The sequence below is a fragment of the Lathyrus oleraceus genome, chromosome 4, assembly GCF_024323335.1.
Source record: "Lathyrus oleraceus cultivar Zhongwan6 chromosome 4, CAAS_Psat_ZW6_1.0, whole genome shotgun sequence".
Taxonomy (NCBI): Eukaryota; Viridiplantae; Streptophyta; class Magnoliopsida; order Fabales; family Fabaceae; genus Lathyrus; species Lathyrus oleraceus.
In genome coordinates, this window is record NC_066582.1 from 101,124,442 (window position 1) to 101,196,530 (window position 72,089).

Consider the following 72,089-nt stretch of genomic DNA (forward strand, 5'->3'; position numbering starts at 1 on the left):
GAACATTAATGGCAAGTTTAAGAAGTTAAGGCGAAATTGTCTTAGCAACTGCATCATCTGGTATAGCTGCAACATTGTTATCCGGTGGTAGGACTGCACACTCTCGATTTAAGATGCCTATTGATATACAACCGAGTTCCATTTGTGGTATTCAAAAGCAAAAAGATCTTTCAAATCTCGTTAGAGTTGTTGCCGCAATAATTTGGGACAAAGAACCAATGACAAACAAAAATTGTTTGGAAGCTTTAGATCGATCATTGCAAGACATTTGTAGCAACAATGCTTCATTTGGTGGAAAAGTTCTGATCATGGGGGAAGATTTTTGTCAAGTTCTTCTTGTTGTAAGAAAAGGTACTAAGACACAAATGATTTCAGCGTGTATTCTTCGGTCTCATTTATGGAATCATACCAAGATTCTGCGTTTGCGTCAAAATATGTGATCATTGCGTGATCAAGAGTTTGCATAATTTCTTATTCATAATGGTGATGTTGTTAAACCTACCAAACCAGATGACATGGTGATGTTACCTTCACATATTGCAATCCCATGGGAAGGTGAACATTCCATACAAGTGTTTATCCAACATATTTTTCCTAATTTAGAATTTCATGGTTGGGATGCCCCATATATGGTACAAAGAGCTATTTTGACACCAACAAATGATGATGTCCAGAAATTGAATGATATGATTATCGACCAGTTTCCAGGAGAAGAACATAGTTTGTTGTCGTTTGACGAGGTTGAATGAGATAATCATAATTTATACCAGCAAGAATTCTTAAACTCAATTGCACAAGATAGTTTGCCATCACATATTCTAAAGATAAAAAATGGTGCACCATTCATGTTGTTACGAAATCTAGATCCTAGATATGGATTGTGTAATGGGACGCAGTTATTATGTCGCGGTTTATTTATGAATATGTTAGATGTGGAAATCTTGATAGGAAACAACGTAGGAAAACGTGTTTTTTTGCCTAGAATTAAAATAAAAACATCTGCAAGTGATGGGTTGCCTTTTGTCCTTAGTAGAAGGCAGTTTCCTGTGCAACTAAGTTTTGCAATTACAATAAATATCTCACAAGGACAAACCATTCTAAATGTTGGAATATATCTTCTCCGACATGTTTTTAGTCATGGACAGTTATATGTGGCTTTATCCAGGGGTGTTTCACAGACTACGACAAGAGTTTTAACTAGGGAAGGAAAATTGAAAGGAGAAGATGGTGACTACACAAAAAATGTAGTCTTAAAACAAATTCTTTTATCGCACCCGCAGATATTTATTAAGTACATTAAAAAAATTGCTCACAGATTGATTCGCATTTTGGTTACACGACATACCAAACTTATATTGTATTCTTTATATCATAACTAAATATAATTTTCTTTTGCTTTAATATACAACCAAACTAGAACACGGTGAAATCTTTCAATTATGTATAAAGTTGAGACGAAAGAATGGTGAAACTTGCTTCGACATAAAAGTAAGTTATGCTTAATCATTTATTTTATGCTTTTATGTTAGATATCAATTAAGTCATACTTATTATCACTATTCTTATGCAATAAATTTTAGATAACAAACTTTGACGATAAGTGAAACACATGGAAGGATGAACAAAGTATTTCATCCATCGGCAAACTCGACAATAAGGTGTATTTACTTTTTCCGCAATACGTATAAAAAATCATCTCTTGCATTTTCATCACTCTTTCACTAACATTTTTATCATCCTTATTGAAACAGGTCAAACGTCTAAAAATTTACTCTGTCAGTTGGAGCTCCATAATGATAACAGATAAAACACAACTTTGAAAAATGGTGAAAAGAGAAATAATATCTCAAAGGATGGAGATGTTTTTATTTAATTCATTTAAGAATATTTTTACTCTAGACTATTTTTGAATGCATGAATTTAAATGCTATTTGTGGTTTATGTAAATAAAATCATATATATTTACTAAGTCCATTGTTTTTCTTATTTACCAGAAATTCAGGTAATTCAGAAATAAGTCATAGTTGTTGTTCTACCAAATTTAGACTAAAAACAAAGTATTTCCATTCTCCAGATATTATTTGTGTCACAATAAACCATATTATATTCAAACGAGTCAAATGTTCTGAATGTATTTCTTTGATGATATGACATTTCGTCATGTATTTATAGTTTTTTAAATCTCAAGAGCGTATTGATAAATGGATGTACGAAGAATTGATTCAAATCTTTATAAGGTAAAAAAAAACTTTGATTACACTACTTATTATTAATTTTACTATCTTTTTCTCTATTTTTTTTTAATTTAAGAGTCTTACATTTTTTCTTTATTATGAAAAACAATTGCAAGGAAAAAGAAAATATTTCGAATAAAAATTTCATGTTCGACATTCCTCTTAGAAAACGTCATTGATTACACAATATCAATATTATTTTGCATACTTCAATATAATTTTGAATATCTTTGTTTATTATTTTTAAAGTGTAATAATATTATTTTTAATACAATCTATAATAGAAATCACATAAAAGAAAAAATAAATATTTATTTTTCTTATGCATTAAAAAAACGGAGAGACGAATACGGCTGAAAGATGGAAAATGAAAATGGAGGGAGTCCTCATTAAGATCTATATATAACTGAATTATTATTCAATTAATTTAAGGAAAAAAATTATTACAAGGACGGGAAGAATTACCTTCTAATATAGACAATCGACAACATTGAGATACTCTCACATACTAGTACTACTACTATTGGATAAGAGAGGAAGAGATAGTATTGGGATAGAGTAGGTACAGAGTACAGTCATACACACTGTGCGGGTGCAGACTGCGTGCTGATTACGGTACGAAGACTAAGCAAAGCAGCAAAGAATTTGAGATAGAAAAAAAGTAGCGTCAATCCAAAACACTGTGGGTCCAATATGCCTCCATTCCAACCGACTGGGCCTCAGCCTATAGTTGGTGCCTCGTGATAGTGACACCCATTAAAACGGTGGAGAAGAGGTGCTACCAAAGAGAACCATCAAAAACCATATCTTTTCCAATCTCAAAGATTGTGAAAGCATTGCAAATTTGAAAATAAAACCATTTGTACGAGGACCCCTCTCAACATAACCTAATTCACTTGCAAACAAACAGTTTTGTGTTACTGTTTTGCATTATGGATTGGTTGTAAACAAACACAAGGTACCTAGAAATTTTCGTAGGTGGTGTAGACAAGGACAAGTACCGGTAGATCTAAATGTGTGACCCTCACACTAACCGTCCCATGTGCATGTGAATATGTTGTTCCCATCATTTACCTGTTCACTCAACCAATCACCGTCACTTCCCTATGTTTTCGCTTGATTTTCTTGGGGTCTACCATGTCTCACACTCCTCGCTTGATTATTAGTACTATTCATATAGGATTGGATTCAATTTATCAATTATTTCACCACACACCTATATAAATTATGATGTTACCGTTTATTTTCTAATTAATTTTTTTAATGAAATAGTCGCTCAAATAAATAAAGTATTTGTTGATGAGATATGTTATTTATGTTAACAATAGAGATAATAAAGTAATTAAAGAGTCTTTGATTGTGAAGGATTAGTAGTTGAATTGAGCTTATAATGCGGATGATAGACTGATTTGTAAGGTTAATATTTCAATGTTCAAGTTAATATGTGAATGAGAATATTGAATAAAATTTAAATTTGAAATTGTGAACTTGAATTCTTCGTGCGAATCTTTGATATAATGAAGTGGTTATAATAACCCGCTATTTATTAGGCATGTGATTTGGATCGCATGTACTTTTTCTTACGGTAGTTGATAACCCATATTTTATGAGTTATTACAAATCCTAATTCTTAGTTATGGCTTTTTATTTTATCATTTAAGTAGTTAAATTTATTGCATTTTGCTGTTTTAGAGTAGTTTGTAAATAACACATTAGTTACTCTCTTTTATAGTTTTTATGTGTTTGTTGATTTTTGCAATGTCAGTTCTTATGAGCTTAGGAATGACAATCAGGGATAATAATTGAGAGTCAAAGAGAAAAAAAATAAGGTTGGAATCAAGAGAGAAACCATAATTGCATCCCTAGGGCAACGTTGAAGAGATCAACATTGGAAGGAGAATTAATTTGAATGGATAAGAGCAAAGGCACTAAAAGACAAAAGGTAGTATGTAATACACCCACTACGTACGACATGCAGCAAAAAGGACAAGCGTCGCTTACACCTTTGTATCTGCAGTCTGTCATGCTACACCTTGTTCTCCACCAATCCTTGTACCTGATTCCCATGTTGTACGATTGAGAAGGGAAATGAGAGAACTTTGTTGATTTTATCTTGGGCTTGATTTGATTTATTCTCAAGCCCGTGATCCAAGACAAATGCCAAAAATCTAGCTCAAACACCTATAAAAGCAACTTTTGAAGACTGAAAACAAGTCAAGTCTCTGTTAGAAGCATTCACATAAAAGAACCCAGTGAAGTAATGAGTTGAGTAAAAATAGATTTCCTTCTTCTCACCATCTATAGCGTTGATTGTTGAATCATGGCGTGATAAAAAATGTCTCTTGTTGATTAACCATTGTAAGTAGACACTAACATTGCTCTTATGTTGTTATTCCCTTTTCACTTTGTGTTTAAAAATGAGTAGCTTAAGGACCAACATTGTAGTTTGTACTCAACTCATTATGAGTTAAACCTTTGTTTGTTAAGCAATGAGAAGTTGATGTAATGTAGTTTTTATGTTAAGTGATGTGTAGTTCCTATGCAATTGGTCGCATTTAGCAAACCAACAACATGGAGAAATATCCAAGTGTTCAAGATTGATCTAGCTTGCTTAAGCTGTATAATGGACACATGTTGGGCGCAATGCTCTAACATTCTGGTACGATATTTAGGTCTTGCTCAACAGGCGCTTGACGACTACGTTTTGAATGGATCTTTAAAAAATATTCAATTCTATTTTATTGATTTCATTTAACAATATGTTTAAGTGATTTGTTTGACAGCGAGATGAAGATTAATTCGGATTTAAATGAAGATTTAAATTTAAATTTAAATTGAAACAAAACCTATCTTGTTGGAGATATTCAAGGAACAAATCAAATGATCAACAAATTCTGCATTAATTTTGGACGAAATTAAATCTCAAATCCATAAAGAAAATCCTAGAATTATTATGTTATAAAAGAAGCTCAAAACCTATATTGGAAACCAAGCAATACATTGAAGATTTAGAGTGTTAGGGTTTATTTTTGAGTCCTTGTTATTGCTGTATGTACATCTTTATGTTTCAGTAACTTGGCATAAAAGGCTTGTCTACAATTGAATAGTAGTATTCAACAATGATTATTGAGTTGTAATCTCCAATTACGGGTTGTGTGATTGAGAAGAAAGTGAGTAGATTCTCATGTTTAGGGGGAGGCCTATGTACAAAATTATTGGATAGTGTTAGGAAGATGCATTGAACAACAAAGGATTTGTTGTTTCTTGTAAGACTAATTGTACTAAGTTAATAGTAGTGAATTTCCTTTCTTGGGCTGCGGACTCAGCCCCCCAAATGTAGGTGTAGTTTCACCTAACTAGATAAATAACTATGATGTTATTTACTACTTTTTTGCTCCATCATCTAGTTCTTGCTATTGTAATATTTATGGTTTAACTTGTCGAACCAGTTGTATATGACATCGTGCTCGACATGTGTCCCCTAAGGAACATTATTTTATGATATGTTCTTAATGTTTTGTTTTATCATGTGTTAATATGCTATAAATATGTTTCTTTGATTGATCAATTTGGAAAAAGATAAAAGCTTGTTGTTGTGAGAGATCCAACATCAAAAAAAATTCACGGTAGAAGTAGCTATAACCATAAAGGATTTTCATAGTAACAATAAACGTGTTTTAGGGTTGCAAGTGAGGCTTAGAGATTTGTCCCCTTTCCCTAAAACATATATTTTTGATCTTGTAGAAATACACTTTTAGATCACTCTCTGACCTTTCTAGGAACGATGCAACATATTCTATACACATAAATAACTATGTTATATTAATGGATCATTGCCCAACATACTCTTTGTTATTCAATTCAACCCACCTTTTTAACATAATTTTTTATCTGTTTACTAGTCAACTGAACCTGTTACAATCAGGCTCACCTCAACGCCTCTCCTGAGGGACTTAAAGTATCACCAGACAAGCTCAAACACATAAACTCGCATGAAGGACAAATAGTCATATCAAACAGGCTCACCTCAATGCCTCGCTTAGGGGACTTGAACTCTCCTCAAATAGGATCCAATATAAGGTCTCGTTTGATGGACTCGGTCGAATTCTGGTTTGAGAGACTTAACTTAAAAGTCTTTCCTGAGGGTTTGGACCAAAGTCTTTTCTGAGAGACTCACGCCTTGCCTAAGGGAGTTAGAGTCTCATCAGAAAGACTCAATTTATAGGGTGATAGGAGTCACTGGTACAACATGTTGTTGGTGTAAGCCCTAGAGGCCAATACTTTTGGTACTTGTATCGAATTATTTATTAATAATAAAAGGCATTTTCTTTATTATGGTTGATTAATAAAGTCCCTAGAATAGATAGTCCGTTTAATGTATTAAGTGTGACTTAATCATGAGAACACATTAAACATAAGGACACTATTCTTAAAGTATCCGTAGTCGAGCTTTAATGTGAAGTGGGATAACATTAAAGCATTAAGACTATTATGTTTGTAGACTGATGATCACATCTCATGGATCATGGATAAAGAGTTATCAAGTCTTAAACATAGGTATGAATATTAGGAGTAATATTTATATCGGATTGACCCGCTATGAGAATACTATATAGAAAGTTATGCAAAGTGTCATAAGTTATTCTCATGGTGATAATAGTGTATACCACTCTTCGACCTGAAACCACTATGGATCCTAGATGTAGAGTTGAGTGCTTTATTACTGATCCAACGTTATCCGTAACTGGATGACCATAAAGACAGTTGATGGGTACTCCACGAAGCATGCTGAGGGACATGAGTGTCCTAGATGGAATTTGCCAATCCTGCGTAACAGGATAAATGTCTATGGGCCCAATATTGAACTGGACAAGGGTGACACGGTCTATACCTTGTGTTCAATATAGACATAAGGGCAAAGGGGTAATTATGCACATAATTATTATCACAGGAGGTTTTGTCAGATCACATGACATTTTCGTGACTTGGGTAGCAGTGATGTGTTGCTAGATACCGCTCACTGTTTATTATGTTAAATGCATGATTTAATATAATTGCCAACGCCGCGAAAACCTATAGGGTCACACACAAAGGACGGATTGATGAGAGATAGAATAATTGAGGAACATCGTAAGGTACGGTGTACTTAAGCAGAATACGAAATATGGTAAGGTACCAAATACTTAAGTGATTTTGGCATATTATGAGATATAGGCCAAAATGCACTTAAGTGGGCTTTTTGGCTTGAAGCCCACACAAGTGGTTCTATAAATAGAGCTCTTGTGCAGAAGCTTTGTAAGGAAATTCATACTCCAGACAACACAACTGAAGAGTTGGAATTTCGTATCTCTCTCTCTCACTCAAAGCCTTCACTCACAAACAGCTAGCACTGCGATTGAAGGAATCCGTTCGTGTGGACTGAGTAGAGACGTTGTCATCGTTCAACGTTCGTGATCGCCCCGTGGATCTGTATCAAAGGTTTTGATCATTATCAGAGATCTGCACCAAAGGTTTGAATCGCCACAAGAGGTAACGATTCTATCACTGATCATGCTCATTCGTAAGGATCACTAATGGAGAAAATTTTTATATTCCGCTGCGCCTTGGATGGCAAATCTCCTTCAGTGGTATCAGAGCCACTTACGAAACCATGAATCTGATAACTGTTTTTGTTCTGTAATAATATGATTAAAACAGAATGAATCAAAGGTTAAATTGAGATCGATCAAGTTACATATATGTGATATATGTAACCCTGATGCAAAATACATTATATATGATATAGTGTTCTTGTTTCATTCATTCAAAAACCTCGATGATTGTTTTCCTTTGAGCGATCAATGGTCGTTTGCTTCTTGATCCGACATTTGTATGGTGAAGCAATGACGTGTTGATCAATCATACTGAATTAACAATCGAGACGTGTTTGACGGTCTGAAATTGGTGCATCAGGGTTAGTGACGACACAAGGGTTGTGTTGTTAGAGAGTTATGCGATTGGGGTTTGATTGCACAAGAGTTGTGCGTCCTAAACACTTTTCCGAACAGTGTTAACCGGTTAACGCGTAAGGTTAACCGGTTAACGTAATACGAAATAAATTTTTTTTTTTTTTAATTTTGGAACAGTGTTAACCGGTTAACGCATATGGTTAACCGGTTAACGGAATGCGAAAATAAAATTTTTGAGATTTCCAAACAGTGTTAACCGGTTAACGCATTTGGTTAACCGGTTAACGCAAGGCAGAAAAGAGTTTTCTAAATATTTTCAAACAGTGTTAACCGGTTAACGCATATGGTTAACCGGTTAACGCAAGGAAAAATTCACCGGTTCGGCTAGAAAAAGTGCTTTGAAGTATCAAGTGTTGATACGAAAAACGACGTCAAACTCTGCGTAGTGTGATCGGTCGTCGAAATTTAATTTGATTTTAATTAATTAAAGGAATTAATTATAATAATAATAAAGTGTTTATTATTGTCTTGTGGTGATCGGTTATGGCCTTAGTTTTCCTTTATTCTGCTTTGGGTTTTTAAAATACGACCTGCGTGTCGTGCCTCTCTCTTAATCTCTCAAATATAACTTCTTTTCTCATCTCACTCCCTCGTATGTAAAACGAGTTTCTTTTTGTAATGTAATGATATGAAGAAAGCAAAGAAGTCAGTGCCAAAGGAAGACAACCTTGAAGATCTTGCTTGGAGAAGCTTAGATCGTTATAGGTTAGCTTAGGTTCTCTCATTGGCTTGGGAGAACAATTGCGCTAGGGGCCATAACTGTTTCATTTTGTTTATATGTATGTTGATGCATGTGTATGTATGTTGATGCATGTGAGAGACGGTTTATATGATAAATAAGCCGGGTGAGATCAGTAAAATTGCAATTCCCTCAAAACTAAATATTAAGTTTTAAGCTTTCCAAGTTTTAACACTCATCAAGACTAGTAATGGATAATGTAGGTTTCGCCTACGCGAGGTGCATGATCTATATATTGGTAAGGTGCGATGGGATAATTGTAATATCCAACTGTTAAAACAATGAGTCAAACTTAACTAAACAAATTATGAGAATATTATATATGTTGGCTTTCCAAGTTTTAGCACTCATCAAGATTGGTATAGGATATGTAGGTTTCGCCTACGCGAGGTGCATGTTTTGTATTAGTTAAGGTGCGATGGGATAATTGTAATATCCAACTGCTAAAACGATGAGTCAAACTTGATTATAATTTTCTTATATATGTTTAGAAGCAAGAGTTGGGAATAATCCATATGATGGATTGGAATAAGGAGTTATTCACCCAACTGAAATTTTCGAGAGTTGTATAAGATACAATTGGAAGGAGTTCCTACCTAAATAACCTAGTTTTGTGTAATCCGCCTACGCGGACTTAGAACGAAGTGAAATATGGATCTCGACCCACTAGAAAATCTTCCAACGGGATTTTCCGAATCAGATGATGAGGGTCATTTGTTTTGAGTAAAATAGTGGGAGCATGTTTAATTAAAGGCCTGATTAAATATGTCAATGATACTTATATTTTCTTTAATCCTTATGTAGATTACCATGACAGCAAACACCTCTAACAACATCCTGCGATCAATCCTTGATAAGGAAAAATTGTCTGGGACAAATTTTCTGGATTGGCACCGAAACCTGAGGATTGTCCTCAAACATGATAAAAAGCTGTATGTCTTGGAGACACCTGTTCCTGAAGAGGAACCTCCTAGTTCTGCACCTAAGGCAGAAAGAGATGCTTATAAGAAGCATGTCGATGATGCCAATGAAACTGCTTGTCTCATGCTGGCTACCATGAACTCAGAATTGCAAAAGCAACATGAGAACATGTCAGCGTTCGATATGATCGAACACCTGAAGTTGCTCTATCAAGAGCAAGCAAGGCATGAGAGGTTTGAAGTTTCAAAAGCCCTTTTTCAAAGCAAGTTAGCTGAAGGAGCCCCTGTAGGTCCCCATGTACTCAAGATGATTGGGTATGTGGAAAACCTTGAGAGATTGGGTTTTCCCCTCGAAAAGGAACTTGCGACTGATTTGATCTTGCAATCGTTGCCAGATAGTTTCAGTCAATTTGTCCTGAATTTCAACATGAATAATATGGACAAATCTCTTCCTGAACTGCTAGCCATGTTAAGAACTGCTGAGCAGAATCTGAAGACAAAAGGGAAGTCCATTCTGATGATCGGAAATGGAAAGAGACAGAACAAAAGGCCCACTAAGCATAGTGATAAGGGGAAGGGCAAGGAAGTTGCCAATCCCAGACCCACTGCTGCTTTGAAGCCTAGTGGAGGCATAGCAAAAGAAGGCACCTGCTTCCATTGCGGTAAGACCGGACACTGGAAAAGGAACTGCCCAAAGTACCTGGAAGATAAGAAGAATGGAGTAGAGACTTCAACTTCAGGTATTTTTGTTATTAATTTATCTACTTCTACATCATGAGTATTAGATACTGGATGCGGTTCTTACATTTGTACAAATGTGCAGGAACTAAAAAGGAGTAGAGATTTGGCAAAAGGTGAAGTCGACCTACGAGTTGGCTATGGAGCAAAGGTTGCTGCTTTAGCCGTAGGAACTTATGTATTGACTTTACCTAGTGATTTAATAATTCAGTTAGAGAACTATTATTATGTACCTGCAATTAGCAGGAATATTAATTCCATTGCTTGTTTGGACAAGTTTGGTTTTTCATTTATAATAAAGAACAATTGTTGCTCAATTTATTTGAATGATATATTCTATGCTACTGCACAAATGAACAATGGACTGTATGTCCTTGATCTTGAAATGCCTATTAATAACATTAATACAAAAGGGTGAAACCTAACGAGTTAAAACCAACTAGGTAAGAATATTAAAACTCTTCGATCAGATCGAAGTGATGAGTATTTAAATCCTAGAGTTTGATGACCATCTGAAAGAGTGTGGGATCCTATCCCAACTTAATCCTCCAGGAACATCCCAATGGAAGGGAGTATCTGAGAGAAGAAATCGAACCCTGTTGGACATGGTCCGATCCATGATGAGTCACACCAATCTTCCAAACTCCTTTTGAGGACATACACCATTAACATCAGCTTACACACTTAACCGTGTTCCATCCAAAAGGTTGAAAAGACATCATATGAGATATGGAGTGGTAAGAGACCACATATGTCTTACATGAAGATTTGGGGTTGCGAAGTTTATGTGAAATGACAAATTTCAACTAAGCTTGAGCCCAAATCTGACCAATGCTTATTTGTGGGGTATCCTAAAGAAACAAGAGGATATTACTTCTACAATCCTTCTGAGGGCAAAGTGTTTGTCGCTCGAACTGGAGTTTTCCTAGAAAAGGATTTTATTTCCAAAGGAACCAGTGGGAGGAGAGTAGAGCTTGAAGAAATTCAAGAATCGCAAAGCATTGATACACCTATGGAGGAATTAGAACAGGAAACACAAGTAGTTGTGTAAGAGCAACCTGCTCAAATAGAACAAGACCAGCGTAGGTCAGGCAGGATACGTCACCTACTTGAGATATATGGATATCTGATCAAGGTGATGTATTACTCATGGATCAAGATGAGCCTGTGACCTACTCATGGAATCTTCGCCTTGATGAAAAGACTGTATGGATTCATCAAGAACAAAGATGAGCCTTGTGTCTACAAGAAGGTTAGTGGGAGCATGATCGTATTCCTGGTATTATATGTAGATGACATATTACTCATTGGAATCGATATCCCTACCCTGCAACAAGTAAAGTCTTGGTTGGGGAAATGCTTTTCTATGAAGGACCTAGGTGAAGCAACCTATCAGAATCTATAGAGATAGATCATGAAATGCTTGGCCTAAGTCAGAGCACATAGACAAAGTGCTGAGACGCTTTAATATGAATGATTCCAATCTGGTTATGTGTTTTGCTTAAATGGTGGCACTGTGAGCTTGAAAAGTTCAACGCAAGATGCAGTTGCTGATTCTACATCTGAGGATGAGTATATTGCTGCCTTAAGTGCAGCAAAGGAAGCTGTTTAGATCAATAAACTTGGCATAGTCCCTAGCATTGTGGATCCCATTGGTCTCTATTATGATAACAATGGTGTTATCGCACAAGCTAAGGAGCCTAGATCTCACCAACGATCCAAACACATACTTAGGCGTTGTGTGAAAATATGTAAAGTACCTACACTTGACAATGTTGTTAACCCACTGAAAAAGCCTCTTGCGCAGCAGAAGCATGATGGCCATACTAGATCAATGGGCATACGGGGTATGTCTGATTGGCTCTAGTGCTAGTGGGAGATTGTTGGTGTAAGCCCTAGAGGCCAATACTTTTGGTACTTGTATCGAATTATTTATTAATAATAAAAGGCATTTTCTTTATTATGGTTGATTAATAAAGTCCCTAGAATAGATAGTCCGTTTAATGTATTAAGTGTGACTTAATCATGAGAACACATTAAACATAAGGACACTATTCTTAAAGTATCCGTAGTCGAGCTTTAATGTGAAGTGGGATAACATTAAAGCATTAAGACTATTATGTTTGTAGACTGATGATCACATCTCATGGATCATGGATAAAGAGTTATCAAGTCTTAAACATAGGTATGAATATTAGGAGTAATATTTATATCGGATTGACCCGCTATGAGAATACTATATAGAAAGTTATGCAAAGTGTCATAAGTTATTCTCATGGTGATAATAGTGTATACCACTCTTCGACCTGAAACCACTATGGATCCTAGATGTAGAGTTGAGTGCTTTATTACTGATCCAACGTTATCCGTAACTGGATGACCATAAAGACAGTTGATGGGTACTCCACGAAGCATGCTGAGGGACATGAGTGTCCTAGATGGAATTTGCCAATCCTGCGTAACAGGATAAATGTCTATGGGCCCAATATTGAACTGGACAAGGGTGACACGGTCTATACCTTGTGTTCAATATAGACATAAGGGCAAAGGGGTAATTATGCACATAATTATTATCACAGGAGGTTTTGTCAGATCACATGACATTTTCGTGACTTGGGTAGCAGTGATGTGTTGCTAGATACCGCTCACTGTTTATTATGTTAAATGCATGATTTAATATAATTGCCAACGCCGCGAAAACCTATAGGGTCACACACAAAGGACGGATTGATGAGAGATAGAATAATTGAGGAACATCGTAAGGTACGGTGTACTTAAGCAGAATACGAAATATGGTAAGGTACCAAATACTTAAGTGATTTTGGCATATTATGAGATATAGGCCAAAATGCACTTAAGTGGGCTTTTTGGCTTGAAGCCCACACAAGTGGTTCTATAAATAGAGCTCTTGTGCAGAAGCTTTGTAAGGAAATTCATACTCCAGACAACACAACTGAAGAGTTGGAATTTCGTATCTCTCTCTCTCACTCAAAGCCTTCACTCACAAACAGCTAGCACTGCGATTGAAGGAATCCGTTCGTGTGGACTGAGTAGAGACGTTGTCATCGTTCAACGTTCGTGATCGCCCCGTGGATCTGTATCAAAGGTTTTGATCATTATCAGAGATCTGCACCAAAGGTTTGAATCGCCACAAGAGGTAACGATTCTATCACTGATCATGCTCATTCGTAAGGATCACTAATGGAGAAAATTTTTATATTCCGCTGCGCCTTGGATGGCTATTCTCCTTCACATGTAGGGTGATGGGAGTCACCTTGGTGACGGGTAACCGGTCACGCTTCGAGAACGAGCGCCATTCCCTCAGTTTCATGGAATTGCTTTGTCGTTCCGATTTTCGGTGTTATGATGTGTTTATGCTATTGTTTGGAAGAATGTGATGTTGTTTATGATGTTATTGTTTAATTAATACATTTGTGTTGTATGGAGAATGTTGTTTTGCATATTGGTGAATAATTGCATGGTGATTATTTTTGGAGGTTACATGTTATGGTGAATCATGCATCATGGTGTACAGACTTAGGTCCAGTTTTGGTGTACTATAGTTCGGTGGTATGGATTTAGGATTTAGTATCTAACTTTATAGCGGGAAATTCATGATCATAAAGCTATTGACAAGCTAGAGATCAATTAACAAGAGTCACCACCGCGCTTTTATTGTTTCCAAGGGAAAAAGAGAAAAAGTACGAACAAAACCCAAAAAGTAAGAAGTTTTCAAATAAAAACTAATAAAAGTCAGAGATCACAGGTAAGGGGGTTGGTTACACAGAGGGAAGGTGTTAGCACCCAAAGTGTCCTAGGTACTCCTAGGGAGCCCTTTTTGTGTGCATATGTATTTTGTATAAAGTGATGTTTACAAACAAATAGAATGAGGGGATGAGAAAAGAATAGATTAATTATATTTTTGTGTTTGACAAGACCTTCGGACTTGTGCCTACGTACCAACATAAAAATGAGGGATCAAAACCTCGTAGTTCGTGATGCAAATTTCAAAGTGAGTGTGTTGGTTTTAATAAAATTTAAGTTTGAAAGGCACAAAGGCCTAAAAATGGTTTGAATGAGTTAGTTCTTTTTGTCTTTTCGAAAGTTTAAGTCAAGTATAGTTAAGTTTATTTACATGTTTGATTTAAGAAAATAAGTTTGAAAATGCAATGGCATAAGGCCAAGGTTTCTATCTCTTTTGAAAGTGGTCAAAGTTTAGAACAAAAGTAGTTCACACAAAAAAGGTTTTTAAAATGGAGGGAGAGATTTTGAAATTAAAGAAATGGGGAGAAGATGAAGAGACTATCCTATGCACAAAATTTAAAAGTTTAAAGTTGAAAAGATTTGACCAAATGGGAGCAATCCAATAGACAAGTATGTAAATAGAAACCCAGAATTCCCTTGGACCTTTTAGAGTCAAGCAACACACAAAAAGCACAAGTATATCAATCTTGAAGAGAAAAGGCATCAAATAAAGATGGCCTCATCCAAGCTTATCCACTTCATGATCTTCTTCAGAATAGTCTATGTAGCAGATAAATTCCACAAGCCACAGGTTCAACATAACAACTTAATAATGATCAATGTTGCAGATGAACTGGAGAGATCTTGAATGATGTATCATATGAGTTCAACTTGCAAGTTCCTGGTTCTTCAACAAATTGGCATTGGCCAAGTCCATTAGCAAAGGAATGTTGCCTAAATTCTAAGTCCAATTGGGCAAGATCAAACCAACAATCCACTCAAAAGTCTTTTAGGGTTTTTGTTATTATTAAGTGCATTAATGGCCAAAGACCACACAAACAAGCAAGGCAACAAAGTACATCACACAATATGGTCCAAGTGGACAAAGTGAAAATTACATTAACATAAACAATTATAATGATATGTATAATGGCAAATGATAATAAAGTGCTAAAAGTAAATTGCATAAAAGTAAAGACTTGAAATTAAAAGTTAATGGTTAGTAAGTTAGTAGTTAGTAGTTAGTTTTGTTTTACTTTTGATTTCAAGACATTCTTTAGAGAACACTCAACCCACTTGCCACAAGCATAGATCCTTGAACCAAAACATCTTCCAAAGAAAGGAAAGAAGGCAAAGTTTCCACACAATACCATGGAAGAGGGGAGACTTACAATCTCACTAACTAGAATGCTTATGCCTTTTATGTCACAAATTTAGAGCTATGTTAAGCAATCGTAATTGGACTTATATAGAAGTCACAACTATTTGAGGTAGGGCAATAGAGTTTTGGTGTTAATGCATGTTGGGGACATAATATTAAGAACTATGCTCATTAAACATACCACACAGAAAAATATGCAAAAGGTGTGGCCTAATCTCATCCATACTCATGTTACTCTTTCAATCAACTAACATTAGGAATTTGAGATGTCATTGGCCAAGGGGAAATGAATGGATGAAGAAGGGGAATTAGATGATGAGGGAAGGGGATGAATGAGATCACAAATTGGTCAAAGGAGGACTTTTACCAAATTAATATTATTCATTCATTTTGGGAGATGGAATGTACATTCCATCAATCCCCTAAATCCAATAATATTAACTTGACAAAGTCAAATCAACCTTGACCAAGGCTCAACAACAAATAAGAAACTCAATTAAGTTAATACAAACGGTCAACATAATTAAAATGGCATTTATTCAATTAAAAATATTAAAATAATGCGTTAAATTCAAATATGTTTTGTCCAAATCCTAAAATCACATCAAAACACCAAATAAATGATCATGTGATTTATCATAGGTCAAACAAGGTCAAAGGACCTTGGATAAAAAAATTTCATAATTTTTGGACACTTAAAAATATTTTTAAACAATTAAAAACAAATGAAAAATCAATTAAATCATGAAAAATATTAATAATGATCCAAAAAATAATTTTAATTCAGAATATGAAAGAAAAAAATATTTGAATTTTTTTGGTGATAGTCCCATATTTTTTGGATCAATATTAAATTTATTAAGAATTATTGAAGAAAATGGAATTAAATGGAAATTCAGAAAATGCTAAAATACGTGGACCATCAGATCTCCCTCATTAATTGAGGTGGCATATCTGATGATCCACAATGCGCGTTCCACCAATGCCTTAGTCAACAGCGCTGTAACATGAGTAATCAAAAGGAACGACTAAGATTATAACGTGGAGCATGGATCACACGGTTTAGACCAAAGACACATCATCACCGGAGCCAGAGCTCCGGTTGTCTTCTCCGGTGAGCTTCACCGGACTGGTCAACATGAACCATCACCAAAATTTCAAACAGGGACATGATTTTAAAGAGAAAACATCATTGAGCACGAATATCACCTCCAATTCATCCAATTCCAACTACATTGAGAGATATGTGGAATTGAAAAATGAGGTTCATGATCTGAGTTGCTTCGATTTGGCCTCAAAGCAACTCAATCTTCTTGCCTACATTGGTAGGACTTCAGACAACACAAGAATGAGTGGAATTGAGCAAGAAACAAGGAGAATCGAAGAGTTTAAAATTTCTGCAAATTACGTTCAATGGAGGTCTGAGCTTGCTAGATCTTGATTTGAATCGTGCTTGGCTTCACTTCAATTTCTTGCCGAAGAGGAGAGGAAAGGCTTAGAAGCAATGGATTCCTGGAGAATTAAATTCCAAAACAGTGGAGATTCAAGCTCAAATTCAAGTGAATTTATCAGGTTTATCCTCTTAGTGTGAAGGGTTTTCAATGGGGATTCAGAGTTGGCGCAAGGTGTCTGTTAATTCTGAGAAAATGCAACTGTATATATAGCCAAATCCATGTGATATTTGCACACTCTTTTCAACCTTCCAAATTTGGCAAATGATGAAAGCATGGTTCATGGGCGCGCATAGGCCCATGAAATGATGGTTTGAAAATCCAAATGAATGATCAGATGCTTTGGAGATGGATTGGAATGCAAGGCAATTGTGCATTGTCACTTGAAGATTGATCCATGCCAAATGATTTCAGTCTGTTTAAGCCATGCGCAACCTATGCATTTCTCATCCAAAATGCATGAATTTTAGCTCTTTAGAAAGGTGAGATCAAGAGAGACAAGTTTGATGTTGAACACTTTTTCATTTGGAGCTTGGAACTTGGATATATTTAAGGTGGAAGTTTGGAAAAATTTGACATATCAAAATTTTTCTAAGTGTCAAGCCATATGTCTCAATATTCCACCTTGCTTAATGTTTTATAGGAGCTTCAAATGGGAAAAATGTCTTCATGAAAGTTGTATCTCTCTCAAAGACCTTCAAAATGGTCCCCAATTTCATGTCATTTGGATTTGAAATGATAGAGTTATGCATTTTTGAAGTTTAGAAAAATCACTTGATCAATGGTATAGGTCAAAAGTGACCTATAATGTAGCCTCATATCACATGTTCAAAGAAGTTGAATTTTCTCCCACTCCAAACATCAAAGTTTAAGTAGACACATTTAATTTGATTGTGAAACTTGGAAAACTTTCATCTCATAAAAATTGAGCAAGTTATGGCCTTAGGAAGTTGACTTTCAAATTAGGGTTTAGACAAAATGACCTATAATGTTTCAACATAGAAAATGATTTTCCAAACAAAACTAGCTCTAGGTCTCAACATGAAAGTTGTTTATAATGTCATTTAGAGTATTTTTCATCTTGGAATCATTTTCCTATAGTGAAAATTGTAGGATATATGGTCTAGGGAGACCCAGTTTTGATCAGATGAATTCATCTGGCCAACCACCATCAACCAACTTGCTAATTACCAATTCTCTTGACTTTCTTGGCTCATGGTAGATCATATATGCATAAGATGATGATGTTTGAAGTGACCCTTGAGAAATTTGATCAATTGATGAGATAGCTTGTTGGAGAAGTTACTCAAGATACCCAGCCAAACTAGGGTTTCCAAGGCAAATCACCCTCAAACTCTTGAAGCAAACTTGATCAATATAACATGTAGAAGCAATTGGGACTCATATATGATGCTTATAACCATTCTTGAATCAATTATTGGTTGTGCTCTTTGTTCATGAGGGTCTCAAAACCCTAGATGTGATCAATAAATCAATGAGATCATGCCCTACCTACAAAAGAGTTAGATGGATACAAAGACATATTTTTGGTATTTTAGTTAGTAAAATGATAATATACAAGTATGATATAATCACAAAGTGCTTGGTGATCTCTCCCAAAACAAACCCAATGAAAGAGGGGTAAGGAGGATGCCAAGATGTGATCACAATGCTAATGCATATGATGAAATGCATGAGGGATCTTAGGGTCAAAATTGGGGTCTTACAGCTGCCCCTATTTAAGGACATTCTAACTGAGGAGGTGAAGGTTAAAATCTTCGGCTCGACTCAGTAGAATGGGGTTAAATAACAACATAGAGAAACTAATTTTGGTCCCTAAGAGACCTCATGTTGCGTATGATATGAATGCAAAAGTTAATTCTCCGTGGGGAAATATTGCCATAAAGGAAAAGAAATCAGAGAGACAGAAAGTCCACAGGAGCACAATGCATTCCGTAAGGAAAACTTGTTGGGGAGACAGAGACTCTGGGGGATAAAAAGTAGTGGTGCGTAGGCCAAGCTATGACTTAAAACTGCTAGGGGACTCGAGGAAATCTATACGAAATGGAAAGACTCAGCCGGGGAAACACAACATCTACAAGGGATGCGAGTAAGTCAGAATAAAACTGAAGTACTCAACTCGTGCAGGGGAAGAAATGATTTCACTAGGGAAATGCGCACTCAACTCGACTGGGGAAGATAAACTTCAACACAGGAGGAGCAGAAATCTATTATCTACTACCTGTTACTGGGTAAGGAGATAATAAAGACCTGACAGAGAGAACATCCGTATGATTCGCTGAGGATTCCAGGAGAGGAAATTCATTACCGGTTACTGGGTAAGAATAGCCTTGCTGGGGAAAATTACAGAAAAATAGGATTTACAACTACCAGTTACTGGGCAGAAGACCAAGGGTGAGAGTATCCGTCATCGGTTAAGATGAATATATCAAGGATAAACTCGATAGGGAAGAAAATCCGTCATTGGTTAAGATGAACATATCAAGGATAGACTTGCCTGGAAATGCCAAGGAGGATACCCGTCATCGGTTAGGATGAACATATCAAGGATATACCAACTTAACAAAAAGGGAGGAATTACATCTATCGAAGTCTGGATAGAAAACCGTCGGAGAGAGAATCCGTCACTAGTTAGGATGAACATATCAAGGATAAACTCTACGAGGGGACAAAGCAGAATTTACAACTATCGGTTACTGGGTAGAAGACCAATCAAAGAGAAAATCCGTCATCGGTTAGGATGAACATATCAAGGATAGACTCTGAAAAGGGGAACAAAAGTAGGGATTACATCTATCAATTACTGGATAGAATACCAAAGAAGAGAAAATCCATCACCGGTTAAAGTGAACATATCAAGGATATACTCTGATGAGGAGATGAAATAGGAATTACATCTATCAGTTACTGGATATAATACCAAAGAAGAGAAAATCCGTCACTAGTTAAAGTGAACATATCAAGGATAGTCTCTGCACAGAGAAAAAGTAGGATTTACAACTACCGGTTACTGGGTAGAAGACCAACAAGGAGAAGAAAACCCGTCATCAATTAGGATGAACATATCAAGGATTAAATCTCCGAGGAACAAAATATAGGAATTACAACTACCTTTTTACTGGCTAGAATACCAAAGAAGAGAATATCTGTCACTGGTTAAGGTGAACACCAAGGATAGACTCCTGCGGCGGCGGGGGGGGGGGGGGGGGGGGGGGGGGGGGGGAGATATCCGTCACCGGTTAGGATGAACATATCAAGGATATACTTCCAAGGGACTCCACTGGGGAACCTGCTGAGGAGAAACCTTTGCCGGGTATTGGGCAAAAAGTAACAAACTACAGACTAAGAAGAATATTACCAGTTATTGGGTAATAGACTCTTAGGGGACCAAGATATCTATCTAGGTAAGAGCTAGAAAGAAAACGGTCAATCAAGACTCAACCCAAGGGGAGTAATTCCATCCAGAAAATTTGCTGGAGAGGAAACTGAAATAATAATCATCCACGAGGAAACAAACTCAGTGGGGAAACAGAGAAAGGTTAAAGTCTTTTTTGCTTAGGGGCTGACACTCTACGATTGAGAGAGGACAGACACCGGATTTGGTATGGGGATAAAGTACCGCCATAACAGAGAATGAAAATCTCAAACAAATCAAATATGAAGATGCAGGCTATACAAATCATGAATTTATATGTATATGTATATATGATGATTATGCTGACAAAACAATCACAAAGGATACAAAGGTGTCGCAAAGAAATTGAACCACCGGTACAATCCTCGGCCAATCCAAAAATCATGGAGAAAAACCACTGGAGAACAGGGAGATAAAGCATCCCAAAGGCTCAAACCTGGATGGGGGAAGAAGACCTACTGAAGATAAAACATCCAAACTGTAGGGAATTTTAGGTCAAACCATAAAAAATGGGAGACAACCCTATTGGGGAAGAAGACAAAAGCTGCTGACGAACCAGGAGGAAACTCTGACGGGGAGCAAAAATACAACGATTGGTGGGGGACACCAAGGTGTTCTACCGAGGAAAGATCAGGCATATCTGATGATGATCTAACTGCTGAGGAAAAACGAACTCCGCTGGGAAGGCCGAAACTCTAGTGGGGACAAGGACACACCGCAACCAACTCAGCTAGGGAAAAGAAATAAGCTCCACTGAGGAAGGTTGAAACTCTGTTGGGGATGTACAAACTCCGCTGGGGATGTACAAATATTATAGTGACCTCACTAGGGAAAACAATACGCCACAGAGTATACGAATCAACTAATTTAGCTGGGGAAAGAAATAAGCTCCACTGGGGAAAGATCAGGCATTCTGCCAAGGAACTGAATCTATCCTCCGGGGATAAAAACAATTAATCGAGGAAATGAATCAACACTAACGTCTAGGGATACCGTAAGAGTCACTGCTTGGGGGAACCTCAGATGCTTCGCATTTAAGAACTTACTTCTTACTGAAATGCTGTTGATATTCTTTTTACTTGCTTTGGAAAAATTCTTGCTTTTATATTTTTAAAGAAAACTTGATTTTGATTTAAAAATTTAATTTCAAAATGATCATAATAAAATTTAAAACTATTGGTTGAAGTAAATAAGAATAGAAATAATTTGGATAAAAGCTCAACTTTATTTAATAGAATGGTAGTCTGTAAATGACAAGACTCCATAGATTTTACAAAGTTGAAAATGGTAATTTACATGGAAAAAGGGTTACATTGAATACAAATGATCCATAATCCTTCTACCAACCCTTGATATCCATTGTGCTCTTGACCGCCGCTAGAGATGAACTGATGTCAACCCTTGTGCTCAAACAAGTCTTCAAAAATCACTAAAGATCAGCAGAATGCAGTTACTTGCCATAATCCCTATTTTTTTGCATAAGTTTCCCCAAGGCGGGGTGCTCAACTTATCAGGAAATTCTTTTCTGTTTTATGTCTCTAATTTTTTCCTGGACTGCCCTTTCGGGTTTTCAATCCACCGAGACGATCTTTTTTGCCTAAGCCGCTCTTTCGGGTTTTCAACTTATCAAGTTGTTCTTTTCTTTTTATGTGAAGTATTTCTTGACTGCATCTGCATTCACAGGACGAGTGAACTCTTCACCATCCATAGTTGTAAGAATCAATGCACCGTCTGAAAAGGCTCTCTTGACAACATATGGGCCTTCATAATTGGGAGTCCATTTTCCTCTGGAATCTGGCTTAAACATTAAAATCTTCTTGAGCACAAGGTCACCTTCTCTGAATACACAAGGTCTGACCTTCTTATCAAAAGCTTTCTTCATTCTCTGCTGATACAACTGACCATGACACATGGCAGTCAACCTCTTCTCTTCTATTAAATTCAACTGGTCAAACCTGGTCTAACACCATTCAGCTTCAGTCAACATGGCTTCCATGAGCACACGCAATGAAGGAATCTCAACCTCTACAGGGATCACTGCTTCCATACCATAAACAAGAGAGAAAGGGGTTGCCCCTGTTGAAGTGCGGACAGATGTACGATACCCATGTAAAGCAAACGAGAGAATCTTATGCCAATCCTTGTAAGTGACAACCATCTTCTGGATAATCTTCTTGATATTCTTGTTTGCAGTTTCAACAGCCCCATTCATCTTGGGTCTGTAGGGAGAAGAATTATGATGTGCAATCATGAAGTCTTTGCAAAGAGCTTCCACCATATTTTTATTCAAGTTTGATCCATTATTAGTAATGATCTTACTTGGCACACCATACGGGCATATAATCTGATTCTTGATAAACCTTACAACAACTTGCTTGGTTACATTTGCATACGATGCCGCTTCAACCCATTTTGTGAAGTAGTCAATTGCCACTAAAATGAAACGATGTCCATTCGAAGCTTTGGGTTCAATCATCCCAATCATATCAATTCCCCACATGGAGAAAGTCCATGGAGAAGAGATAACATTCAAAAGTGTCGGAGGAACATGAATCTTATCAGCATATATTTGACACTTGTGGCACTTTTTCACAAACTTGCAACAGTCAAATTCCATTGTCAGCCAATAGTAACTTGCTCGCAACATCTTATCGCAACCTGCGAAAAAACAACCGGCGAAAAAAGGAAATGATAGAAGAGTCGCCACCGTGCGTTATTTATCCCAAAGGAGGGAAAGGAAACGCTCGAAGTAAACCTGCGAAAAGGAAAGGAAAAGACAAGGTCTCGCAACCAAATCTTGGGTTCGGGAGTTGATTATGCGAAGGGAAGGTATTAGCACCCCTACGCATCCGTAGTACTCTACGGGATCCACTCTTGTTGTTCTTGTCTAATGGGTGTGGGTTTATCTAATGTACTATTTACTAAAAGAGGGGTCAAAAGAAGATGACTCGCATGGATGTCGCATCCACTGCATACATATCTCATCTGAATATGAGAATCAGAGTCTTCGTAGCTCGGCTGCCTATGGGTTAAAGAGAAGTGTGCTCGTTAAGACATCGCGTCTTATGCCTACGTATCTCATCGGGAATGAGAATTAGAGCAAACCGTAGTTCGGCTGACCTATTTTGTTTGTTTTGTGTTTTTTAGGTGAACGACGTTACTACGCAATCTACCGGATGCTCGACCTTTGGAGACTTACTCGCCTGTAGTAGAAGGAGTTAACGTGTTCTTAGGAGAAGAAAAATCAATGAGTTTGTTTGTGTTTTAGGAATGCTCATGCAAAAAGGAAGTCCTAGACGAAGGAACCGTGCTACCTTAATTGACATGCAAACGAGAGACTATACGAAGTCTAGCAATCCTCTAGGGAGACGATCACACCATACAAAACAAACATGCATAAAGAAAACACACCAACAAGGAGGCTCAAACATACGTGGGTAGGGCTTTAGTCAAGAGGGGTCATATCAACCTCGACAAACAAGCCATGGAAGGGTAATCAAACGGGCTCTTAACCACTGACATTGAACGTCAGGGTGAGCAGATCAAAAGGGTAATGAGGATAAGACCTCATAGCTCTTAACCCTGGACAGGGTGAGCTCATGACAAAAAGTGGGGATTCAGAAAGGTGGAACCCTCTGCACTGACTGACTGGACAATAGATCTTGGGCTTTTGTTCTGAAGCATCGACACGTAGTGTGAGCATAAAGAACGACACACTGAATAACGGGGGATTGACTACTAATCCCTTTTATCCGCCAATTGCCTGTTCATGGAGGTCTTTAGCACTGGTGCCTCTTCTTGGAGGTCTTTGGGCACAAAAGTAAACACACAAAAACATTGCCTCCTATCGAGGTCTTCCAGCTAAGAAAGCGGTAAAATGCGGGAAAGATGTAAAAGGGATCAAAAGATCTACCACACGGATAAATATCCGAAGTAACAGCAACTAAAGGAACAAGAAACCCAGAGATCTCTCAAGCTGGCACCATCAAAGAAAGCAAGTCAGTATAAGTAATCAGAATAAATCTCCAAGTGGTATCCCACAAATAAAGTGGAATATCAAGCAGGCTATCCCTTCAGGAGTCATGTGAGCCCTCACAAAAAACTCAACAAACAGGTTAGAATAACAAGATAGGGTGCAATCAAGAGTTGCACAAAACAAAAGAATCATAACATCAATAGCGTCAGGTAGACAGTGCACGGGTGTGTCATACCCCGATTTTGACCCTGAAATTTTTCCATTTTTTTCATTTTTATTTGGCACTTGGCCTAAAGTTCATTTGCATACGACCATTCCCAAATCTATATTTTGTTACACATTGGTCATTGTCTAGGTTTTTTTTGTCATGGTGCTTTTGATTATAAAATGGATTTTAATTATTTGACTTGTTTTTAATTTTCAATTTGATTTTAATTTCGAATTAAGTTTAATTCCAAATTTCAATTTAATTTTAATTGTTTATTTTACTAATGATTCAAACTCTAATTGATTTTAATTTTCAAATAAATGTTAGAATTGATATCAAAGTAATTTTAACAAATTATAGATTAATTTGATTTTAATTTGGTTTTTACTGATTTTTTATTATTATTTAAATTGATATTTAAATTAGTCTTGGATTATTTCTAAAAATCCATTTTATAACCAAACATGATCCATTTTCCATCCATAGTTCATCTCAAATCAAAATAGCATTACAATATTTTCATAAATTACAAAATCATGTTCCAAATTGCATTTCTTAACATTTTCATACAAGTTCATCCCATTACATAAATCCTACAAATACAATCCTAATGAACAATCAAAGCCCCATCAAGAATTTAACAGATCCACTCATTCCAAGCCCTTGGTGGCTCTTCTCTTCAAAGCAGTATCCCTTAACATCCAGCAAACACCCCTGCTCAAATGACTTGCTTGCATTGTCCACGTGAACAGCTACAGAAAACTCAGTTGGTTGAAAACAAGCTAGCACCCTCATCACCATTTCGTTCAGATTTATTGCCTTCAAATCGTATCCTGCAGTCTCAAAATTTGCATAACTGAAACCGTCTTCTGGAGTAATATGAATGGTAGATACAGCAAGCTCCTCAACAGAATTCATTGAATAACCACAAGGTTCAAAATCAAAGTCACAAATTTCAGAATTTGGAAGAATTTTCCTAATGCCAGAGTTGACGGTCATCTCGGCAGCCGAACCTGTTTGTTCTTTAAAGAAAACGGAGGCTTTCTCTCGGTCTAAGCCGGTCATACACATCTCGAGTGTGTAGACAGAATCTTCTAAGCTCACGGAATCAGAAGAGGCATAGTAGACATGCCAATTCTGCATTTCTTCTAACCGCCGCAGCCCGAACTTCAAATTAGAGTATTTCTGCTACAATGCTACCTGAAACAGTTGAAGAAACTCAAGTTTTAACTTATGAAAGCAAGCTTGCAATGTACACCAGACTATTGAAAACTGTGGGATTCAACAAGAGCCAAATTTCATAAACAGAGTTGATGAATCTTCAAGTGTTAGTTTTTTTTACCTGAGAAGCTTATGCAATATTTGAAAGATTTATCCAAGTTTCCAACGGGAGGTTTTGATCGGTTGGAGCTTTTAATAGCTAAGGCTCAGTTACTTGCATTCTACCGTTTAAAGGGTTACTCTTACTCGCCTGAATTCTGATATTTCAGAGGTTCGGACAACAACATCAACCTCTCAATGAACGATACTAAAAAAATATTGAGTGAAGTTAACAAGCACAATTCATGTGGGTAGAATTGGCGATCAAACTGGTGCTGGAGATTCAAAAGCCGCAAACCGATCCGGTCTGCAATGCGTAACAACCGGATCAGGACCGCAAAGATGGCATAATCTGCAACAAAGCAAGGAAATGTAGTCACAATTGGTTCACTAATCAATCAATAATCCATTTCATATAATTGCTACAATATTCTGCAATGGCATTGCGTAACCTTTTCGTGCTGGGTTTGTTGCTTCTAGTATGCCTCTCTAATCTGATGCAGGTTTCATCTGAGCATGAGATAGAAATGGAAGAAGAAGATGAAGAAGAACTTCAGCTACCTAATGAGTTGCTTACTGTGCGAGACGGCAACAGAAGGCTAATGCAAGACATAGATTGTGGAGGATTGTGCAGTTCGAGATACAGTGTACATTTAAGGCCTAACTTGTGTAACAGAGCATGTGGAACTTGTTGTGTGAGGTGCAAGTGTGTTCCACCTGGTACTTCTGGTAACAGGGAGCTTTGTGGAGCTTGTTACACTGATATGACAACCCATGACCTGCACAAGAAAAACAAAAGCAGCAACAACCAACAATCCACAACAACTTTCCTCCACACCAACCATAACCTGCAAAAGAAATACACCAAACCAGAACAAATTTGCAATTTTGAGCCAATTGTGATTAAGAATGCACAGATGCCCAATGGTCCCACTTCCATTTTTATGCACGGGAGCAAGCGAATGCCGGGTACAACTATTACAAAATCTGTCGTTACTAATGAACCTGTTGGTAGGAAGAGGGATGAGATCTTTGTTGATTGAGAAAATTAGTGTCACATTCAATTCTAATGGATATATACTTACTAGTGAGATTAATGGAACCATTCAAATGAAGAGCTATCTTACTGGTAACCCGGAGATTCGACTTGCACTCAATGAGGACTTGAGTATAGGAACAAGTGATTGTGGAGGTTCTGGTGCTGTCATTTAAGATGATTGTAACTGTCATGAGTCTGCACATCTTGATAGTTTTGATGTTGACCGAACCTTATCTTTGGTACCACCATATGGTGAATTTCCTGTCATGAATTATCGTATCACTCAAGCATTTAAGCCACCCTTTCGTATTAGTACTTTGATTGAAGAAACAAGACCACTCAAGGATGAAGTGACCATTGAAGTGCGAGCGGAATTCAACTCAAACATCAATGCCAACACTGTTCTTGTACAAATGCCACTTCCTGCATTTACAGCTCGTATCAACTTTGTGTTAGAACCTGGAGCGGTTGGACACACAACTGATTTCAAGGAAGCAAATAAAAGACTGAAATTACCTGAGGAATCAAAAAGAAGGAAATGCGGGAGGCAAACTAGTACATTGTGATGGACTGCTCAATATGTGTGTGCAGCTGTGAAGATAATGGAGTCGCACCATCAAGGCCATGAATATTGAAGCTATCCATGAATGTTCAAATTTTCACTGCAGTAAAAGATAAAATAATTACCAAGCAGTAAAAATTCAAGAAATATCCCAAATTGGCATGAAGTCAAAGCAGAGCAAGAAAGTACGTAGGCTCAGATTACCTGTTCCAATTCTAGCATCAAAGAGGCCGATCCTATTTTTGAGCACCGAAGGGATTTCGCAGAGTTACTTCTCGGATCACCAAAGACACCAATTGAAACCCTAATTCACAGAGCATAAATAGGAGAGAGCGAATCAGTGTGAGGGGGGAAAAAAGAGGGAGGCGGACCAAATTCAACGAAGAACCCTAACCCCAAAATCGAAACATACCTGGATTAGAGAAGCGAAAGAATGAAGTTTAGGCTTCATCATCATCGTCACTACCATCGCCGCCGGAGGTAAACTTCAGATTTCTTTAAAGCTGTGGGTATTGCGCATTTGGGAATGAGGTTGAGGATGTGAGGAGAGACGCGATTGAAAGAGGATTTTGGTGAGAGAAATGTGAGGTTTGGTGTGAGCGAGATTGTGAGTGTTGATGAGCATTTTCGAGAGCAGAGAGGGATTTCATTGAGGGCGATTGAGTGAGGTTGAGGGCGATTGAGAGAGCGGCTACGTTGAGAGAGAGAGATTCTTTGAGCTTGAGAGAGAGTTTATGAGATTGTGAGAGACGCAGTGTGAGAGAGACAGAAGTGTCTATTGCATCGTTTTCCTTATTTTCTTTTTAATTTATTTGAAACAATTAAAAAATTTATTTAAACTTCCTAAACTTTAGTTAATAAATGTTTACACATTTTCAATTCATATTCCGTTGAAGCGGCTGGGTTTAATTTTTTGGGTAGTCCCACAGACTGTTTTTTATATTAGTTTTTATTTTAATTCTAATTTTTAATTTATCTTGATTTACTTATCCAAATTAGCATTAGAATAACAATTAATCATAAGTGGCCTGGTGGAGAAGGGTGGTTTCTGTGGTCTTTAGTGTAGTGGGTTCAATACACGTATTGTGCATTTTATTTTCTTTTAGCATTTTATTTTAATGTTTATGTTTTTATTATACTCATGGTTGATCTGCTTTCTTTTAATTTCATCATTCATTCAAAACCGTTTTAAACTATCGAAAATCACACTTTTCTCGATTCAATATCGAGCCCATTTCCACAACCTTGTAAGTCGATTGCTTTTTAAGTATCGCCATCAACCTCACATAGCTTACTCTTGGGCTTTCTTACAATGAGCCGGTTCTCTTGCACTTACACTCATGCTTTGCATTATTTGTTGTTTGGGCCCGATTTAATTATTTCATGTTTTTGAATCCCCATTTGACAAAATGTACCCCACTCCCCCGATATGTAATAATCTTGTACTGTTTTATTTCTTTATTTGCTTGACTGTTTAGTTAGATACTAGCACAAGAATAAAATCAACAAATTTCAAAAAATACAAAAATATGACTCGATCCAACGTCGAGTATTTTCTCAATAAACAAGTCAATTCACTTCTCCCTCCAATTCTATTCCACTTATTTTTCAAACTTTCATCAAACGCTTGATTTAACGTTAAGCCATTTTTTCTAATAAAAACTCAAAAAATATTAATTCATATTCAAGACTTTTTCAATAAAGATGGAAATGGAACGTGGTGTATACCACGCACTCCTGAGACTAGGATTTGAGATGTATATCTCGCCAATCCTAGCTCTCGCCATCATCTAAATTTATCCACTTTGCTCTCTCAAACACTCATTCAAATTTCTCTTAAACGTCCATCAATATTTGATCTAGGGTCAAGTCATTTTCACAACAAAAACCAAAATACCTAAATCTTATTTAACACTTTTTCAATAAAGGTGGAAATGGAACATGGTGTATACCATGCACTCCTGAGGTTAAGATTCGAGACGTATGCCTCGCCAATCTTAGCTCTCGCCATCGTCTAAAATTGTCAATGCGGTTTCTTCAAACCCTTTCTCAATCAAATTCCAAAAATACTTAATTCCTATCTTAACCTCTTTCAATAAAGATGGAAGTGGAACATGGTGTATACCGTGCACTCCTGAGACTAGGATTCGAGATGTATATCTCGCTCATCCAAGTTCTCGCCATCACTCAAAACACATCCAACCAATCAAACCCTTTTTCTCGCCGCCGTGCGATTAATCAAAAACCTTTTTCATAAACGAAAGATATATTGTCTTAAGTGATACAAAACAATGTTTCGGCCACGATTGTTGAGTAGAGATAAATGACGCTTTTCCGAATGTAGATTTATAAATCCGTTCGATGTGTGGTATGCATTCACTCCTCATCTGTCTTGGGTAAAATAATGTTTTCGTCGATTAATACAATATAGCTTTCGCTAAAATCGACCAACAAACAAACATTTTTCTACCCAGAACTACGTAAGCCTTGATTTCTCGTTTGAGATACGTAGGAGCAGGATTTGTAAATCTTGTCAGGCCCACTAATAAAAAAACTTAGGTTTAGTCCTTCGTCCAAAGTCCAAAAACATTTTTTCTCTCTTCCTTTCTTTCTTTCCCACCTAATAATTCGAAAAGCCTAACATTTCAACTAACAATTAATGCACACAACTGACCTAATGGTTCCCGTTGAGTACAACGGACGTGAGGGGTGCTAATACCTTCCCCTTGCGTAATCGACTCCCGAACCCTGATATTGGTTGCGATGACCATATCTTATCCTTTTCTTTTGTCTTGGGTTTTATCGATATTTCCCCTTTCCTTTTTAGGAATAAATAAAGTTCGGTGGCGACTCTGTTCAGTCCATCATTGCGAGCGTGCGATCGCGCTTTGCTTTGAAGTCGTATCCCCATTTTTCGAGGTACGACAGATGGCGACTCTGCTGGGGAATCAAAATCCTAAGCGAGTCAAGCCTAGTTAGGACGTTTGTGTGCCTTTGTTTGTTTAATTTTATGGCTTTTCCATTATTTATTGCTGTTTAATATCTTTATTGTTATATTGATATTTGTTGTATATTGGTTCCGCCGTGTTTGGTACTTGGATTTTGATTGCAAACCATGTGGGAAAGACTCTACACCCGAGTCTAGAGTGGAAAAAAAACATAAGATAGGACGATGGTTGAGTAGTACGGACTCCCGAGGTGAATACTTCGTAAGAGTCGGTACGAGAACCTCACTTAGAGTAGATTCTTTTGCAAATATTGTCGCCCGAGGTGTATACCTCGTAAGCTTCGATGTTTCAAAGGGGTCCGTGACTCTAAGGACCTTTTAGAACATTGAACCTTTGGCCAACTAGAAATGATGGTTGCGTAGTATGGATTCCCGAGGTGGATGCTTCGTAAGGATCGATACGTGAACCTCGCTCAGAATAGATTCTCTAGATGGAGTTGACGATCGGAAAGTATTTTCCGTAAGCGTCAAACAGTCTTTTGAATCCATGACTCTGAGTACCCCGTCTAGAACCCAGTCGATTGGTTGCGTAGTACGGACTCCCGAGGTGAATACTTCGTAAGGGTCGGTACGAGAACCTCACCCATAATAGATTCCCTTGATGGAGTTGACGACCGGAAAGTATTTCCCGTAAGCGTCAAACATTCTTGTGAATCAATGACTCTGGGAATCCTTTGTAACAAAACCTTAGATCTTACCCGGTGAGAACCTATTCTTGGAAAACAATCAGATTCATCAGTACCTCAGACTTTTGAACCCGTGTATGAAAAAAACAAATGTGCATGGCTTGCATTGCATTCATTCGCATTCCATTGCATTTGCATCGCATCATAATGCATGTCATTCTCCAGACAAAATACCAAAAAAACTCATCCATCTTTTGTCCGTGAAGCAAAGTGATTCTCAACACGCGTTTAGAACAAAGAACCATGTCTCAGGAGATGATGGACGAGCTAAGGAAAAGCCAAGAAGCACTGAAGGAGGAACTTAATCTTTTGAAGAGCCAAATGAGATGGGTCTTGGAAACGCTGCAAGTCTTGTTGAGAAGAGAGGGTCACCCAATATACACTGCTGCAACAAAGAGAGCTACTACCCCGCATCCATCCGGTGTTACCTCAAGTCAAGGGAAGTTCTATGTGGCAACTCCTCATTTACCAGTATATGGACCTCCCTCAAGACGTCATCATCAACATTCTCTGGCTATTGCTCCTCAAAGTCACCAAAGCCAGGTTCAGAACAAAAATCAGAATCAGAACAAGGGGAACAAGGATCACAATGACTCGATTCCGGTGCCATATAGCAAGCTCTACCCGCAACTGATCCAAAATGCTTTGGTGACCCCTCGAGCTCTCGCACCTGTGTCACCATACCTGCCATGGTACAATCCAAATGCAACATGTGAATTCCATAAAGGAGCATTGGGACATGACCTGGATTCTTGCTTAGCATTGAAAGCCTTGGTGCGAGGGTTGATTAACAAAAAGAGCTTAATCTTCGAAGAAGATCATCCGAAGGTCAAGTGCGAATACCATACTGGGACAATGGGACACTCCATCGAGGAATGCAAGAGTTTTAAGCTCAAGCTGCAAGGATTGATTGACATAAGGTCACCAACACTCAAGGAAGAAGGCTCAGGTACATATACCTTGATTTCTGGGCCAGGTAATGAGAAAGGGAAAGGACCCTTGAGACCCCTCAAGGTTTTGTACCACAAGGAAGATGTCAGGGATGTGGCTAGTGAGCTATCATTGTTTCCTGGTAAGAGCATTGAGATACCGCCTTGGATTTCCAATATCACGACCCATACCAATGAAAGAAAAGGAGAAGTGAGTAGTGGATCCAGGAGGGTTGCGTTCAACGATGAGATTGAAGGAAAAGAATTTGAGGATCATCATGCCGATGTCAAAAAGCTTGTTGATCCCAACCTTCAAGTTTGAAGAAGTCAATTCCCTAAAGTTGGCAATCATTTGGCTGTTTTAACACTTCTTTTGTAGTTTCTTTGCATGTTGGTTGTTATTTGCTTTTAAACATTGTTGTTTTATTTGAATTGGTAAGATTAATGAAATGGTTATGCATCTTTTGAATTAATCCATTCGTATTCACTCGTTTTTCATTTATGTTAAAAAATAAAACCAAAAATACTCCTCTCATTCATTTTTGTTTATCAAACTGTTGTGCTAACAAAGATTGGAGGGAGGATGATGAAAACGAAACACCTGAAATTATTGTGGTATGCTTTTGAGTAAACCTTGTCGATGATGTAAGGCATTGTTTCAAATCCCCTAACACTAAAGTTATAAGGAGTTAATCCCTAGACAACCACTTTGAGCCTAGAAGTTGGTGTTTGTTTCGGATCTAAAACCCTTAATCTTAACCTGGGGCAGGGTAGTTGTTTTCAGATAGTTTGATCATGCATACGATCTTTCAAAAAATCGTCCATATGTACACCCTCCAATTGGGTTCAACCACATGTTATCCTTCGCGCACATGTTGAAATGTCGAAGAAGTTGAGAAAAGCTAAAATTAGTGTTGGTTGATCCTCATCCACCAATAATGTGGCAGTCAACACCTTTAAAAAATAGAAAAAGCTCGCTAAGTCAAAAAACACAAAATGATCCAGGCAAAATTAGGGATAAAGAAAATCAATCAAAAGAGGTCATTAAATCCTCGACAAAAACAAAACAAGGTGACTGCCATTTCAAGAAAATCCGTCTTGAACCCTTATCACACCTTCGAACCTTCTTGGAAGTCGAATGTGTGTATTGAATTAGCTGAACGTAGGATCTGGAGATCATCAAGAAGAATGGGTGGGTAAAAAATAAATTTTGAGCTTTATATCCTTTTGTTTCAAAAACCGTGAACCAGACCACATTACAACCCTTAAAAGACCTAATAGAGGTAGGGTTTATTTTGAAAGCATACTATAACAAGGTTGTGTTAACTTGACTCCAAACGATTTTTGTTAATCACTTGATGATACCAACTTGCGTACTGTGAATGACTTGATCACCATTGTGTTCTTATCAATGACTCGTTCACTGTATTTCACCCGTTCATATCAATAAATTTTGATCTCAAATTTTTTGCATAAACACTGCATCAAAATTACCATTTTTTGAATGCACAATCTTATTTGCAAGTCAACGCTTAGCATCAAGGAAATTCCAACAATATACAGTTGAAGAACTTGATGAAGTGAAAGAAGTCTAGTCAGGGGCAAATCACTTTGAGCATCAGTTAATTCGAGCTAGTCACCCTAAGGGTCATCTAGCCAAGAGTAATCTGCTTCAAGAATCAGACCGGGGCAAGCCACCTCAGAGCTCAGTAAGTCCAATCACTCCAAGGTTCAGTTAACTAAGAGTAATTTGCTTTAAGACTTAGACTAGGGGCAAGCCACCTCAGAGCTCAATGAGTCCAGCTATCCAAAGGACAATCAATCAAGAGTCTACCATTCCAACATTTGGTTAAGTTCGGACCATTGCAAGTTTCAAGCACTTGGGGCAAGCCCTCTCGAGGTAGTCTCATGGAAAGTTGTTTCCAGACCCACTTTCAAGGTGAACATTTCCAAAGACCCAACAAACTGGGGCAAGATGAGCCATGGAGGGGCAGAACCTCTTTCTTCGTGCTTTCAAACTGCTCAAACAAATTCTGCCATACGTCAGCAACTATTGAGTTTAAGACGAGTGCCCGAAAATTATGCTAGCACGATTCATTAATCCTCCAAAAGGATCCATTGGCTAAGCCGTGGCCATCAAACTGGATAGAATCCTCCTTTCAAAACATCTATCATAAAATATTTGGTTGAGTTCTCGGTGTTGAGGAATCATGAGCTTCCATAAAAAGCCTTTACAAACTCCCAGTCTGCCCAGTGTCAGCATTCTCATAATCATGATCATTCATATATCATGCATAAAAGGAAATTCAAATCATGCATAGCCGAAATGTACTTCGTGCTCATTTTGCATTGACTCAGGTCTTGTTGTCGATCCTAGATCCTTTGACCTTTGATTCCAGTTTGTATTTGGTGCCCTTAAACCCACATCCGGTTTTCGCAGTCATTTTCAAATCCAATTTTTGTTCAATACCATTCAGGTCATGTATGAACCTGTTGTTGAGCTCTATTCCGGTGTCAGGTCATACTTGAACCTGCTCTGATGTTTTTTCCCTGTTTGTTCAATACCATTCAGGTCATGTATGAACCTGTTGTTGAGCTCTATTCCGGTGTCAGGTCATACTTGAACCTGCTCTGAAGATTTTTTTCCTATGTTCGTTCAATACTATTCAGGTCATGTATGAACCTGTTGTTGAGCTTCATTCCGGTGTCAGGTCATACTTGAACCTGCTTTGAAGATTTTTTCCTATATTTGTTCAATACTATTCAGGTCATGTATGAACTTGTTGTTGAGCTTCATTCCGGTGTCAGGTCATACTTGAACCTGCTCTGAAGATTTTTTCCCTGTCGTTCAATACTATTCAGGTCATGTATGAACCTGTTGTTGAGCTTCATTCCGGTGTCAGGTCATACTTGAACCTGCTCTGAAGATTTTTTTTCCTGTCGTTCAATACTATTCAGGTCATGTATGAACCTGTTGTTGAGCTTTATTCCGGTGTCAGGTCATACATGAACCTGCTCTGAAGAGTTTTTCCAATTTTTGTTCAATACTATTTAGGTCATGTATGAACCTGTTGTTGAGCTTCATTCCAGTGTCAGGTCATACTTGAACCTGTTCTGAAGATTCTTTCTCTATTTGTTCAATACTATTCAGGTCATGTATGAACCTGTTGTTGAGCTTTATTCCGGTATCAGGTCATACATGAACCTGTGCTGAAGATTTTTTCCCTATGTTTGTTCAATACTATTCAGGTCGTGTATGAACCTGTTGTTGAGCTTCATTCCGGTGTCGGGTCATACATGAACCTGTTCTGAAGAATTTTTCTCCATGATTATTCCCCAGCATTGTCAGGTCATATATGAACCTGTTTGTTGTGTCGGAACCTGTTGTGGCATTTTCTTTCTTATTCGGGTCTAGTAAGTTATATGTGAACTTATTACCGAAGTCTCTTGTACTCTGAATGCTGCTTATCAAATTCCACTTCGATTACTCCCCGGCGTGCGTTTGATTCTCCAGCAGGATCGTCTTCCCCAGCAAGTTTGTTTTTTACCGTTTTGTCTGTCTCCCTGTGGACCATCAACATTCCCCACAGTTTGGTCTGTCTAGTAGCATCTCCTGCCGAGGGTCCACCATATCCCTAACAGATAAAAATTACAAAAAAAAGCATTCATGCATCCATGCATATCATTTCATATCATATCATATCATATCACATCATGTCATAGGGATTCCGGATCAAAATCCGGGTCTTCTTAGTATTTAACCATCTCCCACTATGATCATATGAAGAGTGTCCTGCTTCATATTCTCTAGTTGAAGATACTTAAATAGGGGCAACTGTCATACCCCGATTTTGACCCTGAAATTTTTCCATTTTTTTAATTTTTATTTGTCACTTGGCCTAAAGTTCATTTGCATACGACCATTCCCAAATCTATATTTTGTTACACATTGGTCATTGTCTAGGTTTTTTTTTTCATGGTGCTTTTGATTATAAAATGGATTTTAATTATTTGACTTGTTTTTAATTTTCAATTTGATTTTAATTTCGAATTAAGTTTAATTCCAAATTTCAATTTAATTTTAATTGTTTATTTTACTAATGATTCAAACTCTAATTGATTTTAATTTTCAAATAAATGTTAGAATTGATATCAAAGTAATTTTAACAAATTATAGATTAATTTGATTTTAATTTGGTTTTTACTGATTTTTTATTATTATTTAAATTGATATTTAAATTAGTCTTGGATTATTTCTAAAAATCCATTTTATAACCAAACATGATCCATTTTCCATCCATAGTTCATCTCAAATCAAAATAGCATTACAACATTTTCATAAATTACAAAATCATGTTCCAAATTGCATTTCTCAACATTTTCATACAAGTTCATCCCATTACATAAATCCTACAAATACAATCCTAATGAACAATCAAAGCCCCATCAAGAATTTAACAGATCCACTCATTCCAAGCCCTTGGTGGCTCTTCTCTTCACAGCAGTATCCCTTAACATCCAGCAAACACCCCTGCTCAAATGACTTGCTTGCATTGTCCACGTGAACAGCTACAGAAAACTCAGTTGGTTGAAAACAAGCTAGCACCCTCATCACCATTTCGTTCAGATTTATTGCCTTCAAATCGTATCCTGCAGTCTCAAAATTTGCATAACTGAAACCGTCTTCTGGAGTAATATGAATGGTAGATACAACAGGCTCCTCAACAAAATTCATTGAATAACCACAAGGTTCAAAATCAAAGTCACAAATTTCAGAATTTGGAAGAATTTTCCTAATGCCAGAGTTGACGGTCATCTCGGCAGTCGAACCTGTTTGTTCTTTAAAGAAAACGGAGGCTTTCTCTCGGTCTAAGCCGGTCATACACATCTCGAGTGTGTAAACAGAATCTTCTGAGCTCACGGAATCAGAAGAGGCGTAGTAGACATGCCAATTCTGCATTTCTTCTAACCGCCGCAACCCGAACTTCAAATTAGAGTATTTCTGCTACAATGCTACCTGAAACAGTTGAAGAAACTCAAGTTTTAACTTATGAAAGCAAGCTTGCAATGTACACCAGACTATTGAAAACTGTGGGATTCAACAAGAGCCAAATTTCATAAACAGAGTTGATGAATCTTCAAGTGTTAGTTTTTTTTACCTGAGAAGCTTATGCAATATTTGAAAGATTTATCCAAGTTTCCAACGGGAGGTTTTGATCGGTTGGAGCTTTTAATAGCTAAGGCTCAGTTACTTGCATTCTACCGTTTAAAGGGTTACTCTTACTCGCCTGAATTCTGATATTTCAGAGGTTCGGACAACAACATCAACCTCTCAATGAACGATACTAATAAAAGATTGAGTGAAGTTAACAAGCACAATTCATGTGGGTAGAATTGGCGATCAAACTGGTGCTGGAGATTCAAAAGCCGCAAACCGATCCGGTCTGCAATGCGTAACAACCGGATCAGGACCGCAAAGATGGCATAATCTGCAACAAAGCAAGGAAATGTAGTCACAATTCGTTCACTAATCAATCAATAATCCATTTCATATAACTGCTACAATATTCTGCAATGGCATTGCATAACCTTTTCCTGCTGGGTTTGTTGCTTCTAGTATGCCTCTCTAATCTGATGCAGGTTTCATCTGAGCATGAGATAGAAATGGAAGAAGAAGATGAAGAAGAACTTCAGCTACCTAATGAGTTGCTTACTGTGCGAGACAGCAACAGAAGGCTAATGCAAGACATAGATTGTGGAGGATTGTGCAGTTCGAGATACAGTGTACATTTAAGGCCTAACTTGTGTAACAGAGCATGTGGAACTTGTTGTGTGAGGTGAAAGTGTGTTCCACCTGGTACTTCTGGTAACAGGGAGCTTTGTGGAGCTTGTTACACTGATATGACAACCCATGACCTGCACAAGAAAAACAAAAGCAGCAACAACCAACAATCCACAACAACTTTCCTCCACACCAACCATAACCTGCAAAAGAAATACACCAAACCAGAACAAATTTGCAATTTTGAGCCAATTGTGATTAAGAATGCACAGATGCCCAATGGTCCCACTTCCATTTTTATGCACGGGAGCAAGCGAATGCCGGGTACAACTATTACAAAATCTGTCGTTACTAATGAACCTGTTGGTAGGAAGAGGGATGAGATCTTTGTTGATTGAGAAAATTAGTGTCACATTCAATTCTAATGGATATATACTTACTAGTGAGATTGATGGAACCATTCAAATGAAGAGCTATCTTACTGGTAACCCGGAGATTCAACTTGCACTCAATGAGGACTTGAGTATAGGAACAAGTGATTGTGGAGGTTCTGGTGTTGTCATTTAAGATGATTGTAACTGTCATGAGTCTGCACATCTTGATAGTTTTGATGTTGACCGAACCTTATCTTTGGTACCACCAGATGGTGAATTTCCTGTCATGAATTATCGTATCACTCAAGCATTTAAGCCACCCTTTCGTATTAGTACTTTGATTGAAGAAACAGGACCACTCAAGGCTGAAGTGACCATTGAAGTGCGAGCGGAATTCAACTCAAACATCAATGCCAACACTGTTCTTGTACAAATGCCACTTCCTGCATTTACAGCTCGTATCAACTTTGTGTTAGAACCTGGAGCGGTTGGACACACAACTGATTTCAAGGAAGCAAATAAAAGACTGAAATTACCTGAGGAATCAAAAAGAAGGAAATGCGGGAGGCAAACTAGTACATTGTGATGGACTGCTCAATCTGTGTGTGCAGCTGTGAAGATAATGGAGTCGCACCATCAAGGCCATGAATATTGAAGCTATCCATGAATGTTCAAATTTTCACTGCAGTAAAAGATAAAATAATTACCAAGCAGTAAAAATTCAAGAAATATCCCAAATTGGCATGAAGTCAAAGCAGAGCAAGAAAGTACGTAGGCTCAGATTACCTGTTCCAATTCTAGCATCAAAGAGGCCGATCCTATTTCTGAGCACCGAAGGGATTTCGTAGAGTTACTTCTCGGATCACCAAAGACACCAATTAAAACCCTAATTCACAGAGCATAAATAGGGGAGAGCGAATCAGTGTGAGGGGGGAAAAAAAAGAGGGAGGCGGACCAAATTCAACGAAGAACCCTAACCCCAAAATCGAAACATACCTGGATTAGAGAAGCGAAAGATTAAAGTTTAGGCTTCATCATCATCGTCACTACCATCGCCGCCGGAGGTAAACTTCAGATTTCTTTAAAGCTGTGGGTATTGCGCATTTGGGAATGAGGTTGAGGATGTGAGGAGAGACGCGATTGAAAGAGGATTTTGGTGAGAGAAATGTGAGGTTTGGTGTGAGAGAGATTGTGAGTGTTGATGAGCGTTTTCGAGAGCAGAGAGGGATTTCATTGAGGGCGATTGAGTGAGGTTGAGGGCGATTGAGAGAGCGGCTACGTTGAGAGAGAGAGATTCTTTGAGCTTGAGAGAGAGTTTATGAGATTGTGAGAGACGCAGTGTGAGAGAGACAGAAGTGTCTATTGCATCGTTTTCCTTATTTTCTTTTTAATTTATTTGAAACTATTAAAAATTTTGTTTAAACTTCCTAAACTTTAGTTAATAAATGTTTACATATTTTCAATTCATATTCCGTTGAAGCGGCTGGGTTTAATTTTTTGGGTAGTCCCACAGACTGTTTTTTATATTAGTTTTTATTTTAATTCTAATTTTTAATTTATCTTGATTTACTTATCCAAATTAGCATTAGAATAACAATTAATCATAAGTGGCCTGGTGGAGAAGGGTGGTTTCTATGGTCTTTAGTGTAGTGGGTTCAATACCCGTATTGTGCATTTTATTTTCTTTTAGCATTTTATTTTAATGTTTATGTTTTTATTATACTCATGGTTGATCTGCTTTCTTTTAATTTCATCATTCATTCAAAACCGTTTTAAACTATCGAAAATCACACTTTTCTCGATTCAATATCGAGCCCATTTCCACAACCTTGTAAGTCGATTGCTTTTTAAGCATCGCCATCAACCTCACATAGCTTACTCTTGGGCTTTCTTACAATGAGCCGGTTCTCTTGCACTTACACTCATGCTTTGCATTATTTGTTGTTTGGGCCCGATTTAATTATTTCATGTTTTTGAATCCCCATTTGACAAAATGTACCCCACTCCCCCGATATGTAATAATCTTGTACTGTTTTATTTCTTTATTTGCTTGACTGTTTAGTTAGATACTAGCACAAGAATAAAATCAACAAATTTCAAAAAATACAAAAATATGACTCGATCCAACGTCGAGTATTTTCTCAATAAACAAGTCAATTCACTTCTCCCTCCAATTCTATTCCACTTATTTTTCAAACTTTCATCAAACGCTTGATTTAACGTTAAGCCATTTTTTCTAATAAAAACTCAAAAAATATTAATTCATATTCAAGACTTTTTCAATAAAGATGGAAATGGAACGTGGTGTATACCACGCACTCCTGAGACTAGGATTCGAGATGTATATCTCGCCAATCCTAGCTCTCGCCATCATCTAAATTTATCCACTTTGCTCTCTCAAACACTCATTCAAATTTCTCTTAAACGTCCATCAACATTTGATCTAGGGTCAAGTCATTTTCACAACAAAAACCAAAATACCTAAATCTTATTTAACACTTTTTCAATAAAGGTGGAAATGGAACATGGTGTATACCATGCACTCCTGAGGTTAAGATTCGAGACGTATGCCTCGCCAATCTTAGCTCTCGCCATCGTCTAAAATTGTCAATGCGGTTTCTTCAAACCCTTTCTCAATCAAATTCCAAAAATACTTAATTCCTATCTTAACCTCTTTCAATAAAGATGGAAGTGGAACATGGTGTATATCGTGCACTCCTGAGACTAGGATTCGAGATGTATATCTCGCTCATCCAAGTTCTCGCCATCACTCAAAACACATCCAACCAATCAAACCCTTTTTCTCGCCGCCGTGCGATTAATCAAAAACCTTTTTCATAAACGAAAGATATATTGTCTTAAGTGATACAAAACAATGTTTCGGCCACGATTGTTGAGTAGAGATAAATGACGCTTTTCCGAATGTAGATTTATAAATCCGTTCGATGTGTGGTATACATTCACTCCTCATCTGTCTTGGGTAAAACAATGTTTTCGTCGATTAATACAATATAGCTTTCGCTAAAATCGACCAACAAACAAACATTTTTCTACCCAGAACTACGTAAGCCTTGATTTCTCGTTTGAGATACGTAGGAGCAGGATTTGTAAATCTTGTCAGGCCCACTAATAAAAAAACTTAGGTTTAGTCCTTCGTCCAAAGTCCAAAAACATTTTTTCTCTCTTCCTTTCTTTCTTTCCCACCTAATAATTCGAAAAGCCTAACATTTCAACTAACAATTAATGCACACAACTGACCTAATGGTTCCCGTTGAGTACAACGGACGTGAGGGGTGCTAATACCTTCCCCTTGCGTAATCGACTCCCGAACCCTGATATTGGTTGCGATGACCATATCTTATCCTTTTCTTTTGTCTTGGGTTTTATCGATATTTCCCCTTTCCTTTTTAGGAATAAATAAAGTTCGGTGGCGACTCTGTTCAGTCCATCATTGCGAGCGTGCGATCGCGCTTCGCTTTGAAGTCGTATCCCCATTTTTCGAGGTACGACAGGGTGCAATAGAAAACATGTCACAAAACGGATTAGAAAGCAAACAAAAAAAACAACTACTATCACGATCGCTACTGCTTTGCTTAGAGAAAGCTTCGCTACATGTTCTCCTAGCGGGGTGCTAGCGAATGCCTGCGGGTTTTGGTTTCTTCCTTGATATCAGTCCGATTTCAGTAATCCTAAACCCTATGGTATCCATCTCAGAAATTAAGTGATTAAACATTCAAGGCATTGTTCTACACATTCATACACATCTAAACCCACATGCAAAACCTAATGATACCCACCCTTCCAAATTCATCCATAATACCTCATACATTTAGAGATTTCAAATTGAAAGCGTAAAGTAAGGGGAATAAGGCAAACCTGATTGGAGAGGTCAGTTGAAATTGAATTGCATGGTCGGGTTTGCAGAACAATCTTAGGGTTGTGTAGATGAGTTCCCTTCAGTGTGTATGGAGGCTGCTCTGAATCAGTTAGCTCTTTTCTCTCTCTAGGGTTTTTCCAAATTCTCCCTTTTTCCTTCTGAAATTTTAGAATTTATAGCTTGATTTTCGTGGCTTTGTGGGCTCAAATGAGAGAGGTCCAAGTCCAAGATTTTTCTGTTATATTTTTAAAACGCGTTGTCTTCGCCTATCGAAGAACTTGCTCGCCTAGCGAGCATGACAATTCAGATTCGCTAAGCGAACCACGCTGTTCGCCTAGCGAGCATGACAGCTCAAGGATAGAATTCCGTTCCTTCAAGATTAACGTTTAGAATGATGAATAGACCTCATTTGGACATGTTGGAAGTAACTCAAGTCATTCTCTTGTGTTGACTGATCACCCAGATAGAGCCCATAAGGTGTCTTGAACGATATTCAAGCTTCTTGGAGCTAATTATGATTGACATGATGAAATGAAATATGCAATGTTAAATGACCTAAAAATGAATGCATGAATGAGGGGGGCAAATTTGAGGTGCTACACATCTTCTTCGCCCTTGCATGTCCACAACCTTCATGCACTTTAGTCATCAATAAGTCTGCTTCGTGTGTATCCACGCATCTGAGCAAAACCATGTCGAAGTTTCTCTTGTACAGTATATCACCATTCAAGTAGAAATTACCGGCTAATCTTCTCAAAGTCTTCTTATCTTTCAAAGATGCCCCAGGCGGGTAAACCTGAATTTGGAGGAAACCTTTGATGTCGTAATACCACAACTTCTCAACTTTGATCACTTCAACCGCAAACACATAAGCTGGCCTATCAAGATGCATTACAGATAAATTAGGAACTTCATTCCAATACTTCACCACAATCATGGATGCCAACGTTGCAAGAGCATCTGCCATCCGGTTTTCATCTCGAGGGATATGATGAAACTCAACCTTTGTAAAGAAAGTTGAAATCCTCCTCGCATAATCTCTATATGGTATTAAACTGGGTTGATTCGTCTCTCATTCTCCTTTGATCTGATTCACAACCAAAGCCGAATCACCGAAGACATCCAAATATTTGATTTTGAGATTCATGGCCTCTTCAAGCCCCATAATGCAGGCTTCATATTCTGCCATATTGTTTGTACACTTGAAAGTTAATCTAGATATAAATGGTAGATGCGTGCCTTGAGGAGTAATAATCACTGCCCCAATTCCATTTCCATATTGATTAACTTCTCCATCAAATACCATGCCCCATCGGGAACCAGGTTCTCGCCCTTCTTCTAGCAATGGTTCATCACAATCTTTCATTTTCAAGTACAAAATCTCTTAAACAGGGAAATCATATTGCACTGACTGGTAATCTTCAATTGGTTGGTGAGCCAAATGGTCAGCCAAGATACTACCTTTGATTGCTTTCTGAGATCGGTATTCTATATCATACTCTGGTAACAACATCTGCCAACGGGCAATCCTCCCAGTTAAAGGAGGCTTCTCAAATATATACTTGATTGGATCCATTTTGGATATCAACCAAGTGGTATGATTCAACATATACTGGCGCAGACGCTTAACAGCCCAAGCCAATGCGTAACACGCCTTCTCAAGCATAGAATGCCGAGTCTCACAGTCGGTGAACTTCTTACTGAGGTAATAAATTGCAAATTCTTTCTTCCCAGTCTCATATTGCTGACAAAGAACACGACCCATACTATCTTCTAGCACAGTCAGATACATGATCAACGGTCTTCCTTCAACAGGTGGAGACAAAATCGAAGGTTCAAGCAAATATTTCTTGATACTGTCGAAAGCTTTCTGGCAGTCTTCGGTCCAATCACAAGATTGATCTTTCCTAAGAAGCTTGAATATAGGCGCACATGTGGCGGTCATGTGGGAAATGAATATGGAAATATAATTCAAGCGGCCGAAAAAACCTCTGACTTGCTTCTCAGTTTTGGGCGCAGGCATTTCTTGTATTGCTTTGACCTTGGCAGGATCAACTTCAATACCCTTCTCGCTGACAATAAAGCCCAACAACTTACCAGAATGACCACCAAAAGTACACTTATTGGGATTCAAGCGGAGTTTGTATTTCCTCAAACGCTGGAATAACTTCAACAAATTCTCAACATGTTCCTCTTCATCAATTGATTTAGCAATCATGTCATCGACATAAACTTCAATCTCTTTTGTAAGACCCCAATTTTGTCCCTAAGATCCCTCATGGCATCATGACATTGCATTGCATAGCCTCAAGGATCTTTGAGCATCTTGGCTCCCTTTCCCTTTGGGTAGGTATCTCTGGTGAGTGGTTTGAGATCACCAATCATGCTTGAATTGTATATCATTGCTTTTCTTGTTTTGTTTACTAACCAAAAGCACAAAAATATGTCATTAACATCTGTTGTCTGTAGCTTAAGCAATCACAGGTCAAGAGCTTCAAGAAGATCCTTTATGCAAGAGATGAGGTATTTTCTTGAGATGAGGACCACATGATCATTATAAGGAGCTTATATGAGCTAGGGTTTCATTTTGGATCCATTTCACCAAGTGGTAAAGGCTCAAGTTCATCAAGGCATTTCAAGGTCATCTAAGGACCAAAAGTCAACTGTGCAGTTAACTGAGGGCTATGAGGTGGGGAAATGAGTTGAAACACCTCAATCATGTTCAAATAGGGCCTATTCGTCATTCTAAACATCCATCTTGAAGATTCAAAGGTCATGGCAAAAGTTACTAAAAATGGAAAATGACCTGTAATTCACAGTTTCCACTTTTGGCAAGTTTTTGGTTCACTTTCAAATGAAAGTTGTAGATTTTTGTCTCCCCTTTCCAAAAAGTCCTAATTCATGTCCATATGATGATTGGTTGAGAAGTTATGGTCATTTGATCACAAGGTGTACATGGAAATTCAAAATGGCCTAACTTTTGATGCAAGGCTTCAAATTGATTCATTCTTTTTGCAAAGTGCTCCTTATGTGCAAGACATCTCAAATTGACCTCATTTGGCTCAATTATGCAAAGGAATCATGGCTTGTATTCTCACTATTTCACACATGTGCATTTTGAAGAAAATATTCAACAATTCATTTTTGGCTTAAGGTGCAAGCAAATTAATCATCAAATCATGACCATTGGATGATTTTAAGTGGATTCAGACCCTTGCATGAGAAAGAGCACGTGCAATATGGCCATGCTAGCTTCATTTGCATTTTTGCAAGATGCTTGAAATCTCATTAATCATGATTAGCATTTGGCTTAAGTGATTAGCAGCATCATTAGCATGGGATATAAATACTCAAACCCTAACCATAATCAGAAAAAGAAGCATTTTCAGATCTGAAATTTCAAAACTCCCTCCAAATTCTCTCTCTTCGAATCTTCAATTTCTTCACACAAACACAAAAAATTCTTGCATATTCTTGATCATCATCATTCATTGAGCAAGAATCAACATCTGTTTGGATCATTGGAGCAAGAATTCGAGCAGTTCATGTACATGAGTATGGCGATGGAATCTGAAAATTGAGTAGATCCAGGTGGTTTCAAGTGATCCTTTGTGCACAAAGCTTCAAAGCAAGTTCTGTGGAGTAGATTTGGAGCTTTTGAGAGCTTGAACACGCGTGAACAGCAACCTGCATTTCCAGGTGATGAAAAATCGATCCTCTCCTTTTGCTGTTTTCTTGATATAAATGTGTAGATCTTGACTAGTAGAGCATGTACATATGTTTAGATTTGAGTTTGGCTTAGAATTCAGCATGTAGTGATGAATATAAGTTTTGATTTCATAAATGTTTGCCTTCGATCTGGAGAATCTATGAAGAATTAGGATGAGATGATATGATATTTGGATTCTATGTGAGAGGACGGTTCGAATGGTACCGGTCTTGTTGATTTCTGCAAAAATGCACGGCAGAGCCACCGCGTGTGTTACCGGAGAAGACGATCGGAGCTTAGCTCCGGCGTCTCTGTAATTTCCTAGGGTTTGATTATGTGATGCCATGTGTATGCTTGCGTGTTGCCATGTGTTGCCTTGCGTGTATGAATGATTGGATATGAATTGTTTGACTGGCCACGCGTTGCTTTGACTTGCTGAGTGGCACGCTGATGTAGATTAATGAAACGATGCATTTCATTCTTTTAAACGTGAGCCGTTGATCTGTTTTTCGCGCCTCATCATGTGGATATGGTTTTTTCTGATTTAATTCAAATAATGATTTTCCCTCCATATTTTTGTGCTTATTCCATTTATTTTGTTCATCTTAGAAAAATCATTAAAAATAGAAAAATGATCCAAATTAATCCCAATTTTTTTTCCTGGTTTTTTATGAATGTCTATTATTTTTTGATGTTAATTTCATGAATTGTTGATGTATGGTTTGTGATGTGTGAATTTTTGAATATATGCTATGCCAAATTGATCATGTGCATTCTATGCTTTGTGAAATCTTCATCTTTGAGCCAATTGATCCCATGTTTTGCATGCTTGATGATCATATATGATGTGAATTTTTGAGCACTGGTTTGGAATTTTTCTCACATATTATCATTGTTTTTGACACATAGAGAATAATGTGACAATTTGTGTCACATTTTTGACATTGGATTGTTACATTTTTGTTCACATATCATTTGAATCTTTCTGGATTTGATTTTTTGCATAATGATCATTCATAACATGAGGAACTTGTACAAAAAATATCAAAGCCATTGCATGCATTTCTGTTTTGATTTGAATTTTCTAAGATTGGAAGTTCATTTTGTGCACATTTGTTGTCATTGCATAGCATAGGCCATTTGAGATATTTTCTTACTGAATTGATGCTGGTCCTTTTGAGGACATTTTGTGAAGTGTTTGAATGTGCATTATATGGAAGATTGAGTTCTGTTTCGATCATTTGGTTTGGTTTTGAACTTATTCTTTGTACTAGTGTTTTGTGCATAAACTAACTGTGCTTTGTGTTTCAGGTTTGGACATTTAGCATTGATGGTTGATTTGTTCTCACTTTGTGAGATGCAAATGATTTGAGTTCTAACTTTTGTTTGTTTTGTAGGATTTTAAGTGATGTGCTTGAGCTCATGAGTTCATTTGAGTACTTGAGCATTGTTCATTGAGTTGTGTAGTTGTTGAATGGTTTCACTGTTTGTCTGTTGGTTTTATGACTGAAGTATTAACTGTTTAGTCTTTGTACAGGCACCTTAGTTGCTTGCTTGTTTTAGCTCTTACTTGAGCTTTGGATTGTGGTTGATACACCACTGAGGTATTTAGCTTCTTACTTCATGTAGTCTGAAGTCCTGTCACCTTTTTGGCAGGCATTTTGCTGGCAAGTCCTCCTTCAGAGGCTCTGTTTGTGTTTGTTTACAATTGTGCCAAAGGCCTCCAAGATGAGGCATGTGTTACTTGATAAGTCCTCCAAGAATTGAGGCAATTGACGGATAAAAGAGATTAGTAGCCAATCCCCTGTTATTCAGTGTGTCGTTCTTTATGCTCGCACTACGTGCTGATGCTTCTGAACATGTACCCAAGATCTTTGTCCAGTGTCTATCAAGTGGAATAGGATCTCACTTTCTGGATCCCCACGCTTTCTTTGTCATGAGCTCACCCCGGCCAGGGTTAAGAGCATGAGGTCTCATCCTCATTACCACTTTGATCAGCTTCACCCTAACTCTCAATGTTAGTGGTTAAGAGCTACAGATTACCTGTTACAGTTTGGCTTGTTTGTCGAGGTTGACATGACCCCTCTTGACTAAAGCCTACCCGTTGTTTGAGCCTTTTTTGTATGGATATAGTGTGTGATGTTTGTTCACTTATGTTGATGTTTGATGTGTGTGCTCTTGAACTAGGAGTTTTCCTTTTGAGCTTAATTTGAAGATCATTATCATGTTCATCCATGTGGAAGTTACAAGATACATTCAGGATCTCTTATGAGACTTGTTTGATTGCTTATGCTTTGTGCTTGTTTATTCCAAAGGATGGGAACTTACTTGGATCATCACTATGATCTCAAGAGAGGAACTCCTAGTGTGGTTTCATTCGCTTATCCCTCATCTCTTTGTTTCCCTTAGCCTTCTTCTTCATCTCTCCACCTAACCCAAACCAAAATCCTTGTTTGTGCAAACATTTGACTTTTGTTTTCAACATTAGAAACCTAAGCCTTATGCTTTTGATTTTCAAACTTTCTTTTCATAATACTCATTTTGAATTGAATCTTTAAGTCAACTTTGACCATTTTGTATATACTTCTAATTGGTACATGTAACCCATTCAAAGTGCTTTTGTGGTTCCAATGTCCACTTTCTTAATCAAAATTTTCATAACCTTTAGCTATTAGGTTTGAGTTATCTCTGTGGTAGATGTAATACTCACCTTTGTCCTTAGTGATGGACAATGAGCCTTACATGCTTATTATAGGGTTAACCCCTCACTAGCATGTCGAAGCTATCCTCACATGGTGGACTTGTGATTTTTCAGGTTGAGTTTTCTCCCTTTGATAACAAAAGACCTTAAGGCTTTTGGACCAATCAATCCACTCACTCATTTTGAGATTTTTACCCCGAACTACGAGGTTTTGATCCTAATCTTTTTATAAGAGGGTACGTAGGCAATGGGTTTATCCATCCAAACACAAAATGTAAATAAACTTGTACATTCTTTTCTCATCTCTTCAATCATGTTTGCACAAACAAAATTTTCACAAAACAATAACCTTTGCAACAAGTGTGAAAAGGGCTCCCTAGGAGTACCTAGGATGCTTTGGGTGCCTAACACCTTCCCATTGCATAACCAACCCCCTTACCCAGATCTCTGTTTCTTTTACTAGTTTTGTTTGTAAAACTTTTTAGGTTTTTGTTCGCTTTCTAACCATTCCTTTGGATAAATAGAAGTGTGGTGGAGACTCGACTTGTATGATTTACCTTGGATTTAGTCAATATCTCCAATGGTAACGAATACCCCGCTACATCGTTATGCATCATATCATGAAAAAGAGTAGTCATTGCTCTTTGGTAAGTTGCACCAACATTCTTCAAACCAAAAGGCATCAATCTATAACAGAATGTTCCCAAGGGTGTAATGAATGTGGTCTTCTCCATATCTTCGGGTGCCATCTTAATCTGATTATATCCGGAAAATCCATCCATAAACGAAAAGACTTTGAATTTAGCAGTATTGTCTACCAACATGTCAATGTGTGGCAGAGGGAAATCATCTTTCGGACTGGCTTTATTCAAATCTCTATAGTCAACACACATGCAGACTTTTCCATCTTTCTTCGGCACAGGCACAACATTGTCCACCCATTGCGGATACTCAGCAGTCACAAGGAAACCGACATCGATCTGTTTCTGAGTTTCCTCTTTGATCTTTACAGCCATATCAAGATGCGTTCTTCTCAATTTCTGCTTGATTGGCGGGCATTCTGGCTTCAACGACAATCTATGCTCCATAGTATCAGAATCCAAACCAGGCATGTCTTGATAGGACCAAGCAAACACATCTGAATACTCTCGAAGAAGATCAATGAACCCCTTCTTAGCGTCTGGACATAGTCGAGACCCAATCTTGACTTCCTTCACATCATCCTCGGAACCCAAGTTGACAAGCTCAATCTGCTCTTCAAACGACTGAATAATCTTTTCATCTTGCTCGAGAAGACGAGACAATTCCTCACTCACTTCTACATCACTTTCCTCCTCGGCTTCAAACACAAGGAATTCAAAATTTGGAGAAGGAGAAGTATCATTGTATTCAATGGGGTTAGAAACCAACCTGCATAATGATTTGATATTTTGATTTTAGAGAAGTGAATTTGTGACCAAATATTATGCAGATGGACAATTATATTGTTTATTTATGTTTTTTGTGATTACCATTTTCAGAATAAAGCAAAAAGTAAAAACAAACATCAAAGATGTGGATGAATAGAATTAATTTTATTGATGATCAATTTAAAATGCCCAACAATGTTCACTTCTCCCTTAGGCATAAGAGAAGGATTTTAAAAATGTGAAAGCAATTACTTAGATCGATACAAAATAACAGGAATATCAACAGCAGTCCAATTGTTGCATGTCTGTCCATGCGTCATAAAGTTGGTGCAGTCTTCCTCTTCATTGTCCTCTAGCACAACAACTAAGTGTTGTTCATTCCCATAAATGAACCCTCTGCTACGGAAGCTGAGTTGCATCTCTTTGGATCTAACGGTTGACGATCCCTTTTGGAACCCCAAACCAGTTCTTCCCTTGTTGTCGGCGACCTCTACCACGCACCCCCACTGATCAATAGGACCTTTTTCAACAATCTTCTGTGCATCTTTTAGAGAGGACATAGGTGCCCCAACTCTCTTTTCAGCAGCAATAGATAAGGCTTGGAACGGAGTTCCAACCTCATCCTCAACTTCAACATAGGAGAAAGATGACAAATGGCTTACCAACAACGCTCTCTCACCTCCCACAATCACTAGCTTGCCATTCTTGACAAATTTGAGCTTCTGATGTAGAGTGGAAGTAACAACTCCTGCTTCATGAATCCATGGCCTTCCCAACAAACAGCTCTAGGCCGGGTGAATATCCATTACCTGGAAAGTAATCTGAAAATCACTCAGACCTATCTTGACTAGAAGGTCCACTTCTCCAATGACTGTCTTGCGCAAGCCATCAAAGGCTTTGACAATTACCCCACTATACCTCATGGGAGCTCCTTTGTACGATAACTTTGACAATGTTGATTTGGAAAGCACATTAAGTGACGAACCGGTGTCAACTAGCACGTTTGACAAAGCATCTTCCTTGCAATTCATCGAAATATGCAAAACCAGATTGTGATTTCTTCCCTCCTCAGGGAGTTCTTCATTGCAAAAGCTCAAATTATTGCATGAAGTGATGTTAGCCACTATGTGATCAAATTGAGCCACAATAACATCTTGCTCCATGTATGCTTGTTCAAGAACTCTCTGAAGTGCTTCTCTGTGCGCTTCAGAATTCAAAAGCAGAGACAACACAGAAATCTTCGAGGGAGTTTGGAGCAACTGCTCAACCATGTTAAATTCACTCCTCTTGATCTGTCGGAGTACCTCATCATCATCACTATTGGTTTTCAAATTGCTGGATTCACCAGACTTATCCTTTGAACAACCAACTGGATCTACACTAGGTACCTCCGCCTTCTTACCAACAATTAACTCTTCCTTATTCTTCGGGAACACCGGTCCAAAAACTCGACCACTACGGGTCACCTTTGTAACATCTGCAATGCTCACTATTGAACTGGTCGTGGGTAACGGGACCTCTTGACCATTCTCCATCATCGTAGCATTGTATTGATACGGTACAACTTTATCAGATACGTACAGGACTGAGCCCGCTAACCGTATTACCAACGGCGAAACTGATATATTGCTGACGCTCTGGTTACTGCTGTTGCTATCATATTGGATCACTAACCGCTCTGGTTGCTTGAAAATGGGCACTATGACATTGACGCCGTCATCTACCTGACGAGATTGAACAATATGGATCATGCCTTCATCCATCAGGCGCTGGATGTCCCTTTTCACCACAACACACCCTCTTGGGTTCGCACTACAAATATCACAACCATCGTGATCATGTTCACAGTCACTCACCATACAGATGTCCTTGTGTATCTGCACCAATGATCCACGGATAAAACGCACATCAAAAACTTTGAATACACCAGGACAACCGTCCACCATATTCACTAAAGAATTCCCATGAGCGGGCAAAGGATTAGCTTTCACATTAGGCGCGCTGTCTTCAGAAGACACCATGCCACTCTTCATAAGCTTTTGCACCTCATACTTCAGCGGATAAAAATTCTCAATATCGTGCCTTGGTGCACCCTGGTGAAAAGCACAGCGAAGTTCAGGTTTATACCACCAAGGAAGTGGTTCTGGGATCTGAGATGGATTCCTCGGTTGAATCAAATTCTTGAGGACTAAAGATGGGTACAGTTCTGCGTATGACATAGGAATCGGGTCAAAAGAGACCTTTTTCCTCTCAAAATTCTGTTGCTAGTGATAATTGTTGTTGGAATTATTGTTGTTGTAGGTGTTTGTTCTTTGTTGTGGTTGTTGTTGTTGACGTTGATTTTGATACTATTGTTGTTGTTGTATTGGTATTGTTTGCTGATTTGAGAATACTGGAATGACAGATGCTACTTGATGATGATGATGTTGACGGGGTGGTGGATTTCTTCTGGCTTGAAGCCTCCTCTGCCTCCCACTGGTTATTGCGTTTGTTTCACTTTCATTTCTCTTGCTGAAACTACTCCCATACTTCTTACTAGTCGACGCCTCCTCTTTCGACAATCGTCCTTCACGGACCCCTTCTTCAAGTCTCATCCCCATATTTACCATTTCGGTAAAATCACTAGGGGCACTGGCGATCATTCGTTCATAGTAAAATGAACTCAGGGTTTTCAGAAAGATTTTTGTCATCTCTTTCTCCTCCTTGGAGGAGTGATCTGGGCAACCAATTCTCTCCAGCACTAGGCATACTCCTTGAGTGTCTCCTTATCTTTCTGAGACATGGACCTCAACTGGTCCCTATCTGGCACCATATCCATGTTGTACTTGTACTGCTTCACAAAATCCTCTCCTAGGTCATTGAAAGTGCGGATGCTTTCACTATCTAACCCCATATACCAACAGAGTGCAACACCTGTCAGGCTATCCTGGAAATAGTGAATCAGCAACTGATCATTATCTGTCTGGGTTGACATCTTGCGGGCATACATCACAAGATGATTGAGTGGACACAAGTTTCCCTTATACTTCTCAAAGTCAGGCACTTTGAATTTCACTGGGATTTTCACGTTGGGCACTAAGCATAGTTCAACAACACTCTTCCCAAACAGATCTTTGCCTCTCAGCGTTTTCAGTTCCCTACGCAACTCAAGGAATTGATCTTTCATTTCGTCCATCTTCTCATAGACATCTGGGCCCTTAGACGGCTCAGAATGATAGATGGTGTCCTCTACACGAGGCAAAGTATGCACAACTGGAGGCGGCACATACATGACCGGGCTAGATGCCGGTATGGAAGCAGAAGTGGGAGCGAAACCTTCTAGCACAAAATTAGGTGGCATTCCCCAAGGGAATCCAGTAGGCAGATTCAGAGCGAAGTGGGCGGTGGCAGCAGGCACAGTAGAGGTAACCACTTCAGAGATGACTGTTCTCACGGGAGGAGTTGAGGGTGTTGGAGAAGCTTGGCTCTGAGCAGCAAGAACTGACTCTATCATGGCAGTCAGTCGAGCAATCTCCCTTTCAAATCTCGGTTCTCTTGCTCAAGGTGTTCCATGATCTTTGGATAATTAGCTCTGGTGTTGTACCGGTGAGTCAGCTTGGCTAAAGCACAGAAGAACACCAATTAGACACTTGGCAAAAAAAACCTGCTTATGCAAATGATGCATGAAATATAATGCTTGATTATTTTTATTTTCCAAGGAACTTACTATATCATTCGTATATATATATATATAATATATATTATATATATATATATATATATATTATATATATAATATATATATATATATATATATATATAAATGGCAATTGCAATAATTTGATATGACCAAAAATTTCTTTTTATTTATATAAATTGGAAGGATTACACTGAGTACAATTTCAGAAACCAGAATAAAAATATACAAGAGAAAAGAAGACTAGTCATCCTAAGGATCCCTAACAACAATGTTAGATGATCTGGTTGAAGGCGCGTACTTCCTTCGAATGCGACGAATATCGGTCTCAAAAGAAGCCTTCATCCTAGTCTTCTCGAGAACAAGCTGGTCAACAATCTTCTTCCAAGCAACGGAAGGCTGAGGCATGCTAGAAGATGAAAGCTCTGTCTCTTCGTCACTCTGTCTTCGAATAGCTCAATCAGTGCATCTTTGTCCTTAGAGTCCAACTGCAACTCTTCATGCTTCTTGCTCAAAGCATGGAAACACTCTTCCCACATATCCTTCTCTTGCTTCATCTTGGCGAGCGCGTCTTCAAACTCCTCTACATCTTGGTTAGGGAGAGTTAATGGCTCAACCACAACCATAGACATAGGTCTTTCACAACCATAAGGCATCTTCAACTCCATAGCTCTCTTCTTCACCCAAAGAGTGTAAGCTTCCAAAGCTACTCAATTGCGCGGACCAAGCTCGGATCTTCCTTTCCTATGCACATTATGCCAAGCATGCACAATCTTCTGCTTCAAATGTTGGGGATCTTTAACCTCTTGATAGAAAAGACCTTCTAACAAAGGGTTATTAGGTTTGTCTCTCAAGGGGAACCCAAGTTGACGACGAGCCAAAGCAGGGTTGTAGTTAATTCCTCCTTGTGTACCAATGAGAGGCACATTAGAGAATTCACCACAAGTATAAATAATCTCTAAACTGCTTAAGGATGGGTCATACCAAACTATATCATCATTAGTGAGAGACATAAGTCTCTGAGACCACCTTAGACATTGTTTGTTCTCCACAAAAGTAGGCGTCTGAGGCAAGTGCAAAATAAACCACTTGTACAGAAGAGGAATGCAACAGACAATCGTTCCACCACCCTTAAAATTCCTGAGATGCAAAGAGAAATACATATCACCCGATAAATTAGGCACATGATTCCCAATAAAGAAAAGTCTAATGGCGTTAGCATCAACAAAATCGTCAATGTTAAGGAACAAAGCTAATCCATAGATGAGCAAAACAAAGATAGCTTCAAAAGCATCCACACTACCAGCTTGAGCAAAAGTGGTAGCTTCCTTGATGAGGAAAATAGATGGAAACCCAAATAACCCTCCTTTCTTCACCCAATGAGCCTCTATCTCAGACTTTATCAAGTGAAGAGCTTCAGCAATAATACTAGATCGGGGAATCTCCTCCAACCCACTAAAAGGCACTCTACTAGAAACAAGTATCCCCAAAAGATGAGAATACTCCTCCAAGGTAGGCTTAAGCTAAAAATCTGGGAAAGTGAAACAATGGTAGAGAGGATCATAGAACTGCACCAATACACTCAACAATCCTTCAACTACATCAGCAGACAAAATGGACAGAAGCTTCCCATGACGTTGTTTGAAGTCCGAGGGATCTAATACAAAAGATGCTAACTTCCTTAACTCTTTCAAGTTAGGACATCTGAAACTGTACTTCTTAGTGTTCCTTCGTCCATAATCTATGGTCTAAAAATATTTGCAAATGATACCTTAGTTCCTTGAAATTTTGTGTGATGAATGTTATGATGCACATGAAATGCATGAATGCAACAATCACAAGTAAGGGATCACACACAAGGCAAACAAAGGTCAAGGGATGAATCAAGTCATTGTCAAGATCAATCATCCATTTTGGTGGATTATGGTTTTCACCTTATCAACACCCAAGTTCCATTGATATTGACAAGACTTGATTGGATCAACCAAGAATCAAGGGTTTGTTGCAAGTCACGAGCATGGAGTCTGGGTAAGAACCATCCCAAAGGAGTGAACTAAGGATAAAACCTGTAGATCATGTTCTAAAAAGTTCCCAGAGTCTTAATTCCATCTATCGGATATTACATGTTAAGATGACTGACTCATCGAGCCATAATATTCTCAAGAGAAACTCGTCTGAGTGTAGTATCGCGTAACAACTGTTATCAAGTCTACACCTGAACAGTTTCCGCACTACGTCCTAAATAGGCCAAGATGGGTTAGGTATTCTAAGGTCCTCAGCTTCTCAGACCCAATTAGAAATTGTAATTCCTAACCATAAATACTTGTGTGACATTCCCAAATCCAAAGGAGTCTCCACTGAGCAGATGGATCTCAAGCCAACTTGTTAAGGACTACTCCGCACAAGTCGAACATGACTATACCATCCTCCTATCTTAATTGCACTCAAGTTCGGGTTAGAACTTATCTCACCACTCAGAGATCACCAAGTACAACAAGCAAATTATATCTCACATACATATATACAAACATCACATACATACAAATATGTTCACACAAAAAGTAGGCTAAACCCACTAGAGACTACATCCCCAGCAGAGTCGCCACTTAATTTCTGTAGCGGGAAATTCATGATCATCAAGCTATTGACAAGCTATAGATCAATTAATAAGAGTCGCCACCGCACTTTTATTGTTTCCAAGGGAAAAAGTACGAACAAAACCCAAAAAGTAAGAAGTTTTCAAGTAAAAACTAATAAAAGTCAGAGATTACAGGTAAGGGGGTTGGTTACACAGAGGGAAGGTGTTAGCACCCAAAGTGTCCTAGGTACTCCTAGGGAGCCCTTTTTGTGTGCATATGTATTTTGTACAAAATGATGTTTACAAACAAATAGAATGGGGGGGGGGGTGAGAAAATAATAAATTAATTATATTTTTGTGTTTGACAAGACCTTCAGACTTGTGCCTACGTACCAACATAAAAATGAGGGATCAAAACCTCGTAGTTCGTGATACAAATTTCAAAGTGAGTGTGTTGGTGTTAACAAAATTTAAGTTTGAAAGGCACAAAGGCCTAAAAATGGTTTGAATGAGTTAGTTCTTTTTGGCTTTTTGAAAGTTTAAGTCAAGTATAGTTAAGTTTATTTACATGTTTGATTTAAGAAAATAAGTTTGAAAATGCAATGGCATAAGGCCAAGGTTTCTATCTCTTTTGAAAGTGGTCAAAGTTTAGAACAAAAGTAGTTCACACAAAGAAGGTTTTTAAAATGGAGGGAGAGATTTTGAAATTAAATAAATGGGGAGAAGATAAAGAGACTACCCTATGCACAAAATTTAAAAGCTTAAAGTTGAAAAGATCTGACCAAATGGGAGCAATCCAATAGACAATATGTCAATAGAAACCTATAATTCCCTTGGACCTTTTAGAATCAAGCAACACACAAAAAGCACAAGTATATCAATCTTGAAGAGGAAAGGCATCAAATAAAGATGGCCTCATCCAAGCTTATCCACTTCATGATCTTCTTCAGAATAGTCTATGTAGCAGATGAATTCCACAAGCCACAGGTTCAACATAACAACTTAACAATGATCAAGTTGCAGATGAACTGGAGAGATCTTGAATGATGTATCAGATGAATCCAACTTGCAAGTTCTTGGTTCTTCAACAATTTGGCATTGGCCAAGTCCATTAGCAAAGGAACGTTGCCTAAATTCTAAGTCTAATTGGGCAAGATCAAACCAACAGTCCACTCAAAAGTCTTTTAGGGTTTTTGTTATTATTAAGTGCATTAATGGCCAAAGACCACACAAACAAGCAAGGCAACAAAGTACATCACACAATATGGTCCAAGTGGACAAAGTGAAAATTACATTAACATAAACAATTATAATGATATGTATAATGGCAAATGATAATAAAGTTCTAAAAGTAAATTGCATAAAAGTAAAGACTTGAAATTAAAAGTTAATGGTTAGTAAGTTAGTAGTTAGTTTTGTTTTGCTTTTGATTTCAAGATATTCTTTGGAGAACACTCAACCCACTTGCCATAAGCATAAATCCTTGAACCAAAACATCTTCCAAAGGAAGGAAAGAAGGCCAAGTTTCCACACAATACCATGGAAGAGGGGAGACTTACAATCTCACTAACTAGAATACTTATGCCTTTTATGTCACAAATTTAGCGCTATGTTAAGCAATCGTAATTGGACTTATATAGAAGTCACAACTATTTGAGGCTGGGTAATAGGCTTTTGGTGTTAATGCATGTTGGAGATATAGTATTAACAACTATGCTCATTAAACATACCACACACAAAAATATGCAAAAGGTGTGGCCTAATCTCATCCATAATCATGTTAATCTTTCAATCAACTAGCATTAGGACTTTGAGATGTCATTGACCAAGGGGAAATGAATGGATGAAGAAGGGGAATTAGATGAAGAGGGAAGGGGATGGATGAGATCACAAATTGGTCAAAGGAGGACTTTTACCAAATTAATATTATTCATTCATTTTGGGAGATGGAATGTACATTCCATCAATCCCCTAAATCCAATAATATTAACTTGACAAAGTCAAATCAACCTTGACCAAGGCCCAACAACAAATAAGAAACTCAATTAAGTCAATACAAATGGTCAACACAATTAAAATGACATTTATTCAATTAAAAATATTAAAATAATGCATTAAATTCAAGTATGTTTTGTCCAAATCCTAAAATCACATCAAAACACCAAATAAATGGCCATGTGATTTATCATAGGTCAAACAAGGTCAAATGACCTTGGCTAAAAAAATTTCATAATTTTTGGACACTAAACAATATTTTTAAACAATTAAAAACAAATGAAAAATCAATTAATTCATGAAAAATATTAATAATGATCCAAAAAATAATTTTAATTCAGAATATGAAAGAGAAAAATATTTGAATTTTTTTTAGTGAAAGTCCCATATGTTTTGGATAAATATTAAATTTATTATGATTTATTGAAGAAAATGGAATTAAATGGAAATTCAGAAAATGCTAAAATACGTGGACCATTAGATCTCCCTCATTAATTGAAGTGGCAGATCTGATGATCCACAATGCGCGTTCCACCAATGCCTTAGTCAACAACTTTGTAACATGAGTAATCAAAAGGAACGGCTAAGATTATAATGTGGAGCATGGATCACACGGTTTAGACCAAAGACACATCATCACCGGAGCCAGAGCTCCGATTGTCTTCTCCAGTGAGCTTCACCGGACTGGTCAACATGAACCATCACCAAAATTTCAAACAGGGATAAGATTTTAAAGAGAAAACATCACCGAGCACGAATATCACCTCCAATTCATCCAATTCCAACTATATTGAGAGATATGTGGAATTGAAAAATGAGGTTCATGATCTGAGTTGCTTTGATTTGGCCTCAAAGCAACTCAATCTTCTTGCCTACATTGGTAGGACTTCAGACAACACAATAATGAGTGGAATTGAGCAAGAAACAAGGAGAATCGAAGAGTTTAAATTTTTTGCAAATTACCTTCAATGGAGGTCTGAGCTTGCTAGATCTTGATTTGAATCGTGCTTGGCTTTACTTCAATTCACTACGCCAAAAATGACTTTTAACAGCGCATCTTAGAAAACGCTTTTAAAAGAAAGCGCTGTCTAAGGTTAAAATTAAAATAAAACACGGAAAATGTTCCAAAAAAATAATGAAAGCGCTGTCTAAGGGGGGGTCTTAGACAACGCTTTCTAAAAGCGCTGTCTAAGACCCCCCCTTAGACAGCGCTTTTAGAAAGCGCTTTTAAATATAGACCTTAGTCAGCGCTTTTGATAAAGCGCTGTCTAAAGTCTTTAAATTAAAAAAAAATTAAAACCAAAAGGCCCACAGGTGAACACGAAATCTCCCAATTGCCCAAACCCCCAAATAAAAACCAAAGACCTCTTTGCTTCTCCCTTCTCTGAAAACCACCTTCTGGTGATCTCATTCTTCAACACCTCACCACTCTCTCTCTCTCTCTACAACTCCCTCTCCTTTCTCTCTCATAATTCCTCTCTCTCCTCCGACAATTACCCGCCACCATGACCGTCATGATGTCCGCTCCCATTGACGTACGTCTTTCCCCAATCTCTCTCCTACTTACTATCTCTGCTCCTACTTATTCATAACTCGCGATTAACTGCTTTACGGTTTTAGGTCAATTTGATTTCTACTTCGTCGCAATTTTCCTTTTTCTGTGCACTTCGGGTTTTGATTTTAGGGCTTTGTTATCGTGGTGGATCCGAACTAGGGTGTGATGTATTTTCTTTTGTGTAGCAGCAAGAGGATGAGGAGGTGCTCGTGCCACATGCTGATTTGCCTGAGAACAACCACCAGCCCATGGAAGGTACTTATTGTTTTATGGTTCTTTTGATCCGTTTGGAAATTCTCTTATTTTTAGGAACTGTGTTTTACTGTTTTCTCAGCTTTTGTTTCATGTAATTGAATTGCTTGTAAAGTGGATTATGCGTTGTGGGTTCTCCGTTGTCTTTTATTTATTATTCCATCTTTAGCTCACTGTTTTGTACTTCAAAGTAAAAAAGTGCAACTTATTTGTATGTATATTCCATATTTTTCTGGGCCTGTGGTTTGTATTTTTTGTTCTGGGAGTGGTCAGATCTTTCAAATTCTTGTCTAGTTATTGCTCAATTCTGAGAGTGCTTTGGCAGGTCGGACAGTTGAGAGAAGTATCAAACAAGGTTCACAATGCAGAACTAAAGTAGTTTTTGGAGGTGGAGAAGGGGATGGTAACATACATTATGGATATTGTATACTGTTTAATAGCACAAAACATTATTATCCAAACACAATCTTTTTGAAAATCTATACTTTTCTGTAGGATTTATGTCCCATTGCATCACCTGACAAGACAAAAGATGATATATTACTTTTCTTTAAGCTATATGATCCTGAAAAAGAGGAGCTTCGGTACTGAATTATTTATTTTGTTTTTACATATTTTATGTGTAGAACCTGGATTGACACATGATTTGTTTCCTTGTAATGTCAGCTATGTTGGAAGACTCTTTGTGAAGGGTACTGGCAAGCCATCAGAAATCTTAACAAGGCTAAATGAAATGGCTGGTTATGATCCTGAAGAAGATATTGTACTTTATGAGGTTGGTTTGTACTATTTCCTTTATTTCAGTCATAATCTATATAGAATTTAAGCAGGATTCATCCACATATGCTTAAAATTAGAAAAGCCAATTTTCGATACATGATTTTGTGTGGTTCTAAGGGTTGTGCCTTATGAATCTCACATTGAATGAGATAAAACCTGATAATAACTTTCTAAATGGGAGACATCCTTCGCTCTACAAGCCGATTCTACAAGTATAAGTTAGATCCAATATAAAAACCTAATAATATATCTACATTTTGTTCTATTTTGTGTTTTTAACCATTACATTTAGTGCAACGTAGCAGGTTGAGCGTGTCATCTTCCATAGAAAATTAGTTGCTGGAGTGCATCTTTTGTTTATGATCTGGATGAGACTTTGTTCGTATGAGTTGTATAATTAGTGAATTAACCAAAATGTTTTTGTGCAGGAGATTAAGTTTGAGCCAAATGTCATGTGCGAACCTATTGATAAGAAAGTAACATTCCGATCAAGCCAGGTATGTCCATAATTGATTTTGCTTTTGAAAATCTTGATTATAGCATAGATGGGAATGGTGATTGCAATTTCTGGTTGTCCAAAACATCCTGGATGGGGGGACTGATGCTTACTGCTTGGAGTGGTCAGATTTCAGTGATTAGCTTTGGTCAACTTCCGACAGTGGCAGGGCATGATAAAATTCTGTTGACTGGTGGTGGCAGTTGCCATGGTTGGCTGAAGGCTGATCACTGTCGATTACAGCTGGCAACAGAGTGGCTGATTTCTAGCAGCTGGAGATTTCTGGGGAGGTGGTAGTTGCGGTCAGTTACTGCTTGTGGAAACGGTGTGGCTGTGAGTAAATATAAGGCGAAGTAGTTTAAACAACTCATGAATTAAAAGTACTCCCCTTCCTTGAGAATAGTGCAAACCACCCTTGGAATGGCATTGTAAGCATGTTCAGAAAAATGTCATGGAAGCACTTTAGATTGGGAATATTTTTGGAGTGGTTTTGCCAATAATGAGAATCCAAATTCCCATGTATAGATTCCCAGTATTCAAAAAACAATACATGAATCAGATTCTCTGATTGAGTTACTGAATCTTCTATTGGCATATTGACTGGATTCTTTATTTGTAGCTGGAGGATGGAGACATTGTATGCTTTCAGAAAGCTCCCTCAGTGGTGGATAATGAGCAACAAGTCCGCTATCCAGATGTGCCATCATATTTAGAATATGTTCATAATCGCCAGGTTCTTTCATTTTTTGCCCTACTATATGTAGTTTATTTTGTTTTAGATGATGTGAATATGAAAACTTCCAAAAATTTTACTTGTTTTTTTTTAATATCTGAAGCACCTTTGCTCACGGTCACTGTACACAGGCTTGTGCATACCTGTATGTGCAAGTTATCTGGAAGTTCATTATGTTCATATTTTAAGAATTAACAGCTAAAATAAAGTCTCAATCTGTTATGCTCTTAGGTGGTTCATTTTCGATCTCTGGACAGACCCAAGGAAGACGACTTCTCCTTGGAGATGTAAGCATCTTGGAACATGATGGAGTTAATTACTATATTTGATAGTTGATGATATGGAACTATTTTACAAGATAGCTGGTGTGAGAATTTATACTATTATGCTTAACTTTCCATCCTTGTTCTTATACTCTTAAGTAAATTGGTTTCTAGGTCAAGGCTTTATACGTACGATGATGTGGTGGATAGAGTAGCTCAACAACTTGGCTTGAATGATCCATCCAAAATACGTCTTACCCCTCACAACTGCTACTCTCAACAACCAAAACCCCAGCCTATTAAGTACCGAGGCGTTGATCATTTGTCTGATATGCTAGTTTAAGTAATGCCATACACCCCCTTTATATTTTAATTTTTATGATAATTGCAGACATGATGGGTTATTGTTCTTTTTGTTTCTTGTGATGATCATTAGTTGTAGCTCAACCTGAAACTGCCAATGCTGTTGAGAGCCAGCCTGTCGTCGATCCCCCGCAAACCAGATTCACATGGAGAATTGACAATTTTACTAGGCTGAATACAAAAAAGCTCTATTCAGAAGTATTTGTTGTTGGTACTTATAAATGGTATTTTTTCTTAGAGATTTAGTAAATTGGTTTATGAATTTCTTTTTTCAATATGCTCTGTTATGCTTACTCAATTTCAGTGACTTTCTCCCCCTAACTTTGTTGTATCCTTGATAGGCGTGTGCTTATTTTCCCAAAAGGAAACAATGTGGACTATTTGTCCATGTATTTGGATGTCGCAGATTCAACTAGTTTGCCCTATGGTTGGAGTAGATATGCACAGTTTAGCTTGGCAATTGTTAATCAAATCCATAATAAGTTTTCTGTGAGAAAAGGTATCCCTTTCATTTTGAGCATTGCTGGAATTACACTTGTCACATGATGGCACTGGCTAGTCATAACTGTAAGTAGGATAGAGCATTGCTGGAATAAAAAGTGTTTTTTTTTTTGCAAGATGTCAAGATGTATGTTGCAATTAATGGATGCAAGATCATTTGATACTCAAATAATCTATAATTTGTTATAATTAATCATTTGACACCTCTTTACACACACACACACACACTGATTATTCTGCATTTGGCTCTTATTTATACGGTATCAATTATGTTTTTTCAATTACCGATACTAACTATCAATCTGTATGTTTTTCTTAGCGATGTTTTAACATCGAAGAAGAAAGAAGAGGTTTTTGTATGAAATTGGCCGGAAAGCTTCTAAGAGGATTTCGGACATTTTTATCATCCAAGTTCCTTAAGGATGCGGATGGTAATTTTGTGGATGCGGAGCTTCCTAAAAAATATGAAAGTTTGATATCGGCTGAAGAATGGGAAGCTTTCAAATCCAAAAGACAAGACCCGGTTTTTCAAAGAATAAGTGCTACAAATCGGGAAAGAGCATCAAGTCCCGCATATCCGTACCGAAAAGGACGTGTCGGATATGGACGCTTAGAACAATCCATGGTAAGTATTTATAAATTGCGATAACAAATTTGTTCATCATATATTAGTTTTATCTGATCAAATTGTATGACTTAATGTGTAGCTGCAGAAGGAGGAAAGTTCGGAAACATCTCTTCCTGCACATGTTTTGTGGAAGGAAGCCCGTGTGGGCAAATCTGGAGTTCCTCAAGAAGAAGTTTTACACGTATACCAGAAATGTGTAAGTATAACATTTTTTCATTAATTGAATAACATTTTTATACACAAATATTTGACAAGTATACGGTATTCATCTGATTTTTCAGGAGGAGCTATCTCAGTCTTTATCTCCCGATGATACTAAGGGCATACTTAGTCTCTATCTCAGTCTTTGTGTAATTAATGTGTACATTTGTAGTATATGTAATGACTTGTAAATGTGTACATAAATTTGTATATATTTTGATACATTTAAGGCAAAATTGGTTTGAATTGGTATATATATATATATTTGTTAGCCAAAAATTGGTAGAAAAAAGGCCAAAATGGCATATATAAAATGTGATAATTGTCTGTCAAAATCTGGTTGAAAACAGGTAGAAATTCTGGTTTATAAACCTGGAAAAAATGTGGTTTAAAATAAAAGCTTCAAAAATTTTCGTATACCTTAGACAGCGCTTTTGTAAAAAGCGCTGTCTAAGGGGGGGAATAGAAAGCGCTTTAGGCAAAAGCGCTGTCTAAGGGGGGGGCTTAGACAGCGCTTTTTGAAAAGCGCTGTCTAAGGTATACCTAAAAAAATTAAAATAGGAGGGTCTTAGAAAGCGCTTTTGGCCAAAGCGCTGTCTAAGGGGGTGGGGCTTAGACAGCGCTTTTCAAAAGCGCTGTCTAAGGTATACCTAAAAAATTTAAAATAAGAGGGTCTTATAAAGCGCTTTTGGCCAAAGCGCTGTCTAAGGGGGGGGGGGGGCTTAGACAACGCTTTTAAGATTTAAAAAAGCGCTGTCTAAACCTTTAGCAGCGGAGGTTTAGACAGCGCTTTAAAGCGCTGTCTAAGGCTAAAAAAAGCGCTGTCTAAGGTCTTGTCTGTTGTAGTGATTACTTGCAGGAGAGGAAAGGAAAGGCTTAGAAGCAATGGATTCCTGGAGAATTGAATTCCAAAACAGTGGAGATTCAAGCTCGAATTCAAGTGAATTTATCAGGTTTATCCTCTTAGTGTGAAAGGTTTTCAATGGGGATTCAAAGCTGGCGCAAGGTGTCTGTTAATTCTGAGCAAATGCAGCTGTATATATAGCCAAATCCATGTGATATTTGCACACTCTTTTCAACCTTCCAAATTTGGAAAATGATGAAAGCATGGTGCATGGGCGCGCATAGGCCCATGAAATGATGGATTGAAAGTCCAAATGAATGATCAGATGCTTTGGAGATGGATTAGAATGCAAGGCAATTGTGCATTGTCACTTGAAGATTGATCCATGCCAAATGATATCAGTCTATTTAAGCCTTGCGCAGCCTATGCATTTCTCATCCAAAATGCATGAATTTTAGCTCTTTGGAAAGGTGAGATCAAGAGGAACAAGTTTGATGTTGAACACTTTTTCATTTAGAGCTTAGAACTTGGAGATATTTGAGGTGGAAGTTTGGAAAAATTTGACATATCAAAAATTTTCTAAGTGTCAAGCCATATGTCTCAATATTCCACCTTGCTTAACTTTTTATAGGAGCTTCAAATGAGAAAAATGTCTTCATTAAAGTTGTATCTCTCTCAAATACCTTCAAAATGTTCACCAGTTTCATGTCATTTGGATTTGAAATGATAGAGTTATGCATTTTTGAAGTTTGGAAAAATCACTTGATCAATGGTATAGGTCAAAAGTGACCTATAATGTAGCCTCATATCACATGTTCAAAGAAGTTGAATTTGCTCCCACTCCAAACATAAAAGTTGAATTATACACATTGAATTTGATTGTGAAACTTGGAAACTTTCGTCGCATAAAAATTGAGCAAGTTATGGCCTTGGGAAGTTGACTTTCAAATTAGGGTTTAGACAAAATGACCTATAATGTTTCAACATAGAAAATGATTTTACAAGCAAAAATGATTCTAGGTCTCAACATTAAAGTTGTTTATAATGTCATTTAGAGTAAGTTTTCTCTTGGAATCATTTTCCCATGGTGAAAATTGTAGGAGATAGGGTCTAGGGAGACCCAGTTTTGATCAGATGAATTCATCTAGCCAACCACCATCAACCAACTTGCTAATTTCCAATTCTCTTGACTTTATTGGCTCATGGTATATCATATATGCATAAGATGATGATATTTGAATTGTCCCTTGAGAAATTTGATCAATTGATGAGATAGCTTGTTGGAGAAGTTACTCAAGATACCTAGTCAAACTAGGGTTTCCAAGGCAAATCACCCTCAAACTCTTGAAGCAAACTTAATCAATATAACATGTAGAAGCATTTGGGACTCATATATGATGCTTATAACCATTCTTGAATCAATTCTTGGTTATGCTCTTTGTTCATGAGGGTCTCAAAACCCTAGATGTGATCAATGAATCAATGAGATCATGCCCTACCTACAAAAGAGTTAGATGGATACAAAGACATATTTTTGGTATTTAAGTTAGTAAAATGATAATATACAAGTATGATATAATCACAAAGTGCTTGATGATCTCTCCCAAAACAAACCCAATGAAAGAGGGGTAAGGAGGATGCCAAGATGTGATCATAATGCTAATGCATATGATGAAATGCATGAGGGATCTTAGGGTCAAAGTTGGGGTCTTACAAAATCCAATGAGGAATTAGTGAAGTGTTGATTATGGTGATAACAACTAATTTTGGTGTGCTCTGATCCGATGGTGTGGATTCAGGAGCAAGTAGCCGGTTCCATATTGGAATTGGTGAAGCGTTACCTATGGTGATGGTAATTATTTGGTGTGCTATGGTCCTATGGTGGGGATTCACGAGCGAGATGGACATGTGTTATCCATAATGGTACCGCATGCGTTGTTGTGTCGTGGTGTCAAGAACATTTGCATTCATTATTTGCATATGTATTGGATGATTATGTTGATATTGGTGAATGAGAATGCTTTGGTGAATTATAAGTTTGAATTATGTTGAATAATCATTGTCATTTATTTAGGCTACCCTTGCATACTTTTGAACCATTATATATTATGAGCATATTCTAACCCATTTGTTGTTTGTGTGATTTTATGCTCCTTTTGGGGGTACAGACAAGCAGGTAAACAAGTAGATGCTTAGAAGATGAAGTTTGGCGTTCAGGTTGTTATTATTTGCGATGTTGTTGATGTTGAAGGAAATTTGCGATGTTATTATTTGCGATGTTGTTGATGTTGAAGGAAATTTGCGATGTTGCTTAGAATTTGATCTATAACATTGGGCAGGTGAACGATTCGTTTTACTGTTGTCATTATTTGCGATGTTGTTGATGTTGAAGGAGATTCACGATGTTGCTTAGAATTTGATCTATAACATTGGGCAGGTGAACGATTCGTTTTACTATTGTCATTATTTACGATGTTGTTGATGTTGAAGGAATTTTGACTTAACCTTGTTTTATGTTACGAGATTTAATTGTTTATTGAATTATTTCAAGTGTTTAAATTACGCTGCACTGAGCTTATGTAAAGGCGAGAACATGGTGACAAGTGTATAAATTACTGCATGTTTTATTGAACCCGTATTACGGAGCATATTTAGTTGTGTTTGAATGACACCCTATGTGTGTAGTTATTTTATTTTTCGCATCATTTTGCATTTCAGGGTTTAGGGTATTACATAGTGGTATCATAGTAGGTCGGTCCATCCAGACAGGTTTTGACATATTTATTCCCTTGTATGCGATGAGTGTGTGAACATTTTCAATGGATTATTTCTTCTAATTTATTTTTACTTATGTGTATAGTAATGGTTGGAAGAAACGATTGTGCAATTGTTGATGCTTTGGAGTCAGTCGCTTAGGCGCTAGAGGGTCAACAAAATCATCAAGGTGACAATGATGAATTTCGTGGGCTGGACAAGTTTCAGAGAAACAAGCCGCCAACATGGATTATAGAAATTAAGAAGATTTTCCGAGTGATGGCTTGCACAGAAGTTTATAAGGTGTAGTTCGGAACTCACATGTGTCTGAAGAGGTTAAAGACTGTTGGGATAATGCGCACCAGAGACTGGAATATGTTGGTACTGAAATTACTTGGGTTGTGTTCCGAGATCATTTTTTAGAGAAGTACTTTCTTGAGGATGTGCAAAGTAAGAAAGAGTCAAAGTTCCTCAAACTCAAGCAAGGGAATATGACTGTTGTTGAATACACTTCTAGGTTTGAATAGCTGGTGAAGTTTTGTCCTCACAACAATGGTGTGGTTGCTGAGGGGTCGAAGTGCATCAAGTTTGAGAGCAGAATGCATCCAAAAATCAATCAGGGAATTATGTACCAGGAGATTCATCAATTTTTTTTATGCTTGTGGACAAGTGTAGGATATATGATGATGATAGTATGTCTCTTTTTTGCTCACTATAAGAGCATTGGTAAGAAGAGGGTGGGGGGGGGGAATCAATACTGTAGGAAGCCGTGTAGTGCCTCAACTGATAGAGGGAAGAAGTGAGCTTCAAATGAGAGAAATCCAAGTAGGGGAGAGACTCTTGCTTCTGTCAAATGTTTCAAGTGTGGCAAGTTGGGCCACCATGATAATGAATGAGGAACAACATTCAGAGGTGCTTCAAATATGGAAAGACAGGTCACCATGTTGCAGATTGCAAGAGTGTTGGTCTGAATTGTTATAGTTACGGTGAACAAGGTCACATAAGTACTAATTGTCAGAAACCAAAGAAGGCACAGTCTGAGGGAAAAGTCTTTGCTTTGTCTGGATCAGAGACTAATAGCTCAGACAGATTGATTTGAGGTATGTGTTTTATTAATAGTATTCCATTGATTGCTATTATTGACATGTGTGCAACATATTCATTTGTTTCTCTTGATTATGCTGAGAGGTTGGGTTTGAGATTGTCTTTTATGGCTGGGAGTATGATTATTGATACCCAAGCTCTAGGTCTGGTAATCACTTCTTGGGTTTGTTTAAATTATCCACTTACTATTTCTGATAAGAATTTTGGGATGTATTTGGTATGTATACCTTTAATAAATCTTGATTTTATCCTTGGAATGAACTGGTTGGAGTTCAACTGTGTTCATATCAATAGTTTGGACACGACAATGTCATTTCCAGAGTTTGATATGAGTGATGAGATGTTTGTGTTAGCTAAGCAAGTGGACGAGTTTGTGAAGGATGATGCTGAAGTGTTTATGTTACTAGCTTTGACGAAGGCTAAAAGAAAATTTGCAATTGATGAGTTACCAGTGGTGTGTGATTTTCTTGAAGTATTTCCAGATGATAGAAGTGATTTTCTGCCGGAGCACAAGGTGGAGTTTGCTATAGACTTAGTACCTAATACTAGGATGGTGTTGATGGCTTCTTATAGAATGTATGATTCTGATTTGAGTGAACTCTAGAAGCAATTGGAGGAGCTGCTTGAGAAGAAGTTTGTTATACCGAGTGTTTCACCGTGGGAATCGTCAGTGTTGTTAGTCAAGAAGAAAGATGGTAGTATGAGATTGTGTGTTGATTATCAATAATTGAATAAAGTGACGATCAATAACAAGTATCCACTTCATATTATTGATGATTTAATGGATCAATTGGTAGGTTCTTGTGTGTTTAGAAAGATCGACTAGCATTCGGGTTATCATCAGATTCGTGTGAAACTAGAAGATATTACGAAGATTGCATTCAGAACGAGGTATGGTCACTAGTATTCAGTGATGTCGTTTGGTGTGTCTAATGCGCCTAGAGTGTTCATGGAGCACATGAATAGAATATTCCATCCATATTTAGATCAGTTTATGGTTGTGTTCATCGATGACATCTTGATATTATCTAAGTCTAATGATGAGCATGTGAAGCATATGAGAGTTGTATTGTAGACCTTGAAGGAGAAAAAGATGTATGCAAAGTTGTCCAAGTGCGATTTGGGGTCAGAGGGTGTGAGATCAGAGTTCTGTTTTGAACTCTATTGGAAAAAATACAATTTTTTCCTTCTGGTTCAAGGTGATGGTCGTCACCATAATGACACCCTGGTCATCATCGTTTTGGAGGCGCTGACGAGTGTCAGCTACCTAATGGGTAGATCGTCATGGTCCCCATGTAGGGTTGGTTGGGACGGTCGTCACTGGGACGACGTGTGAGGTGACATGTAGGGTGACAAGCGTCACCTTGGTGACGGGTAACCCGTGACGCTTCCAGAATGAGCCTCATTCACTCAGTTGCTTGGAATTTCCTTGTCATTCCAATTTTCGATGTTGTGCGATGTTTAGGCTACTGTTTGGAAGTATGTGATATTCTTTATGATGTTATTGTTGAATTAATTCATTTTTGTTGTATGGAGAATGTTATTGTGCATATTGGAGAATAATTGCATAGTGATTATTTTTGGTGAGGTTGCATGTTTTGGTGAATCATGCATCATGGTCTACAAACTTAGGTCTAGTTTTGGTGTGATATTGTCTGGTAGTATGGATTCAGGAGCGAGTAGCTAATTCCAATGAGGAAATTAGTGAAGCGTTGCTTTTGGTGATAACAATAAATTTTGGTGTGCTATAGTCTGATGGTGTGGATTTAGGAGCGAGTAGTCGATTCCATATGGGAACTGGTGAAGCGTTAATTTTGGTGATGGTAACAATTTGGTGTGCTTTGGTCCTATGATGGGAATTTAGGAGCGAGATGGACCTGTGTTGTCCATAATGGTACCACATGCATTATTGAGCCATGGTGTCGAGCACATTTGCATTCATTATTTGCATATGTATTTGATGATTATATTGATATTGGTGAATGAGAATGCTTTGGTTAAGTATGAAATTAAATTATATTGAATAATCATTGATGTTTGTTTAGGATACCCTTGCATACTTTTACACCATTATATATTATGAGTGTATTCTCACCCCTTTGTTGTTTGTGTGGTTCTGTGCTCCTTCTTTGGGTACATACGTGCAAGTAATTGAGTAGCTGCTTAGATGCTGAAGGATGGCGTAGAGATTGTTCTTATTTTTCCTGTTTTAAGTAATTATTTAGTATTTCATTTCTCTGATCTGTAACACTGGGCGGGTGAACGATTCATTTTCTATTCTCATGATTTGTGATGTTGTTGATGTTGAAGGCATTTTTCCTTAACCTTGTTTTATTTTGAGATATAATTGGTCGTTGAATTCTTTCAAGTGTTTTAATTTCGCTGTGATAAGTGACATACCCCAAATTTACCCTACCTTTCATACAACTTTCATGGTCCTAATTCATAGGCATACATTCTGGCATATCATCACCTCATTTTCATTTGCATTCAAGACAAGAAAGCATGTTACCTGGACTCAAGGCATGATATTCATATCTGAGAACCACCATGATCTCTTGATCATGCTGAGTTATGTACAATCCACCTTAAACCCTAATTGTCATCTTTAAGCACTCATTGACCTTGTGGGATAGCACAAGTCACCCCATCCAATTCTAAAACCCTAATGGGATGTGAACCTTGATTAAAAGCATTGCTTGTTCATCTAATCATCCATGGGCGTCAACCCTAATCCTTTGATCCTCTATTACTTGTCCAAGTCCTCATTTGACTGTTTTCCTTGTGATTTGACTTTAGCCTTAAAGTTAACCATAATCCCCAACCTTGTGTATGCTTTAACTTTGTGAAACTACATCATGACACCTGATGCACACCCAAACCCTAGTTTTTATGACTATGACCCCTGATTGACCTTTCAACCCAAGAAACCCTAGTTGGGGGTACTCATCATTTGTGGTCTATCTAATCCTTGCTCGAGGCTTGAAACCCTAGCTTATGAGGTCTTTCCTTGGTTTTTCTTGTTGCTCTTTTTCATATGCCCCCAAAATCCTAGTTGTGTCCCTATGATTCTATGATTTGAGTTGTTAACTAAAACCCTACTTCATAAAGTTTGTGCTTGGCCATTTCATCATAC

The 72,089-nt window shown here is 37.7% G+C and overlaps 4 protein-coding genes and 2 pseudogenes across 5 annotated transcripts; 4 read left to right on the forward strand and 2 right to left on the reverse strand.

Annotated features, from left to right (window-relative positions):
• Positions 1 to 25,420: 25,420 nt before the first annotated feature.
• On the reverse strand, positions 25,421 to 37,776 carry LOC127073699 (S-adenosylmethionine decarboxylase proenzyme-like). Of its 2 annotated transcripts, none has more exons than XM_051014886.1 (2): positions 37,538 to 37,776; positions 25,421 to 26,035 (listed from the first exon to the last, which is right to left on the reverse strand). In XM_051014886.1, exon 2 carries the CDS (start codon positions 25,976 to 25,978, stop codon positions 25,454 to 25,456), a length of 525 nt encoding a protein of 174 aa, XP_050870843.1. In that variant the 5' UTR covers positions 25,979 to 26,035; positions 37,538 to 37,776; the 3' UTR covers positions 25,421 to 25,453. The 2 variants fall into 2 exon arrangements, with proteins under 2 accessions (XP_050870843.1, XP_050870845.1); XM_051014888.1 differs by lacking the exon at positions 37,538 to 37,776 and adding an exon at positions 26,178 to 26,366.
• On the forward strand, positions 26,593 to 27,760 carry LOC127136199 (AP-4 complex subunit mu-like; annotated as a pseudogene).
• Positions 36,799 to 37,636, reverse strand: LOC127136200 (S-adenosylmethionine decarboxylase proenzyme). Its single transcript, XM_051062791.1, has 2 exons — positions 37,631 to 37,636; positions 36,799 to 37,380 (listed from the first exon to the last, which is right to left on the reverse strand). The coding sequence occupies exons 1-2, from the start codon at positions 37,634 to 37,636 to the stop codon at positions 36,814 to 36,816; spliced, it is 573 nt and encodes a 190-aa protein (XP_050918748.1). The 3' UTR covers positions 36,799 to 36,813.
• Positions 37,761 to 39,120, forward strand: LOC127136201 (AP-4 complex subunit mu-like; annotated as a pseudogene).
• A 21,499-nt stretch (positions 39,121 to 60,619) lies between these two features.
• LOC127136202 (ubiquitin C-terminal hydrolase 13) lies at positions 60,620 to 62,901 on the forward strand. Its single transcript, XM_051062792.1, has 7 exons — positions 60,620 to 60,689; positions 60,782 to 60,870; positions 60,953 to 61,061; positions 61,495 to 61,563; positions 62,182 to 62,295; positions 62,527 to 62,582; positions 62,733 to 62,901. Exons 1-7 carry the CDS (start codon positions 60,687 to 60,689, stop codon positions 62,899 to 62,901), a joined length of 609 nt encoding a protein of 202 aa, XP_050918749.1. The 5' UTR covers positions 60,620 to 60,686.
• Positions 62,902 to 68,993: 6,092 nt separating this feature from the next.
• On the forward strand, positions 68,994 to 69,557 carry LOC127136203 (uncharacterized). Its single transcript, XM_051062793.1, has one exon. The coding sequence runs from the start codon at positions 68,994 to 68,996 to the stop codon at positions 69,555 to 69,557; it is 564 nt and encodes a 187-aa protein (XP_050918750.1).
• The last annotated feature ends 2,532 nt before the right edge of the window (positions 69,558 to 72,089 follow it).

What these genes read in the sequence shown, in the direction of transcription:
- LOC127136202 (XM_051062792.1), top strand. An exon ending in CCTGAAAAAGAGGAGCTTCG is followed by an intron (nt 60,871 to 60,952) that starts GTACTGAATTAT and finishes TTGTAATGTCAG; the next exon opens with CTATGTTGGAAGACTCTTTG. An exon ending in GACGACTTCTCCTTGGAGAT is followed by an intron (nt 62,583 to 62,732) that starts GTAAGCATCTTG and finishes ATTGGTTTCTAG; the next exon opens with GTCAAGGCTTTATACGTACG.
- LOC127136203 (XM_051062793.1), top strand. Translation starts at nt 68,994, where the DNA reads ATGTGTGCAACATATTCATTTGTTTCTCTTGATTATGCTGAGAGGTTG.
- LOC127073699 (XM_051014886.1), bottom strand. Translation starts at nt 25,978, where the DNA reads ATGCAGAATTGGCATGTCTACTATGCCTCTTCTGATTCCGTGAGCTTA.